A 72,089-nucleotide genomic window follows, 5' to 3' on the forward strand; every position below is an offset into this window, starting at 1 on the left:
GCTGTTTTCTGACATTTCAGGGTCTAACTTCAAAAATCATGCAAAACACTTCTAACACCTTCAGATATGTTTCTCTGTGTTGCAAAATAGGTTTTATTCATGCACAGACTGCAAAGTTAAAGTGGGACCGAGATTCAGCTTGCATTGCCTGAACCAACTTTGTTCTGCGCTGAAAAGCTGTTTTCTGACATTTCAGGGTCTAACTTCAAAAATCATGCAAAACACTTCTAACACCTTCAGATATGTTTCTCTGTGTTGCAAAATAGCTTTTATTCATGCACAGAGTGTAAATTTAAAGTGGGACAGAGATTCAGTTTGCATTGCCTGAACCAACGTTGTTCTGCGCTGAAACGCTGTTTTCTGACATTTCAGGGTCAAACTTCAAAAATCATGCAAAACACTTCTAACACCTTCAGATATGTTTCTCTGTGTTGCAAAATAGGTTTTATTCATGCACAGACTGCAAATTTAAAGTTGGACCGAGATTCAGCTTGCATTGCCTGAACCAACTTTGTTCTGCGCTGAAACGCTGTTTTCTGACATTACAGGGTCAAACTTCAAAAATGATGCAAAACACTTCTAACACCTTCAGATATGTTTCTCTGTGTTGCAAAATAGGTTTTATTTATGCACAGACTGCAATTTTAAAGTTTGACCGAGATTCAGCTTGCATTGCTTGAACCAAGTTTGTTCTGCACTGAAACGCTGTTTTCTGACATTTCAGGGTCAAACTTCAAAAATCATGCAAAACACTTCTAACACCTTCAGATATGTTTCTCTGTGTTGCAAAATAGGTTTTATTCATGCACAGACTGCAAATTTAAAGTTGGACCGAGATTCAGCTTGCATTGCCTGAACCAACTTTGTTCTGCGCTGAAACGCTGTTTTCTGACATTACAGGGTCAAACTTCAAAAATGATGCAAAACACTTCTAACACCTTCAGATATGTTTCTCTGTGTTGCAAAATAGGTTTTATTCATGCACAGACTGCAAATTTAAAGTTGGACATAGATTCAGCTTGCATTGCCTGAACCAACTTTGTTCTGCGCTGAAAAGCTGTTTTCTGACATTTCAGGGTCAAACTTCAAAAATCATGCAAAACACTTCTAACACCTTCAGATATGTTTCTCTGTGTTGCAAAATAGGTTTTATTTATACACAGACTGCAATTTTAAAGTTTGACCGAGATTCAGCTTGCATTACTTGAACGAAGTTTGTTCTGCACTGAAACACTGTTTTCTGACATTACAGGGTCAAACTTCAAAAATCATGCAAAACACTTCTAATACCTTCAGATATGTTTCTCTGTGTTGCAAAATAGGTTTTATTCATGCACAGACTGCAAATTTAAAGTTGGACCGAGATTCAGCTTGCATTGCCTGAACCAACTTTGTTCTGCGCTGAAACGCTGTTTTCTGACATTTCAGGGTCAAACTTCAAAAATCATGCAAAACACTTCTAACACCTTCAGATATGTTTCTCTGTGTTGCAAAATAGGTTTTATTTATGCACAGACTGCAATTTTAAAGTTTGACCGAGATTCAGCTTGCATTACTTGAACGAAGTTTGTTCTGCACTGAAACGCTGTTTTCTGACATTACAGGGTCAAACTTCAAAAATCATGCAAAACACTTCTAATACCTTCAGATATGTTTCTCTATGTTGCAAAATAGGTTTTATTCATGCACAGACTGCAAATTTAAAGTTGGACCGAGATTCAGCTTGCATTGCCTGAACCAACTTTGTTCTGCGCTGAAACGCTGTTTTCTGACATTTCAGGGTCAAACTTCAAAAATCATGCAAAACACTTCTAACACCTTCAGATATGTTTCTCTGTGTTGCAAAATAGGTTTTATTCATGCACAGACTGCAAATTTAAAGTTTGACCGAGATTCAGCTTGCATTGCTTGAACCAAGTTTGTTCTGCACTGAAACGCTGTTTTCTGACATTTCAGGGTCAAACTTCAAAAATCATGCAAAACACTTCTAACACCTTCAGATATGTTTCTCTGTGTTGCAAAATAGGTTTTATTCATGCACAGACTGCAAATTTAAAGTTGGACCGAGATTCAGCTTGCATTGCCTGAACCAACTTTGTTCTGCGCTGAAACGCTGTTTTCTGACATTTCAGGGTCAAACTTCAAAAATCATGCAAAACACTTCTAACACCTTCAGATATGTTTCTCTGTGTTGCAAAATAGGTTTTATTCATGCACAGACTGCAAATTTAAAGTTGGACATAGATTCAGCTTGCATTGCCTGAACCAACTTTGTTCTGCGCTGAAACGCTGTTTTCTGACATTACAGGGTCAAACTTCAAAAATCATGCAAAACACTTCTAATACCTTCAGATATGTTTCTCTGTGTTGCAAAATAGGTTTTATTCATGCACAGACTGCAAATTTAAAGTTGGACCGAGATTCAGCTTGCATTGCCTGAACCAACTTTGTTCTGCGCTGAAACGCTGTTTTCTGACATTTCAGGGTCAAACTTCAAAAATCATGCAAAACACTTCTAACACCTTCAGATATGTTTCTCTGTGTTGCAAAATAGGTTTTATTCATGCACAGACTGCAAATTTAAAGTTTGACCGAGATTCAGCTTGCATTGCTTGAACCAAGTTTGTTCTGCACTGAAACGCTGTTTTCTGACATTTCAGGGTCAAACTTCAAAAATCATGCAAAACACTTCTAACACCTTCAGATATGTTTCTCTGTGTTGCAAAATAGGTTTTATTCATGCACAGACTGCAAATTTAAAGTTGGACCGAGATTCAGCTTGCATTGCCTGAACCAACTTTGTTCTGCGCTGAAACGCTGTTTTCTGACATTTCAGGGTCAAACTTCAAAAATCATGCAAAACACTTCTAACACCTTCAGATATGTTTCTCTGTGTTGCAAAATAGGTTTTATTCATGCACAGACTGCAAATTTAAAGTTGGACCGAGATTCAGCTTGCATTGCCTGAACCAACTTTTGTTCTGCGCTGAAACGCTGTTTTCTGACATTACAGGGTCAAACTTCAAAAATGATGCAAAACACTTCTAACACCTTCAGATATGTTTCTCTGTGTTGCAAAATAGGTTTTATTTATGCACAGACTGCAATTTTAAAGTTTGACCGAGATTCAGCTTGCATTGCTTGAACCAAGTTTGTTCTGCACTGAAACGCTGTTTTCTGACATTTCAGGGTCAAACTTCAAAAATCATGCAAAACACTTCTAACACCTTCAGATATGTTTCTCTGTGTTGCAAAATAGGTTTTATTCATGCACAGACTGCAAATTTAAAGTTGGACCGAGATTCAGCTTGCATTGCCTGAACCAACTTTGTTCTGCGCTGAAACGCTGTTTTCTGACATTACAGGGTCAAACTTCAAAAATCATGCAAAACACTTCTAACACCTTCAGATATGTTTCTCTGTGTTGCAAAATAGGTTTTATTCATGCACAGACTGCAAATTTAAAGTTGGACCGAGATTCAGCTTGCATTGCCTGAACCAACTTTGTTCTGCGCTGAAACGCTGTTTTCTGACATTACAGGGTCAAACTTCAAAAATGATGCAAAACACTTCTAACACCTTCAGATATGTTTCTCTGTGTTGCAAAATAGGTTTTATTCATGCACAGACTGCAAATTTAAAGTTGGACATAGATTCAGCTTGCATTGCCTGAACCAACTTTGTTCTGCGCTGAAACGCTGTTTTCTGACATTTCAGGGTCAAACTTCAAAAATCATGCAAAACACTTCTAACACCTTCAGATATGTTTCTCTGTGTTGCAAAATAGGTTTTATTTATGCACAGACTGCAATTTTAAAGTTTGACCGAGATTCAGCTTGCATTACTTGAACGAAGTTTGTTCTGCACTGAAACGCTGTTTTCTGACATTACAGGGTCAAACTTCAAAAATCATGCAAAACACTTCTAATACCTTCAGATATGTTTCTCTGTGTTGCAAAATAGGTTTTATTCATGCACAGACTGCAAATTTAAAGTTGGACCGAGATTCAGCTTGCATTGCCTGAACCAACTTTGTTCTGCGCTGAAACGCTGTTTTCTGACATTTCAGGGTCAAACTTCAAAAATCATGCAAAACACTTCTAACACCTTCAGATATGTTTCTCTGTGTTGCAAAATAGGTTTTATTTATGCACAGACTGCAATTTTAATGTTTGACCGAGATTCAGCTTGCATTACTTGAACGAAGTTTGTTCTGCACTGAAACGCTGTTTTCTGACATTACAGGGTCAAACTTCAAAAATCATGCAAAACACTTCTAATACCTTCAGATATGTTTCTCTGTGTTGCAAAATAGGTTTTATTCATGCACAGACTGCAAATTTAAAGTTGGACCGAGATTCAGCTTGCATTGCCTGAACCAACTTTGTTCTGCGCTGAAACGCTGTTTTCTGACATTTCAGGGTCAAACTTCAAAAATCATGCAAAACACTTCTAATACCTTCAGATATGTTTCTCTGTGTTGCAAAATAGGTTTTATTCATGCACAGACTGCAAATTTAAAGTTGGACCGAGATTCAGCTTGCATTGCCTGAACCAACTTTGTTCTGCGCTGAAACGCTGTTTTCTGACATTTCAGGGTCAAACTTCAAAAATCATGCAAAACACTTCTAACACCTTCAGATATGTTTCTCTGTGTTGCAAAATAGGTTTTATTCATGCACAGACTGCAAATTTAAAGTTTGACCGAGATTCAGCTTGCATTGCTTGAACCAAGTTTGTTCTGCACTGAAACGCTGTTTTCTGACATTTCAGGGTCAAACTTCAAAAATCATGCAAAACACTTCTAACACCTTCAGATATGTTTCTCTGTGTTGCAAAATAGGTTTTATTCATGCACAGACTGCAAATTTAAAGTTGGACCGAGATTCAGCTTGCATTGCCTGAACCAACTTTGTTCTGCGCTGAAACGCTGTTTTCTGACATTTCAGGGTCAAACTTCAAAAATCATGCAAAACACTTCTAACACCTTCAGATATGTTTCTCTGTGTTGCAAAATAGGTTTTATTCATGCACAGACTGCAAATTTAAAGTTGGACATAGATTCAGCTTGCATTGCCTGAACCAACTTTGTTCTGCGCTGAAACGCTGTTTTCTGACATTTCAGGGTCAAACTTCAAAAATCATGCAAAACACTTCTAACACCTTCAGATATGTTTCTCTGTGTTGCAAAATAGGTTTTATTTATGCACAGACTGCAATTTTAAAGTTTGACCGAGATTCAGCTTGCATTACTTGAACGAAGTTTGTTCTGCACTGAAACGCTGTTTTCTGACATTACAGGGTCAAACTTCAAAAATCATGCAAAACACTTCTAATACCTTCAGATATGTTTCTCTGTGTTGCAAAATAGGTTTTATTCATGCACAGACTGCAAATTTAAAGTTGGACCGAGATTCAGCTTGCATTGCCTGAACCAACTTTGTTCTGCGCTGAAACGCTGTTTTCTGACATTTCAGGGTCAAACTTCAAAAATCATGCAAAACACTTCTAACACCTTCAGATATGTTTCTCTGTGTTGCAAAATAGGTTTTATTCATGCACAGACTGCAAATTTAAAGTTTGACCGAGATTCAGCTTGCATTGCTTGAACCAAGTTTGTTCTGCACTGAAACGCTGTTTTCTGACATTTCAGGGTCAAACTTCAAAAATCATGCAAAACACTTCTAACACCTTCAGATATGTTTCTCTGTGTTGCAAAATAGGTTTTATTCATGCACAGACTGCAAATTTAAAGTTGGACCGAGATTCAGCTTGCATTGCCTGAACCAACTTTGTTCTGCGCTGAAACGCTGTTTTCTGACATTTCAGGGTCAAACTTCAAAAATCATGCAAAACACTTCTAACACCTTCAGATATGTTTCTCTGTGTTGCAAAATAGGTTTTATTCATGCACAGACTGCAAATTTAAAGTTGGACCGAGATTCAGCTTGCATTGCCTGAACCAACTTTTGTTCTGCGCTGAAACGCTGTTTTCTGACATTACAGGGTCAAACTTCAAAAATGATGCAAAACACTTCTAACACCTTCAGATATGTTTCTCTGTGTTGCAAAATAGGTTTTATTTATGCACAGACTGCAATTTTAAAGTTTGACCGAGATTCAGCTTGCATTGCTTGAACCAAGTTTGTTCTGCACTGAAACGCTGTTTTCTGACATTTCAGGGTCAAACTTCAAAAATCATGCAAAACACTTCTAACACCTTCAGATATGTTTCTCTGTGTTGCAAAATAGGTTTTATTCATGCACAGACTGCAAATTTAAAGTTGGACCGAGATTCAGCTTGCATTGCCTGAACCAACTTTGTTCTGCGCTGAAACGCTGTTTTCTGACATTACAGGGTCAAACTTCAAAAATCATGCAAAACACTTCTAACACCTTCAGATATGTTTCTCTGTGTTGCAAAATAGGTTTTATTCATGCACAGACTGCAAATTTAAAGTTGGACCGAGATTCAGCTTGCATTGCCTGAACCAACTTTGTTCTGCGCTGAAACGCTGTTTTCTGACATTACAGGGTCAAACTTCAAAAATGATGCAAAACACTTCTAACACCTTCAGATATGTTTCTCTGTGTTGCAAAATAGGTTTTATTCATGCACAGACTGCAAATTTAAAGTTGGACATAGATTCAGCTTGCATTGCCTGAACCAACTTTGTTCTGCGCTGAAACGCTGTTTTCTGACATTTCAGGGTCAAACTTCAAAAATCATGCAAAACACTTCTAACACCTTCAGATATGTTTCTCTGTGTTGCAAAATAGGTTTTATTTATGCACAGACTGCAATTTTAAAGTTTGACCGAGATTCAGCTTGCATTACTTGAACGAAGTTTGTTCTGCACTGAAACGCTGTTTTCTGACATTACAGGGTCAAACTTCAAAAATCATGCAAAACACTTCTAATACCTTCAGATATGTTTCTCTGTGTTGCAAAATAGGTTTTATTCATGCACAGACTGCAAATTTAAAGTTGGACCGAGATTCAGCTTGCATTGCCTGAACCAACTTTGTTCTGCGCTGAAACGCTGTTTTCTGACATTTCAGGGTCAAACTTCAAAAATCATGCAAAACACTTCTAACACCTTCAGATATGTTTCTCTGTGTTGCAAAATAGGTTTTATTTATGCACAGACTGCAATTTTAATGTTTGACCGAGATTCAGCTTGCATTACTTGAACGAAGTTTGTTCTGCACTGAAACGCTGTTTTCTGACATTACAGGGTCAAACTTCAAAAATCATGCAAAACACTTCTAATACCTTCAGATATGTTTCTCTGTGTTGCAAAATAGGTTTTATTCATGCACAGACTGCAAATTTAAAGTTGGACCGAGATTCAGCTTGCATTGCCTGAACCAACTTTGTTCTGCGCTGAAACGCTGTTTTCTGACATTTCAGGGTCAAACTTCAAAAATCATGCAAAACACTTCTAACACCTTCAGATATGTTTCTCTGTGTTGCAAAATAGGTTTTATTCATGCACAGACTGCAAATTTAAAGTTGGACCGAGATTCAGCTTGCATTGCCTGAACCAACTTTGTTCTGCGCTGAAACGCTGTTTTCTGACATTACAGGGTCAAACTTCAAAAATCATGCAAAACACTTCTAACACCTTCAGATATGTTTCTCTGTGTTGCAAAATAGGTTTTATTCATGCACAGACTGCAAATTTAAAGTTGGACCGAGATTCAGCTTGCATTGCCTGAACCAACTTTGTTCTGCGCTGAAACGCTGTTTTCTGACATTACAGGGTCAAACTTCAAAAATGATGCAAAACACTTCTAACACCTTCAGATATGTTTCTCTGTGTTGCAAAATAGGTTTTATTCATGCACAGACTGCAAATTTAAAGTTGGACATAGATTCAGCTTGCATTGCCTGAACCAACTTTGTTCTGCGCTGAAACGCTGTTTTCTGACATTTCAGGGTCAAACTTCAAAAATCATGCAAAACACTTCTAACACCTTCAGATATGTTTCTCTGTGTTGCAAAATAGGTTTTATTTATGCACAGACTGCAATTTTAAAGTTTGACCGAGATTCAGCTTGCATTACTTGAACGAAGTTTGTTCTGCACTGAAACGCTGTTTTCTGACATTACAGGGTCAAACTTCAAAAATCATGCAAAACACTTCTAATACCTTCAGATATGTTTCTCTGTGTTGCAAAATAGGTTTTATTCATGCACAGACTGCAAATTTAAAGTTGGACCGAGATTCAGCTTGCATTGCCTGAACCAACTTTGTTCTGCGCTGAAACGCTGTTTTCTGACATTTCAGGGTCAAACTTCAAAAATCATGCAAAACACTTCTAACACCTTCAGATATGTTTCTCTGTGTTGCAAAATAGGTTTTATTTATGCACAGACTGCAATTTTAATGTTTGACCGAGATTCAGCTTGCATTACTTGAACGAAGTTTGTTCTGCACTGAAACGCTGTTTTCTGACATTACAGGGTCAAACTTCAAAAATCATGCAAAACACTTCTAATACCTTCAGATATGTTTCTCTGTGTTGCAAAATAGGTTTTATTCATGCACAGACTGCAAATTTAAAGTTGGACCGAGATTCAGCTTGCATTGCCTGAACCAACTTTGTTCTGCGCTGAAACGCTGTTTTCTGACATTTCAGGGTCAAACTTCAAAAATCATGCAAAACACTTCTAACACCTTCAGATATGTTTCTCTGTGTTGCAAAATAGGTTTTATTCATGCACAGACTGCAAATTTAAAGTTTGACCGAGATTCAGCTTGCATTGCTTGAACCAAGTTTGTTCTGCACTGAAACGCTGTTTTCTGACATTTCAGGGTCAAACTTCAAAAATCTTGCAAAACACTTCTAACACCTTCAGATATGTTTCTCTGTGTTGCAAAATAGGTTTTATTCATGCACAGACTGCAAATTTAAAGTTGGACCGAGATTCAGCTTGCATTGCCTGAACCAACTTTGTTCTGCGCTGAAACGCTGTTTTCTGACATTTCAGGGTCAAACTTCAAAAATCATGCAAAACACTTCTAACACCTTCAGATATGTTTCTCTGTGTTGCAAAATAGGTTTTATTCATGCACAGACTGCAAATTTAAAGTTGGACATAGATTCAGCTTGCATTGCCTGAACCAACTTTGTTCTGCGCTGAAACGCTGTTTTCTGACATTTCAGGGTCAAACTTCAAAAATCATGCAAAACACTTCTAACACCTTCAGATATGTTTCTCTGTGTTGCAAAATAGGTTTTATTTATGCACAGACTGCAATTTTAAAGTTTGACCGAGATTCAGCTTGCATTACTTGAACGAAGTTTGTTCTGCACTGAAACGCTGTTTTCTGACATTACAGGGTCAAACTTCAAAAATCATGCAAAACACTTCTAATACCTTCAGATATGTTTCTCTGTGTTGCAAAATAGGTTTTATTCATGCACAGACTGCAAATTTAAAGTTGGACCGAGATTCAGCTTGCATTGCCTGAACCAACTTTGTTCTGCGCTGAAACGCTGTTTTCTGACATTTCAGGGTCAAACTTCAAAAATCATGCAAAACACTTCTAACACCTTCAGATATGTTTCTCTGTGTTGCAAAATAGGTTTTATTCATGCACAGACTGCAAATTTAAAGTTTGACCGAGATTCAGCTTGCATTGCTTGAACCAAGTTTGTTCTGCACTGAAACGCTGTTTTCTGACATTTCAGGGTCAAACTTCAAAAATCATGCAAAACACTTCTAACACCTTCAGATATGTTTCTCTGTGTTGCAAAATAGGTTTTATTCATGCACAGACTGCAAATTTAAAGTTGGACCGAGATTCAGCTTGCATTGCCTGAACCAACTTTGTTCTGCGCTGAAACGCTGTTTTCTGACATTTCAGGGTCAAACTTCAAAAATCATGCAAAACACTTCTAACACCTTCAGATATGTTTCTCTGTGTTGCAAAATAGGTTTTATTCATGCACAGACTGCAAATTTAAAGTTGGACCGAGATTCAGCTTGCATTGCCTGAACCAACTTTTGTTCTGCGCTGAAACGCTGTTTTCTGACATTACAGGGTCAAACTTCAAAAATGATGCAAAACACTTCTAACACCTTCAGATATGTTTCTCTGTGTTGCAAAATAGGTTTTATTTATGCACAGACTGCAATTTTAAAGTTTGACCGAGATTCAGCTTGCATTGCTTGAACCAAGTTTGTTCTGCACTGAAACGCTGTTTTCTGACATTTCAGGGTCAAACTTCAAAAATCATGCAAAACACTTCTAACACCTTCAGATATGTTTCTCTGTGTTGCAAAATAGGTTTTATTCATGCACAGACTGCAAATTTAAAGTTGGACCGAGATTCAGCTTGCATTGCCTGAACCAACTTTGTTCTGCGCTGAAACGCTGTTTTCTGACATTACAGGGTCAAACTTCAAAAATGATGCAAAACACTTCTAACACCTTCAGATATGTTTCTCTGTGTTGCAAAATAGGTTTTATTCATGCACAGACTGCAAATTTAAAGTTGGACATAGATTCAGCTTGCATTTCCTGAACCAACTTTGTTCTGCGCTGAAACGCTGTTTTCTGACATTTCAGGGTCAAACTTCAAAAATCATGCAAAACACTTCTAACACCTTCAGATATGTTTCTCTGTGTTGCAAAATAGGTTTTATTTATGCACAGACTGCAATTTTAAAGTTTGACCGAGATTCAGCTTGCATTACTTGAACGAAGTTTGTTCTGCACTGAAACGCTGTTTTCTGACATTACAGGGTCAAACTTCAAAAATCATGCAAAACACTTCTAATACCTTCAGATATGTTTCTCTGTGTTGCAAAATAGGTTTTATTCATGCACAGACTGCAAATTTAAAGTTGGACCGAGATTCAGCTTGCATTGCCTGAACCAACTTTGTTCTGCGCTGAAACGCTGTTTTCTGACATTTCAGGGTCAAACTTCAAAAATCATGCAAAACACTTCTAACACCTTCAGATATGTTTCTCTGTGTTGCAAAATAGGTTTTATTTATGCACAGACTGCAATTTTAATGTTTGACCGAGATTCAGCTTGCATTACTTGAACGAAGTTTGTTCTGCACTGAAACGCTGTTTTCTGACATTACAGGGTCAAACTTCAAAAATCATGCAAAACACTTCTAATACCTTCAGATATGTTTCTCTGTGTTGCAAAATAGGTTTTATTCATGCACAGACTGCAAATTTAAAGTTGGACCGAGATTCAGCTTGCATTGCCTGAACCAACTTTGTTCTGCGCTGAAACGCTGTTTTCTGACATTTCAGGGTCAAACTTCAAAAATCATGCAAAACACTTCTAACACCTTCAGATATGTTTCTCTGTGTTGCAAAATAGGTTTTATTCATGCACAGACTGCAAATTTAAAGTTTGACCGAGATTCAGCTTGCATTGCTTGAACCAAGTTTGTTCTGCGCTGAAACGCTGTTTTCTGACATTTCAGGGTCAAACTTCAAAAATCATGCAAAACACTTCTAACACCTTCAGATATGTTTCTCTGTGTTGCAAAATAGGTTTTATTTATGCACAGACTGCAATTTTAAAGTTTGACCGAGATTCAGCTTGCATTACTTGAACGAAGTTTGTTCTGCACTGAAACGCTGTTTTCTGACATTACAGGGTCAAACTTCAAAAATCATGCAAAACACTTCTAATACCTTCAGATATGTTTTCTCTGTGTTGCAAAATAGGTTTTATTCATGCACAGACTGCAAATTTAAAGTTGGACCGAGATTCAGCTTGCATTGCCTGAACCAACTTTGTTCTGCGCTGAAACGCTGTTTTCTGACATTTCAGGGTCAAACTTCAAAAATCATGCAAAACACTTCTAACACCTTCAGATATGTTTCTCTGTGTTGCAAAATAGGTTTTATTCATGCACAGACTGCAAATTTAAAGTTGGACCGAGATTCAGCTTGCATTGCCTGAACCAACTTTGTTCTGCGCTGAAACGCTGTTTTCTGACATTACAGGGTCAAACTTCAAAAATGATGCAAAACACTTCTAACACCTTCAGATATGTTTCTCTGTGTTGCAAAATAGGTTTTATTTATGCACAGACTGCAATTTTAAAGTTTGACCGAGATTCAGCTTGCATTGCTTGAACCAAGTTTGTTCTGCACTGAAACGCTGTTTTCTGACATTTCAGGGTCAAACTTCAAAAATCATGCAAAACACTTCTAACACCTTCAGATATGTTTCTCTGTGTTGCAAAATAGGTTTTATTCATGCACAGACTGCAAATATAAAGTTGGACCGAGATTCAGCTTGCATTGCCTGAACCAACTTTGTTCTGCGCTGAAACGCTGTTTTCTGACATTACAGGGTCAAACTTCAAAAATCATGCAAAACACTTCTAACACCTTCAGATATGTTTCTCTGTGTTGCAAAATAGGTTTTATTCATGCACAGACTGCAAATTTAAAGTTGGACCGAGATTCAGCTTGCATTGCCTGAACCAACTTTGTTCTGCGCTGAAACGCTGTTTTCTGACATTTCAGGGTCAAACTTCAAAAATCATGCAAAACACTTCTAACACCTTCAGATATGTTTCTCTGTGTTGCAAAATAGGTTTTATTCATGCACAGACTGCAAATTTAAAGTTTGACCGAGATTCAGCTTGCATTGCTTGAACCAAGTTTGTTCTGCACTGAAACGCTGTTTTCTGACATTTCAGGGTCAAACTTCAAAAATCATGCAAAACACTTCTAACACCTTCAGATATGTTTCTCTGTGTTGCAAAATAGGTTTTATTCATGCACAGACTGCAAATTTAAAGTTGGACCGAGATTCAGCTTGCATTGCCTGAACCAACTTTGTTCTGCGCTGAAACGCTGTTTTCTGACATTTCAGGGTCAAACTTCAAAAATCATGCAAAACACTTCTAACACCTTCAGATATGTTTCTCTGTGTTGCAAAATAGGTTTTATTCATGCACAGACTGCAAATTTAAAGTTGGACCGAGATTCAGCTTGCATTGCCTGAACCAACTTTGTTCTGCGCTGAAACGCTGTTTTCTGACATTACAGGGTCAAACTTCAAAAATGATGCAAAACACTTCTAACACCTTCAGATATGTTTCTCTGTGTTGCAAAATAGGTTTTATTTATGCACAGACTGCAATTTTAAAGTTTGACCGAGATTCAGCTTGCATTGCTTGAACCAAGTTTGTTCTGCACTGAAACGCTGTTTTCTGACATTTCAGGGTCAAACTTCAAAAATCATGCAAAACACTTCTAACACCTTCAGATATGTTTCTCTGTGTTGCAAAATAGGTTTTATTCATGCACAGACTGCAAATTTAAAGTTGGACCGAGATTCAGCTTGCATTGCCTGAACCAACTTTGTTCTGCGCTGAAACGCTGTTTTCTGACATTACAGGGTCAAACTTCAAAAATCATGCAAAACACTTCTAACACCTTCAGATATGTTTCTCTGTGTTGCAAAATAGGTTTTATTCATGCACAGACTGCAAATTTAAAGTTGGACCGAGATTCAGCTTGCATTGCCTGAACCAACTTTGTTCTGCGCTGAAACGCTGTTTTCTGACATTACAGGGTCAAACTTCAAAAATCATGCAAAACACTTCTAACACCTTCAGATATGTTTCTCTGTGTTGCAAAATAGGTTTTATTCATGCACAGACTGCAAATTTAAAGTTGGACCGAGATTCAGCTTGCATTGCCTGAACCAACTTTGTTCTGCGCTGAAACGCTGTTTTCTGACATTTCAGGGTCAAACTTCAAAAATCATGCAAAACACTTCTAACACCTTCAGATATGTTTCTCTGTGTTGCAAAATAGGTTTTATTCATGCACAGACTGCAAATTTAAAGTTTGACCGAGATTCAGCTTGCATTGCTTGAACCAAGTTTGTTCTGCACTGAAACGCTGTTTTCTGACATTTCAGGGTCAAACTTCAAAAATCATGCAAAACACTTCTAACACCTTCAGATATGTTTCTCTGTGTTGCAAAATAGCTTTTATTCATGCACAGAGTGTAAATTTAAAGTGGGACAGAGATCCAGCTTGCATTGCCTGAACCAACTTTGTTCTGCGCTGAAACGCTGTTTTCTGACATTTCAGGGTCTAACTTCAAAAATCATGCAAAACACTTCTAACACCTTCAGATATGTTTCTCTGTGTTGCAAAATAGGTTTTATTCATGCACAGACTGCAAAGTTAAAGTGGGACCGAGATTCAGCTTGCATTGCCTGAACCAACTTTGTTCTGCGCTGAAAAGCTGTTTTCTGACATTTCAGGGTCTAACTTCAAAAATCATGCAAAACACTTCTAACACCTTCAGATATGTTTCTCTGTGTTGCAAAATAGCTTTTATTCATGCACAGAGTGTAAATTTAAAGTGGGACAGAGATTCAGTTTGCATTGCCTGAACCAACGTTGTTCTGCGCTGAAACGCTGTTTTCTGACATTTCAGGGTCAAACTTCAAAAATCATGCAAAACACTTCTAACACCTTCAGATATGTTTCTCTGTGTTGCAAAATAGGTTTTATTCATGCACAGACTGCAAATTTAAAGTTGGACCGAGATTCAGCTTGCATTGCCTGAACCAACTTTGTTCTGCGCTGAAACGCTGTTTTCTGACATTACAGGGTCAAACTTCAAAAATGATGCAAAACACTTCTAACACCTTCAGATATGTTTCTCTGTGTTGCAAAATAGGTTTTATTTATGCACAGACTGCAATTTTAAAGTTTGACCGAGATTCAGCTTGCATTGCTTGAACCAAGTTTGTTCTGCACTGAAACGCTGTTTTCTGACATTTCAGGGTCAAACTTCAAAAATCATGCAAAACACTTCTAACACCTTCAGATATGTTTCTCTGTGTTGCAAAATAGGTTTTATTCATGCACAGACTGCAAATTTAAAGTTGGACCGAGATTCAGCTTGCATTGCCTGAACCAACTTTGTTCTGCGCTGAAACGCTGTTTTCTGACATTACAGGGTCAAACTTCAAAAATGATGCAAAACACTTCTAACACCTTCAGATATGTTTCTCTGTGTTGCAAAATAGGTTTTATTCATGCACAGACTGCAAATTTAAAGTTGGACATAGATTCAGCTTGCATTGCCTGAACCAACTTTGTTCTGCGCTGAAAAGCTGTTTTCTGACATTTCAGGGTCAAACTTCAAAAATCATGCAAAACACTTCTAACACCTTCAGATATGTTTCTCTGTGTTGCAAAATAGGTTTTATTTATACACAGACTGCAATTTTAAAGTTTGACCGAGATTCAGCTTGCATTACTTGAACGAAGTTTGTTCTGCACTGAAACGCTGTTTTCTGACATTACAGGGTCAAACTTCAAAAATCATGCAAAACACTTCTAATACCTTCAGATATGTTTCTCTGTGTTGCAAAATAGGTTTTATTCATGCACAGACTGCAAATTTAAAGTTGGACCGAGATTCAGCTTGCATTGCCTGAACCAACTTTGTTCTGCGCTGAAACGCTGTTTTCTGACATTTCAGGGTCAAACTTCAAAAATCATGCAAAACACTTCTAACACCTTCAGATATGTTTCTCTGTGTTGCAAAATAGGTTTTATTTATGCACAGACTGCAATTTTAAAGTTTGACCGAGATTCAGCTTGCATTACTTGAACGAAGTTTGTTCTGCACTGAAACGCTGTTTTCTGACATTACAGGGTCAAACTTCAAAAATCATGCAAAACACTTCTAATACCTTCAGATATGTTTCTCTATGTTGCAAAATAGGTTTTATTCATGCACAGACTGCAAATTTAAAGTTGGACCGAGATTCAGCTTGCATTGCCTGAACCAACTTTGTTCTGCGCTGAAACGCTGTTTTCTGACATTTCAGGGTCAAACTTCAAAAATCATGCAAAACACTTCTAACACCTTCAGATATGTTTCTCTGTGTTGCAAAATAGGTTTTATTCATGCACAGACTGCAAATTTAAAGTTTGACCGAGATTCAGCTTGCATTGCTTGAACCAAGTTTGTTCTGCACTGAAACGCTGTTTTCTGACATTTCAGGGTCAAACTTCAAAAATCATGCAAAACACTTCTAACACCTTCAGAAATGTTTCTCTGTGTTGCAAAATAGGTTTTATTCATGCACAGACTGCAAATTTAAAGTTGGACCGAGATTCAGCTTGCATTGCCTGAACCAACTTTGTTCTGCGCTGAAACGCTGTTTTCTGACATTTCAGGGTCAAACTTCAAAAATCATGCAAAACACTTCTAACACCTTCAGATATGTTTCTCTGTGTTGCAAAATAGGTTTTATTCATGCACAGACTGCAAATTTAAAGTTGGACATAGATTCAGCTTGCATTGCCTGAACCAACTTTGTTCTGCGCTGAAACGCTGTTTTCTGACATTTCAGGGTCAAACTTCAAAAATCATGCAAAACACTTCTAACACCTTCAGATATGTTTCTCTGTGTTGCAAAATAGGTTTTATTTATGCACAGACTGCAATTTTAAAGTTTGACCGAGATTCAGCTTGCATTACTTGAACGAAGTTTGTTCTGCACTGAAACGCTGTTTTCTGACATTACAGGGTCAAACTTCAAAAATCATGCAAAACACTTCTAATACCTTCAGATATGTTTCTCTGTGTTGCAAAATAGGTTTTATTCATGCACAGACTGCAAATTTAAAGTTGGACCGAGATTCAGCTTGCATTGCCTGAACCAACTTTGTTCTGCGCTGAAACGCTGTTTTCTGACATTTCAGGGTCAAACTTCAAAAATCATGCAAAACACTTCTAACACCTTCAGATATGTTTCTCTGTGTTGCAAAATAGGTTTTATTCATGCACAGACTGCAAATTTAAAGTTTGACCGAGATTCAGCTTGCATTGCTTGAACCAAGTTTGTTCTGCACTGAAACGCTGTTTTCTGACATTTCAGGGTCAAACTTCAAAAATCATGCAAAACACTTCTAACACCTTCAGATATGTTTCTCTGTGTTGCAAAATAGGTTTTATTCATGCACAGACTGCAAATTTAAAGTTGGACCGAGATTCAGCTTGCATTGCCTGAACCAACTTTGTTCTGCGCTGAAACGCTGTTTTCTGACATTTCAGGGTCAAACTTCAAAAATCATGCAAAACACTTCTAACACCTTCAGATATGTTTCTCTGTGTTGCAAAATAGGTTTTATTCATGCACAGACTGCAAATTTAAAGTTGGACCGAGATTTAGCTTGCATTGCCTGAACCAACTTTTGTTCTGCGCTGAAACGCTGTTTTCTGACATTACAGGGTCAAACTTCAAAAATGATGCAAAACACTTCTAACACCTTCAGATATGTTTCTCTGTGTTGCAAAATAGGTTTTATTTATGCACAGACTGCAATTTTAAAGTTTGACCGAGATTCAGCTTGCATTGCTTGAACCAAGTTTGTTCTGCACTGAAACGCTGTTTTCTGACATTTCAGGGTCAAACTTCAAAAATCATGCAAAACACTTCTAACACCTTCAGATATGTTTCTCTGTGTTGCAAAATAGGTTTTATTCATGCACAGACTGCAAATTTAAAGTTGGACCGAGATTCAGCTTGCATTGCCTGAACCAACTTTGTTCTGCGCTGAAACGCTGTTTTCTGACATTACAGGGTCAAACTTCAAAAATCATGCAAAACACTTCTAACACCTTCAGATATGTTTCTCTGTGTTGCAAAATAGGTTTTATTCATGCACAGACTGCAAATTTAAAGTTGGACCGAGATTCAGCTTGCATTGCCTGAACCAACTTTGTTCTGCGCTGAAACGCTGTTTTCTGACATTACAGGGTCAAACTTCAAAAATGATGCAAAACACTTCTAACACCTTCAGATATGTTTCTCTGTGTTGCAAAATAGGTTTTATTCATGCACAGACTGCAAATTTAAAGTTGGACATAGATTCAGCTTGCATTGCCTGAACCAACTTTGTTCTGCGCTGAAACGCTGTTTTCTGACATTTCAGGGTCAAACTTCAAAAATCATGCAAAACACTTCTAACACCTTCAGATATGTTTCTCTGTGTTGCAAAATAGGTTTTATTTATGCACAGACTGCAATTTTAAAGTTTGACCGAGATTCAGCTTGCATTACTTGAACGAAGTTTGTTCTGCACTGAAACGCTGTTTTCTGACATTACAGGGTCAAACTTCAAAAATCATGCAAAACACTTCTAATACCTTCAGATATGTTTCTCTGTGTTGCAAAATAGGTTTTATTCATGCACAGACTGCAAATTTAAAGTTGGACCGAGATTCAGCTTGCATTGCCTGAACCAACTTTGTTCTGCGCTGAAACGCTGTTTTCTGACATTTCAGGGTCAAACTTCAAAAATCATGCAAAACACTTCTAACACCTTCAGATATGTTTCTCTGTGTTGCAAAATAGGTTTTATTTATGCACAGACTGCAATTTTAATGTTTGACCGAGATTCAGCTTGCATTACTTGAACGAAGTTTGTTCTGCACTGAAACGCTGTTTTCTGACATTACAGGGTCAAACTTCAAAAATCATGCAAAACACTTCTAATACCTTCAGATATGTTTCTCTGTGTTGCAAAATAGGTTTTATTCATGCACAGACTGCAAATTTAAAGTTGGACCGAGATTCAGCTTGCATTGCCTGAACCAACTTTGTTCTGCGCTGAAACGCTGTTTTCTGACATTTCAGGGTCAAACTTCAAAAATCATGCAAAACACTTCTAACACCTTCAGATATGTTTCTCTGTGTTGCAAAATAGGTTTTATTCATGCACAGACTGCAAATTTAAAGTTGGACCGAGATTCAGCTTGCATTGCCTGAACCAACTTTGTTCTGCGCTGAAACGCTGTTTTCTGACATTACAGGGTCAAACTTCAAAAATCATGCAAAACACTTCTAACACCTTCAGATATGTTTCTCTGTGTTGCAAAATAGGTTTTATTCATGCACAGACTGCAAATTTAAAGTTGGACCGAGATTCAGCTTGCATTGCCTGAACCAACTTTGTTCTGCGCTGAAACGCTGTTTTCTGACATTACAGGGTCAAACTTCAAAAATGATGCAAAACACTTCTAACACCTTCAGATATGTTTCTCTGTGTTGCAAAATAGGTTTTATTCATGCACAGACTGCAAATTTAAAGTTGGACATAGATTCAGCTTGCATTGCCTGAACCAACTTTGTTCTGCGCTGAAACGCTGTTTTCTGACATTTCAGGGTCAAACTTCAAAAATCATGCAAAACACTTCTAACACCTTCAGATATGTTTCTCTGTGTTGCAAAATAGGTTTTATTTATGCACAGACTGCAATTTTAAAGTTTGACCGAGATTCAGCTTGCATTACTTGAACGAAGTTTGTTCTGCACTGAAACGCTGTTTTCTGACATTACAGGGTCAAACTTCAAAAATCATGCAAAACACTTCTAATACCTTCAGATATGTTTCTCTGTGTTGCAAAATAGGTTTTATTCATGCACAGACTGCAAATTTAAAGTTGGACCGAGATTCAGCTTGCATTGCCTGAACCAACTTTGTTCTGCGCTGAAACGCTGTTTTCTGACATTTCAGGGTCAAACTTCAAAAATCATGCAAAACACTTCTAACACCTTCAGATATGTTTCTCTGTGTTGCAAAATAGGTTTTATTTATGCACAGACTGCAATTTTAATGTTTGACCGAGATTCAGCTTGCATTACTTGAACGAAGTTTGTTCTGCACTGAAACGCTGTTTTCTGACATTACAGGGTCAAACTTCAAAAATCATGCAAAACACTTCTAATACCTTCAGATATGTTTCTCTGTGTTGCAAAATAGGTTTTATTCATGCACAGACTGCAAATTTAAAGTTGGACCGAGATTCAGCTTGCATTGCCTGAACCAACTTTGTTCTGCGCTGAAACGCTGTTTTCTGACATTTCAGGGTCAAACTTCAAAAATCATGCAAAACACTTCTAACACCTTCAGATATGTTTCTCTGTGTTGCAAAATAGGTTTTATTCATGCACAGACTGCAAATTTAAAGTTTGACCGAGATTCAGCTTGCATTGCTTGAACCAAGTTTGTTCTGCACTGAAACGCTGTTTTCTGACATTTCAGGGTCAAACTTCAAAAATCTTGCAAAACACTTCTAACACCTTCAGATATGTTTCTCTGTGTTGCAAAATAGGTTTTATTCATGCACAGACTGCAAATTTAAAGTTGGACCGAGATTCAGCTTGCATTGCCTGAACCAACTTTGTTCTGCGCTGAAACGCTGTTTTCTGACATTTCAGGGTCAAACTTCAAAAATCATGCAAAACACTTCTAACACCTTCAGATATGTTTCTCTGTGTTGCAAAATAGGTTTTATTCATGCACAGACTGCAAATTTAAAGTTGGACATAGATTCAGCTTGCATTGCCTGAACCAACTTTGTTCTGCGCTGAAACGCTGTTTTCTGACATTTCAGGGTCAAACTTCAAAAATCATGCAAAACACTTCTAACACCTTCAGATATGTTTCTCTGTGTTGCAAAATAGGTTTTATTTATGCACAGACTGCAATTTTAAAGTTTGACCGAGATTCAGCTTGCATTACTTGAACGAAGTTTGTTCTGCACTGAAACGCTGTTTTCTGACATTACAGGGTCAAACTTCAAAAATCATGCAAAACACTTCTAATACCTTCAGATATGTTTCTCTGTGTTGCAAAATAGGTTTTATTCATGCACAGACTGCAAATTTAAAGTTGGACCGAGATTCAGCTTGCATTGCCTGAACCAACTTTGTTCTGCGCTGAAACGCTGTTTTCTGACATTTCAGGGTCAAACTTCAAAAATCATGCAAAACACTTCTAACACCTTCAGATATGTTTCTCTGTGTTGCAAAATAGGTTTTATTCATGCACAGACTGCAAATTTAAAGTTTGACCGAGATTCAGCTTGCATTGCTTGAACCAAGTTTGTTCTGCACTGAAACGCTGTTTTCTGACATTTCAGGGTCAAACTTCAAAAATCATGCAAAACACTTCTAACACCTTCAGATATGTTTCTCTGTGTTGCAAAATAGGTTTTATTCATGCACAGACTGCAAATTTAAAGTTGGACCGAGATTCAGCTTGCATTGCCTGAACCAACTTTGTTCTGCGCTGAAACGCTGTTTTCTGACATTTCAGGGTCAAACTTCAAAAATCATGCAAAACACTTCTAACACCTTCAGATATGTTTCTCTGTGTTGCAAAATAGGTTTTATTCATGCACAGACTGCAAATTTAAAGTTGGACCGAGATTCAGCTTGCATTGCCTGAACCAACTTTTGTTCTGCGCTGAAACGCTGTTTTCTGACATTACAGGGTCAAACTTCAAAAATGATGCAAAACACTTCTAACACCTTCAGATATGTTTCTCTGTGTTGCAAAATAGGTTTTATTTATGCACAGACTGCAATTTTAAAGTTTGACCGAGATTCAGCTTGCATTGCTTGAACCAAGTTTGTTCTGCACTGAAACGCTGTTTTCTGACATTTCAGGGTCAAACTTCAAAAATCATGCAAAACACTTCTAACACCTTCAGATATGTTTCTCTGTGTTGCAAAATAGGTTTTATTCATGCACAGACTGCAAATTTAAAGTTGGACCGAGATTCAGCTTGCATTGCCTGAACCAACTTTGTTCTGCGCTGAAACGCTGTTTTCTGACATTACAGGGTCAAACTTCAAAAATCATGCAAAACACTTCTAACACCTTCAGATATGTTTCTCTGTGTTGCAAAATAGGTTTTATTCATGCACAGACTGCAAATTTAAAGTTGGACCGAGATTCAGCTTGCATTGCCTGAACCAACTTTGTTCTGCGCTGAAACGCTGTTTTCTGACATTACAGGGTCAAACTTCAAAAATGATGCAAAACACTTCTAACACCTTCAGATATGTTTCTCTGTGTTGCAAAATAGGTTTTATTCATGCACAGACTGCAAATTTAAAGTTGGACATAGATTCAGCTTGCATTTCCTGAACCAACTTTGTTCTGCGCTGAAACGCTGTTTTCTGACATTTCAGGGTCAAACTTCAAAAATCATGCAAAACACTTCTAACACCTTCAGATATGTTTCTCTGTGTTGCAAAATAGGTTTTATTTATGCACAGACTGCAATTTTAAAGTTTGACCGAGATTCAGCTTGCATTACTTGAACGAAGTTTGTTCTGCACTGAAACGCTGTTTTCTGACATTACAGGGTCAAACTTCAAAAATCATGCAAAACACTTCTAATACCTTCAGATATGTTTCTCTGTGTTGCAAAATAGGTTTTATTCATGCACAGACTGCAAATTTAAAGTTGGACCGAGATTCAGCTTGCATTGCCTGAACCAACTTTGTTCTGCGCTGAAACGCTGTTTTCTGACATTTCAGGGTCAAACTTCAAAAATCATGCAAAACACTTCTAACACCTTCAGATATGTTTCTCTGTGTTGCAAAATAGGTTTTATTTATGCACAGACTGCAATTTTAATGTTTGACCGAGATTCAGCTTGCATTACTTGAACGAAGTTTGTTCTGCACTGAAACGCTGTTTTCTGACATTACAGGGTCAAACTTCAAAAATCATGCAAAACACTTCTAATACCTTCAGATATGTTTCTCTGTGTTGCAAAATAGGTTTTATTCATGCACAGACTGCAAATTTAAAGTTGGACCGAGATTCAGCTTGCATTGCCTGAACCAACTTTGTTCTGCGCTGAAACGCTGTTTTCTGACATTTCAGGGTCAAACTTCAAAAATCATGCAAAACACTTCTAACACCTTCAGATATGTTTCTCTGTGTTGCAAAATAGGTTTTATTCATGCACAGACTGCAAATTTAAAGTTTGACCGAGATTCAGCTTGCATTGCTTGAACCAAGTTTGTTCTGCGCTGAAACGCTGTTTTCTGACATTTCAGGGTCAAACTTCAAAAATCATGCAAAACACTTCTAACACCTTCAGATATGTTTCTCTGTGTTGCAAAATAGGTTTTATTTATGCACAGACTGCAATTTTAAAGTTTGACCGAGATTCAGCTTGCATTACTTGAACGAAGTTTGTTCTGCACTGAAACGCTGTTTTCTGACATTACAGGGTCAAACTTCAAAAATCATGCAAAACACTTCTAATACCTTCAGATATGTTTTCTCTGTGTTGCAAAATAGGTTTTATTCATGCACAGACTGCAAATTTAAAGTTGGACCGAGATTCAGCTTGCATTGCCTGAACCAACTTTGTTCTGCGCTGAAACGCTGTTTTCTGACATTTCAGGGTCAAACTTCAAAAATCATGCAAAACACTTCTAACACCTTCAGATATGTTTCTCTGTGTTGCAAAATAGGTTTTATTCATGCACAGACTGCAAATTTAAAGTTGGACCGAGATTCAGCTTGCATTGCCTGAACCAACTTTGTTCTGCGCTGAAACGCTGTTTTCTGACATTACAGGGTCAAACTTCAAAAATGATGCAAAACACTTCTAACACCTTCAGATATGTTTCTCTGTGTTGCAAAATAGGTTTTATTTATGCACAGACTGCAATTTTAAAGTTTGACCGAGATTCAGCTTGCATTGCTTGAACCAAGTTTGTTCTGCACTGAAACGCTGTTTTCTGACATTTCAGGGTCAAACTTCAAAAATCATGCAAAACACTTCTAACACCTTCAGATATGTTTCTCTGTGTTGCAAAATAGGTTTTATTCATGCACAGACTGCAAATATAAAGTTGGACCGAGATTCAGCTTGCATTGCCTGAACCAACTTTGTTCTGCGCTGAAACGCTGTTTTCTGACATTACAGGGTCAAACTTCAAAAATCATGCAAAACACTTCTAACACCTTCAGATATGTTTCTCTGTGTTGCAAAATAGGTTTTATTCATGCACAGACTGCAAATTTAAAGTTGGACCGAGATTCAGCTTGCATTGCCTGAACCAACTTTGTTCTGCGCTGAAACGCTGTTTTCTGACATTTCAGGGTCAAACTTCAAAAATCATGCAAAACACTTCTAACACCTTCAGATATGTTTCTCTGTGTTGCAAAATAGGTTTTATTCATGCACAGACTGCAAATTTAAAGTTTGACCGAGATTCAGCTTGCATTGCTTGAACCAAGTTTGTTCTGCACTGAAACGCTGTTTTCTGACATTTCAGGGTCAAACTTCAAAAATCATGCAAAACACTTCTAACACCTTCAGATATGTTTCTCTGTGTTGCAAAATAGGTTTTATTCATGCACAGACTGCAAATTTAAAGTTGGACCGAGATTCAGCTTGCATTGCCTGAACCAACTTTGTTCTGCGCTGAAACGCTGTTTTCTGACATTTCAGGGTCAAACTTCAAAAATCATGCAAAACACTTCTAACACCTTCAGATATGTTTCTCTGTGTTGCAAAATAGGTTTTATTCATGCACAGACTGCAAATTTAAAGTTGGACCGAGATTCAGCTTGCATTGCCTGAACCAACTTTGTTCTGCGCTGAAACGCTGTTTTCTGACATTACAGGGTCAAACTTCAAAAATGATGCAAAACACTTCTAACACCTTCAGATATGTTTCTCTGTGTTGCAAAATAGGTTTTATTTATGCACAGACTGCAATTTTAAAGTTTGACCGAGATTCAGCTTGCATTGCTTGAACCAAGTTTGTTCTGCACTGAAACGCTGTTTTCTGACATTTCAGGGTCAAACTTCAAAAATCATGCAAAACACTTCTAACACCTTCAGATATGTTTCTCTGTGTTGCAAAATAGGTTTTATTCATGCACAGACTGCAAATTTAAAGTTGGACCGAGATTCAGCTTGCATTGCCTGAACCAACTTTGTTCTGCGCTGAAACGCTGTTTTCTGACATTACAGGGTCAAACTTCAAAAATCATGCAAAACACTTCTAACACCTTCAGATATGTTTCTCTGTGTTGCAAAATAGGTTTTATTCATGCACAGACTGCAAATTTAAAGTTGGACCGAGATTCAGCTTGCATTGCCTGAACCAACTTTGTTCTGCGCTGAAACGCTGTTTTCTGACATTACAGGGTCAAACTTCAAAAATCATGCAAAACACTTCTAACACCTTCAGATATGTTTCTCTGTGTTGCAAAATAGGTTTTATTCATGCACAGACTGCAAATTTAAAGTTGGACCGAGATTCAGCTTGCATTGCCTGAACCAACTTTGTTCTGCGCTGAAACGCTGTTTTCTGACATTTCAGGGTCAAACTTCAAAAATCATGCAAAACACTTCTAACACCTTCAGATATGTTTCTCTGTGTTGCAAAATAGGTTTTATTCATGCACAGACTGCAAATTTAAAGTTTGACCGAGATTCAGCTTGCATTGCTTGAACCAAGTTTGTTCTGCACTGAAACGCTGTTTTCTGACATTTCAGGGTCAAACTTCAAAAATCATGCAAAACACTTCTAACACCTTCAGATATGTTTCTCTGTGTTGCAAAATAGCTTTTATTCATGCACAGAGTGTAAATTTAAAGTGGGACAGAGATCCAGCTTGCATTGCCTGAACCAACTTTGTTCTGCGCTGAAACGCTGTTTTCTGACATTTCAGGGTCTAACTTCAAAAATCATGCAAAACACTTCTAACACCTTCAGATATGTTTCTCTGTGTTGCAAAATAGGTTTTATTCATGCACAGACTGCAAAGTTAAAGTGGGACCGAGATTCAGCTTGCATTGCCTGAACCAACTTTGTTCTGCGCTGAAAAGCTGTTTTCTGACATTTCAGGGTCTAACTTCAAAAATCATGCAAAACACTTCTAACACCTTCAGATATGTTTCTCTGTGTTGCAAAATAGCTTTTATTCATGCACAGAGTGTAAATTTAAAGTGGGACAGAGATTCAGTTTGCATTGCCTGAACCAACGTTGTTCTGCGCTGAAACGCTGTTTTCTGACATTTCAGGGTCAAACTTCAAAAATCATGCAAAACACTTCTAACACCTTCAGATATGTTTCTCTGTGTTGCAAAATAGGTTTTATTCATGCACAGACTGCAAATTTAAAGTTGGACCGAGATTCAGCTTGCATTGCCTGAACCAACTTTGTTCTGCGCTGAAACGCTGTTTTCTGACATTACAGGGTCAAACTTCAAAAATGATGCAAAACACTTCTAACACCTTCAGATATGTTTCTCTGTGTTGCAAAATAGGTTTTATTTATGCACAGACTGCAATTTTAAAGTTTGACCGAGATTCAGCTTGCATTGCTTGAACCAAGTTTGTTCTGCACTGAAACGCTGTTTTCTGACATTTCAGGGTCAAACTTCAAAAATCATGCAAAACACTTCTAACACCTTCAGATATGTTTCTCTGTGTTGCAAAATAGGTTTTATTCATGCACAGACTGCAAATTTAAAGTTGGACCGAGATTCAGCTTGCATTGCCTGAACCAACTTTGTTCTGCGCTGAAACGCTGTTTTCTGACATTACAGGGTCAAACTTCAAAAATGATGCAAAACACTTCTAACACCTTCAGATATGTTTCTCTGTGTTGCAAAATAGGTTTTATTCATGCACAGACTGCAAATTTAAAGTTGGACATAGATTCAGCTTGCATTGCCTGAACCAACTTTGTTCTGCGCTGAAAAGCTGTTTTCTGACATTTCAGGGTCAAACTTCAAAAATCATGCAAAACACTTCTAACACCTTCAGATATGTTTCTCTGTGTTGCAAAATAGGTTTTATTTATACACAGACTGCAATTTTAAAGTTTGACCGAGATTCAGCTTGCATTACTTGAACGAAGTTTGTTCTGCACTGAAACGCTGTTTTCTGACATTACAGGGTCAAACTTCAAAAATCATGCAAAACACTTCTAATACCTTCAGATATGTTTCTCTGTGTTGCAAAATAGGTTTTATTCATGCACAGACTGCAAATTTAAAGTTGGACCGAGATTCAGCTTGCATTGCCTGAACCAACTTTGTTCTGCGCTGAAACGCTGTTTTCTGACATTTCAGGGTCAAACTTCAAAAATCATGCAAAACACTTCTAACACCTTCAGATATGTTTCTCTGTGTTGCAAAATAGGTTTTATTTATGCACAGACTGCAATTTTAAAGTTTGACCGAGATTCAGCTTGCATTACTTGAACGAAGTTTGTTCTGCACTGAAACGCTGTTTTCTGACATTACAGGGTCAAACTTCAAAAATCATGCAAAACACTTCTAATACCTTCAGATATGTTTCTCTATGTTGCAAAATAGGTTTTATTCATGCACAGACTGCAAATTTAAAGTTGGACCGAGATTCAGCTTGCATTGCCTGAACCAACTTTGTTCTGCGCTGAAACGCTGTTTTCTGACATTTCAGGGTCAAACTTCAAAAATCATGCAAAACACTTCTAACACCTTCAGATATGTTTCTCTGTGTTGCAAAATAGGTTTTATTCATGCACAGACTGCAAATTTAAAGTTTGACCGAGATTCAGCTTGCATTGCTTGAACCAAGTTTGTTCTGCACTGAAACGCTGTTTTCTGACATTTCAGGGTCAAACTTCAAAAATCATGCAAAACACTTCTAACACCTTCAGATATGTTTCTCTGTGTTGCAAAATAGGTTTTATTCATGCACAGACTGCAAATTTAAAGTTGGACCGAGATTCAGCTTGCATTGCCTGAACCAACTTTGTTCTGCGCTGAAACGCTGTTTTCTGACATTTCAGGGTCAAACTTCAAAAATCATGCAAAACACTTCTAACACCTTCAGATATGTTTCTCTGTGTTGCAAAATAGGTTTTATTCATGCACAGACTGCAAATTTAAAGTTGGACATAGATTCAGCTTGCATTGCCTGAACCAACTTTGTTCTGCGCTGAAACGCTGTTTTCTGACATTTCAGGGTCAAACTTCAAAAATCATGCAAAACACTTCTAACACCTTCAGATATGTTTCTCTGTGTTGCAAAATAGGTTTTATTTATGCACAGACTGCAATTTTAAAGTTTGACCGAGATTCAGCTTGCATTACTTGAACGAAGTTTGTTCTGCACTGAAACGCTGTTTTCTGACATTACAGGGTCAAACTTCAAAAATCATGCAAAACACTTCTAATACCTTCAGATATGTTTCTCTGTGTTGCAAAATAGGTTTTATTCATGCACAGACTGCAAATTTAAAGTTGGACCGAGATTCAGCTTGCATTGCCTGAACCAACTTTGTTCTGCGCTGAAACGCTGTTTTCTGACATTTCAGGGTCAAACTTCAAAAATCATGCAAAACACTTCTAACACCTTCAGATATGTTTCTCTGTGTTGCAAAATAGGTTTTATTCATGCACAGACTGCAAATTTAAAGTTTGACCGAGATTCAGCTTGCATTGCTTGAACCAAGTTTGTTCTGCACTGAAACGCTGTTTTCTGACATTTCAGGGTCAAACTTCAAAAATCATGCAAAACACTTCTAACACCTTCAGATATGTTTCTCTGTGTTGCAAAATAGGTTTTATTCATGCACAGACTGCAAATTTAAAGTTGGACCGAGATTCAGCTTGCATTGCCTGAACCAACTTTGTTCTGCGCTGAAACGCTGTTTTCTGACATTTCAGGGTCAAACTTCAAAAATCATGCAAAACACTTCTAACACCTTCAGATATGTTTCTCTGTGTTGCAAAATAGGTTTTATTCATGCACAGACTGCAAATTTAAAGTTGGACCGAGATTTAGCTTGCATTGCCTGAACCAACTTTTGTTCTGCGCTGAAACGCTGTTTTCTGACATTACAGGGTCAAACTTCAAAAATGATGCAAAACACTTCTAACACCTTCAGATATGTTTCTCTGTGTTGCAAAATAGGTTTTATTTATGCACAGACTGCAATTTTAAAGTTTGACCGAGATTCAGCTTGCATTGCTTGAACCAAGTTTGTTCTGCACTGAAACGCTGTTTTCTGACATTTCAGGGTCAAACTTCAAAAATCATGCAAAACACTTCTAACACCTTCAGATATGTTTCTCTGTGTTGCAAAATAGGTTTTATTCATGCACAGACTGCAAATTTAAAGTTGGACCGAGATTCAGCTTGCATTGCCTGAACCAACTTTGTTCTGCGCTGAAACGCTGTTTTCTGACATTACAGGGTCAAACTTCAAAAATCATGCAAAACACTTCTAACACCTTCAGATATGTTTCTCTGTGTTGCAAAATAGGTTTTATTCATGCACAGACTGCAAATTTAAAGTTGGACCGAGATTCAGCTTGCATTGCCTGAACCAACTTTGTTCTGCGCTGAAACGCTGTTTTCTGACATTACAGGGTCAAACTTCAAAAATGATGCAAAACACTTCTAACACCTTCAGATATGTTTCTCTGTGTTGCAAAATAGGTTTTATTCATGCACAGACTGCAAATTTAAAGTTGGACATAGATTCAGCTTGCATTGCCTGAACCAACTTTGTTCTGCGCTGAAACGCTGTTTTCTGACATTTCAGGGTCAAACTTCAAAAATCATGCAAAACACTTCTAACACCTTCAGATATGTTTCTCTGTGTTGCAAAATAGGTTTTATTTATGCACAGACTGCAATTTTAAAGTTTGACCGAGATTCAGCTTGCATTACTTGAACGAAGTTTGTTCTGCACTGAAACGCTGTTTTCTGACATTACAGGGTCAAACTTCAAAAATCATGCAAAACACTTCTAATACCTTCAGATATGTTTCTCTGTGTTGCAAAATAGGTTTTATTCATGCACAGACTGCAAATTTAAAGTTGGACCGAGATTCAGCTTGCATTGCCTGAACCAACTTTGTTCTGCGCTGAAACGCTGTTTTCTGACATTTCAGGGTCAAACTTCAAAAATCATGCAAAACACTTCTAACACCTTCAGATATGTTTCTCTGTGTTGCAAAATAGGTTTTATTTATGCACAGACTGCAATTTTAATGTTTGACCGAGATTCAGCTTGCATTACTTGAACGAAGTTTGTTCTGCACTGAAACGCTGTTTTCTGACATTACAGGGTCAAACTTCAAAAATCATGCAAAACACTTCTAATACCTTCAGATATGTTTCTCTGTGTTGCAAAATAGGTTTTATTCATGCACAGACTGCAAATTTAAAGTTGGACCGAGATTCAGCTTGCATTGCCTGAACCAACTTTGTTCTGCGCTGAAACGCTGTTTTCTGACATTTCAGGGTCAAACTTCAAAAATCATGCAAAACACTTCTAACACCTTCAGATATGTTTCTCTGTGTTGCAAAATAGGTTTTATTCATGCACAGACTGCAAATTTAAAGTTGGACCGAGATTCAGCTTGCATTGCCTGAACCAACTTTGTTCTGCGCTGAAACGCTGTTTTCTGACATTACAGGGTCAAACTTCAAAAATCATGCAAAACACTTCTAACACCTTCAGATATGTTTCTCTGTGTTGCAAAATAGGTTTTATTCATGCACAGACTGCAAATTTAAAGTTGGACCGAGATTCAGCTTGCATTGCCTGAACCAACTTTGTTCTGCGCTGAAACGCTGTTTTCTGACATTACAGGGTCAAACTTCAAAAATGATGCAAAACACTTCTAACACCTTCAGATATGTTTCTCTGTGTTGCAAAATAGGTTTTATTCATGCACAGACTGCAAATTTAAAGTTGGACATAGATTCAGCTTGCATTGCCTGAACCAACTTTGTTCTGCGCTGAAACGCTGTTTTCTGACATTTCAGGGTCAAACTTCAAAAATCATGCAAAACACTTCTAACACCTTCAGATATGTTTCTCTGTGTTGCAAAATAGGTTTTATTTATGCACAGACTGCAATTTTAAAGTTTGACCGAGATTCAGCTTGCATTACTTGAACGAAGTTTGTTCTGCACTGAAACGCTGTTTTCTGACATTACAGGGTCAAACTTCAAAAATCATGCAAAACACTTCTAATACCTTCAGATATGTTTCTCTGTGTTGCAAAATAGGTTTTATTCATGCACAGACTGCAAATTTAAAGTTGGACCGAGATTCAGCTTGCATTGCCTGAACCAACTTTGTTCTGCGCTGAAACGCTGTTTTCTGACATTTCAGGGTCAAACTTCAAAAATCATGCAAAACACTTCTAACACCTTCAGATATGTTTCTCTGTGTTGCAAAATAGGTTTTATTTATGCACAGACTGCAATTTTAATGTTTGACCGAGATTCAGCTTGCATTACTTGAACGAAGTTTGTTCTGCACTGAAACGCTGTTTTCTGACATTACAGGGTCAAACTTCAAAAATCATGCAAAACACTTCTAATACCTTCAGATATGTTTCTCTGTGTTGCAAAATAGGTTTTATTCATGCACAGACTGCAAATTTAAAGTTGGACCGAGATTCAGCTTGCATTGCCTGAACCAACTTTGTTCTGCGCTGAAACGCTGTTTTCTGACATTTCAGGGTCAAACTTCAAAAATCATGCAAAACACTTCTAACACCTTCAGATATGTTTCTCTGTGTTGCAAAATAGGTTTTATTCATGCACAGACTGCAAATTTAAAGTTTGACCGAGATTCAGCTTGCATTGCTTGAACCAAGTTTGTTCTGCACTGAAACGCTGTTTTCTGACATTTCAGGGTCAAACTTCAAAAATCATGCAAAACACTTCTAACACCTTCAGATATGTTTCTCTGTGTTGCAAAATAGGTTTTATTCATGCACAGACTGCAAATTTAAAGTTGGACCGAGATTCAGCTTGCATTGCCTGAACCAACTTTGTTCTGCGCTGAAACGCTGTTTTCTGACATTTCAGGGTCAAACTTCAAAAATCATGCAAAACACTTCTAACACCTTCAGATATGTTTCTCTGTGTTGCAAAATAGGTTTTATTCATGCACAGACTGCAAATTTAAAGTTGGACATAGATTCAGCTTGCATTGCCTGAACCAACTTTGTTCTGCGCTGAAACGCTGTTTTCTGACATTTCAGGGTCAAACTTCAAAAATCATGCAAAACACTTCTAACACCTTCAGATATGTTTCTCTGTGTTGCAAAATAGGTTTTATTTATGCACAGACTGCAATTTTAATGTTTGACCGAGATTCAGCTTGCATTACTTGAACGAAGTTTGTTCTGCACTGAAACGCTGTTTTCTGACATTACAGGGTCAAACTTCAAAAATCATGCAAAACACTTCTAATACCTTCAGATATGTTTCTCTGTGTTGCAAAATAGGTTTTATTCATGCACAGACTGCAAATTTAAAGTTGGACCGAGATTCAGCTTGCATTGCCTGAACCAACTTTGTTCTGCGCTGAAACGCTGTTTTCTGACATTTCAGGGTCAAACTTCAAAAATCATGCAAAACACTTCTAACACCTTCAGATATGTTTCTCTGTGTTGCAAAATAGGTTTTATTCATGCACAGACTGCAAATTTAAAGTTGGACCGAGATTCAGCTTGCATTGCCTGAACCAACTTTGTTCTGCGCTGAAACGCTGTTTTCTGACATTACAGGGTCAAACTTCAAAAATCATGCAAAACACTTCTAACACCTTCAGATATGTTTCTCTGTGTTGCAAAATAGGTTTTATTCATGCACAGACTGCAAATTTAAAGTTGGACCGAGATTCAGCTTGCATTGCCTGAACCAACTTTGTTCTGCGCTGAAACGCTGTTTTCTGACATTACAGGGTCAAACTTCAAAAATGATGCAAAACACTTCTAACACCTTCAGATATGTTTCTCTGTGTTGCAAAATAGGTTTTATTCATGCACAGACTGCAAATTTAAAGTTGGACATAGATTCAGCTTGCATTGCCTGAACCAACTTTGTTCTGCGCTGAAACGCTGTTTTCTGACATTTCAGGGTCAAACTTCAAAAATCATGCAAAACACTTCTAACACCTTCAGATATGTTTCTCTGTGTTGCAAAATAGGTTTTATTTATGCACAGACTGCAATTTTAAAGTTTGACCGAGATTCAGCTTGCATTACTTGAACGAAGTTTGTTCTGCACTGAAACGCTGTTTTCTGACATTACAGGGTCAAACTTCAAAAATCATGCAAAACACTTCTAATACCTTCAGATATGTTTCTCTGTGTTGCAAAATAGGTTTTATTCATGCACAGACTGCAAATTTAAAGTTGGACCGAGATTCAGCTTGCATTGCCTGAACCAACTTTGTTCTGCGCTGAAACGCTGTTTTCTGACATTACAGGGTCAAACTTCAAAAATCATGCAAAACACTTCTAACACCTTCAGATATGTTTCTCTGTGTTGCAAAATAGGTTTTATTCATGCACAGACTGCAAATTTAAAGTTGGACCGAGATTCAGCTTGCATTGCCTGAACCAACTTTGTTCTGCGCTGAAACGCTGTTTTCTGACATTACAGGGTCAAACTTCAAAAATGATGCAAAACACTTCTAACACCTTCAGATATGTTTCTCTGTGTTGCAAAATAGGTTTTATTCATGCACAGACTGCAATTTTAAAGTTTGACCGAGATTCAGCTTGCATTACTTGAACGAAGTTTGTTCTGCACTGAAACGCTGTTTTCTGACATTACAGGGTCAAACTTCAAAAATCATGCAAAACACTTCTAACACCTTCAGATATGTTTCTCTGTGTTGCAAAATAGGTTTTATTCATGCACAGACTGCAATTTTAAAGTTTGACCGAGATTCAGCTTGCATTTCCTGAACCAACTTTGTTCTGCGCTGAAACGCTGTTTTCTGACATTTCAGGGTCAAACTTCAAAAATGATGCAAAACACTTCTAACACCTTCAGATATGTTTCTCTGTGTTGCAAAATAGGTTTTATTTATGCACAGACTGCAATTTTAAAGTTTGACCGAGATTCAGCTTGCATTACTTGAACGAAGTTTGTTCTGCACTGAAACGCTGTTTTCTGACATTACAGGGTCAAACTTCAAAAATCATGCAAAACACTTCTAATACCTTCAGATATGTTTCTCTGTGTTGCAAAATAGGTTTTATTCATGCACAGACTGCAAATTTAAAGTTGGACCGAGATTCAGCTTGCATTGCCTGAACCAACTTTGTTCTGCGCTGAAACGCTGTTTTCTGACATTTCAGGGTCAAACTTCAAAAATCATGCAAAACACTTCTAACACCTTCAGATATGTTTCTCTGTGTTGCAAAATAGGTTTTATTTATGCACACACTGCAATTTTAATGTTTGACCGAGATTCAGCTTGCATTACTTGAACGAAGTTTGTTCTGCACTGAAACGCTGTTTTCTGACATTACAGGGTCAAACTTCAAAAATCATGCAAAACACTTCTAATACCTTCAGATATGTTTCTCTGTGTTGCAAAATAGGTTTTATTCATGCACAGACTGCAAATTTAAAGTTGGACCGAGATTCAGCTTGCATTGCCTGAACCAACTTTGTTCTGCGCTGAAACGCTGTTTTCTGACATTTCAGGGTCAAACTTCAAAAATCATGCAAAACACTTCTAACACCTTCAGATATGTTTCTCTGTGTTGCAAAATAGGTTTTATTCATGCACAGACTGCAAATTTAAAGTTTGACCGAGATTCAGCTTGCATTGCTTGAACCAAGTTTGTTCTGCACTGAAACGCTGTTTTCTGACATTTCAGGGTCAAACTTCAAAAATCATGCAAAACACTTCTAATACCTTCAGATATGTTTCTCTGTGTTGCAAAATAGGTTTTATTCATGCACAGACTGCAAATTTAAAGTTGGACCGAGATTCAGCTTGCATTGCCTGAACCAACTTTGTTCTGCGCTGAAACGCTGTTTTCTGACATTTCAGGGTCAAACTTCAAAAATCATGCAAAACACTTCTAACACCTTCAGATATGTTTCTCTGTGTTGCAAAATAGGTTTTATTCATGCACAGACTGCAAATTTAAAGTTTGACCGAGATTCAGCTTGCATTGCTTGAACCAAGTTTGTTCTGCACTGAAACGCTGTTTTCTGACATTTCAGGGTCAAACTTCAAAAATCATGCAAAACACTTCTAACACCTTCAGATATGTTTCTCTGTGTTGCAAAATAGGTTTTATTCATGCACAGACTGCAAATTTAAAGTTGGACCGAGATTCAGCTTGCATTGCCTGAACCAACTTTGTTCTGCGCTGAAACGCTGTTTTCTGACATTTCAGGGTCAAACTTCAAAAATCATGCAAAACACTTCTAACACCTTCAGATATGTTTCTCTGTGTTGCAAAATAGGTTTTATTCATGCACAGACTGCAAATTTAAAGTTGGACATAGATTCAGCTTGCATTGCCTGAACCAACTTTGTTCTGCGCTGAAACGCTGTTTTCTGACATTTCAGGGTCAAACTTCAAAAATCATGCAAAACACTTCTAACACCTTCAGATATGTTTCTCTGTGTTGCAAAATAGGTTTTATTTATGCACAGACTGCAATTTTAAAGTTTGACCGAGATTCAGCTTGCATTACTTGAACGAAGTTTGTTCTGCACTGAAACGCTGTTTTCTGACATTACAGGGTCAAACTTCAAAAATCATGCAAAACACTTCTAATACCTTCAGATATGTTTCTCTGTGTTGCAAAATAGGTTTTATTTATGCACAGACTGCAATTTTAAAGTTTGACCGAGATTCAGCTTGCATTGCTTGAACCAAGTTTGTTCTGCACTGAAACGCTGTTTTCTGACATTTCAGGGTCAAACTTCAAAAATCATGCAAAACACTTCTAACACCTTCAGATATGTTTCTCTGTGTTGCAAAATAGGTTTTATTCATGCACAGACTGCAAATTTAAAGTTGGACCGAGATTCAGCTTGCATTGCCTGAACCAACTTTGTTCTGCGCTGAAACGCTGTTTTCTGACATTACAGGGTCAAACTTCAAAAATGATGCAAAACACTTCTAACACCTTCAGATATGTTTCTCTGTGTTGCAAAATAGGTTTTATTCATGCACAGACTGCAAATTTAAAGTTGGACCGAGATTCAGCTTGCATTGCCTGAACCAACTTTGTTCTGCGCTGAAACGCTGTTTTCTGACATTTCAGGGTCAAACTTCAAAAATCATGCAAAACACTTCTAACACCTTCAGATATGTTTCTCTGTGTTGCAAAATAGGTTTTATTCATGCACAGACTGCAAATTTAAAGTTTGACCGAGATTCAGCTTGCATTGCTTGAACCAAGTTTGTTCTGCACTGAAACGCTGTTTTCTGACATTTCAGGGTCAAACTTCAAAAATCATGCAAAACACTTCTAACACCTTCAGATATGTTTCTCTGTGTTGCAAAATAGGTTTTATTCATGCACAGACTGCAAATTTAAAGTTGGACCGAGATTCAGCTTGCATTGCCTGAACCAACTTTGTTCTGCGCTGAAACGCTGTTTTCTGACATTTCAGGGTCAAACTTCAAAAATCATGCAAAACACTTCTAACACCTTCAGATATGTTTCTCTGTGTTGCAAAATAGGTTTTATTCATGCACAGACTGCAAATTTAAAGTTGGACATAGATTCAGCTTGCATTGCCTGAACCAACTTTGTTCTGCGCTGAAACGCTGTTTTCTGACATTTCAGGGTCAAACTTCAAAAATCATGCAAAACACTTCTAACACCTTCAGATATGTTTCTCTGTGTTGCAAAATAGGTTTTATTTATGCACAGACTGCAATTTTAATGTTTGACCGAGATTCAGCTTGCATTACTTGAACGAAGTTTGTTCTGCACTGAAACGCTGTTTTCTGACATTACAGGGTCAAACTTCAAAAATCATGCAAAACACTTCTAATACCTTCAGATATGTTTCTCTGTGTTGCAAAATAGGTTTTATTCATGCACAGACTGCAAATTTAAAGTTGGACCGAGATTCAGCTTGCATTGCCTGAACCAACTTTGTTCTGCGCTGAAACGCTGTTTTCTGACATTTCAGGGTCAAACTTCAAAAATCATGCAAAACACTTCTAACACCTTCAGATATGTTTCTCTGTGTTGCAAAATAGGTTTTATTTATGCACAGACTGCAATTTTAAAGTTTGACCGAGATTCAGCTTGCATTACTTGAACGAAGTTTGTTCTGCACTGAAACGCTGTTTTCTGACATTACAGGGTCAAACTTCAAAAATCATGCAAAACACTTCTAATACCTTCAGATATGTTTCTCTATGTTGCAAAATAGGTTTTATTCATGCACAGACTGCAAATTTAAAGTTGGACCGAGATTCAGCTTGCATTGCCTGAACCAACTTTGTTCTGTGCTGAAACGCTGTTTTCTGACATTTCAGGGTCAAACTTCAAAAATCATGCAAAACACTTCTAACACCTTCAGATATGTTTCTCTGTGTTGCAAAATAGGTTTTATTCATGCACAGACTGCAAATTTAAAGTTTGACCGAGATTCAGCTTGCATTGCTTGAACCAAGTTTGTTCTGCACTGAAACGCTGTTTTCTGACATTTCAGGGTCAAACTTCAAAAATCATGCAAAACACTTCTAACACCTTCAGATATGTTTCTCTGTGTTACAAAATAGGTTTTATTCATGCACAGACTGCAAATTTAAAGTTGGACCGAGATTCAGCTTGCATTGCCTGAACCAACTTTGTTCTGCGCTGAAACGCTGTTTTCTGACATTTCAGGGTCAAACTTCAAAAATCATGCAAAACACTTCTAACACCTTCAGATATGTTTCTCTGTGTTGCAAAATAGGTTTTATTCATGCACAGACTGCAAATTTAAAGTTGGACATAGATTCAGCTTGCATTGCCTGAACCAACTTTGTTCTGCGCTGAAACGCTGTTTTCTGACATTTCAGGGTCAAACTTCAAAAATCATGCAAAACACTTCTAACACCTTCAGATATGTTTCTCTGTGTTGCAAAATAGGTTTTATTTATGCACAGACTGCAATTTTAAAGTTTGACCGAGATTCAGCTTGCATTACTTGAACGAAGTTTGTTCTGCACTGAAACGCTGTTTTCTGACATTACAGGGTCAAACTTCAAAAATCATGCAAAACACTTCTAATACCTTCAGATATGTTTCTCTGTGTTGCAAAATAGGTTTTATTCATGCACAGACTGCAAATTTAAAGTTGGACCGAGATTCAGCTTGCATTGCCTGAACCAACTTTGTTCTGCGCTGAAACGCTGTTTTCTGACATTTCAGGGTCAAACTTCAAAAATCATGCAAAACACTTCTAACACCTTCAGATATGTTTCTCTGTGTTGCAAAATAGGTTTTATTCATGCACAGACTGCAAATTTAAAGTTTGACCGAGATTCAGCTTGCATTGCTTGAACCAAGTTTGTTCTGCACTGAAACGCTGTTTTCTGACATTTCAGGGTCAAACTTCAAAAATCATGCAAAACACTTCTAACACCTTCAGATATGTTTCTCTGTGTTGCAAAATAGGTTTTATTCATGCACAGACTGCAAATTTAAAGTTGGACCGAGATTCAGCTTGCATTGCCTGAACCAACTTTGTTCTGCGCTGAAACGCTGTTTTCTGACATTTCAGGGTCAAACTTCAAAAATCATGCAAAACACTTCTAACACCTTCAGATATGTTTCTCTGTGTTGCAAAATAGGTTTTATTCATGCACAGACTGCAAATTTAAAGTTGGACCGAGATTTAGCTTGCATTGCCTGAACCAACTTTTGTTCTGCGCTGAAACGCTGTTTTCTGACATTACAGGGTCAAACTTCAAAAATGATGCAAAACACTTCTAACACCTTCAGATATGTTTCTCTGTGTTGCAAAATAGGTTTTATTTATGCACAGACTGCAATTTTAAAGTTTGACCGAGATTCAGCTTGCATTGCTTGAACCAAGTTTGTTCTGCACTGAAACGCTGTTTTCTGACATTTCAGGGTCAAACTTCAAAAATCATGCAAAACACTTCTAACACCTTCAGATATGTTTCTCTGTGTTGCAAAATAGGTTTTATTCATGCACAGACTGCAAATTTAAAGTTGGACCGAGATTCAGCTTGCATTGCCTGAACCAACTTTGTTCTGCGCTGAAACGCTGTTTTCTGACATTACAGGGTCAAACTTCAAAAATCATGCAAAACACTTCTAACACCTTCAGATATGTTTCTCTGTGTTGCAAAATAGGTTTTATTCATGCACAGACTGCAAATTTAAAGTTGGACCGAGATTCAGCTTGCATTGCCTGAACCAACTTTGTTCTGCGCTGAAACGCTGTTTTCTGACATTACAGGGTCAAACTTCAAAAATGATGCAAAACACTTCTAACACCTTCAGATATGTTTCTCTGTGTTGCAAAATAGGTTTTATTCATGCACAGACTGCAAATTTAAAGTTGGACATAGATTCAGCTTGCATTGCCTGAACCAACTTTGTTCTGCGCTGAAACGCTGTTTTCTGACATTTCAGGGTCAAACTTCAAAAATCATGCAAAACACTTCTAACACCTTCAGATATGTTTCTCTGTGTTGCAAAATAGGTTTTATTTATGCACAGACTGCAATTTTAAAGTTTGACCGAGATTCAGCTTGCATTACTTGAACGAAGTTTGTTCTGCACTGAAACGCTGTTTTCTGACATTACAGGGTCAAACTTCAAAAATCATGCAAAACACTTCTAATACCTTCAGATATGTTTCTCTGTGTTGCAAAATAGGTTTTATTCATGCACAGACTGCAAATTTAAAGTTGGACCGAGATTCAGCTTGCATTGCCTGAACCAACTTTGTTCTGCGCTGAAACGCTGTTTTCTGACATTTCAGGGTCAAACTTCAAAAATCATGCAAAACACTTCTAACACCTTCAGATATGTTTCTCTGTGTTGCAAAATAGGTTTTATTTATGCACAGACTGCAATTTTAATGTTTGACCGAGATTCAGCTTGCATTACTTGAACGAAGTTTGTTCTGCACTGAAACGCTGTTTTCTGACATTACAGGGTCAAACTTCAAAAATCATGCAAAACACTTCTAATACCTTCAGATATGTTTCTCTGTGTTGCAAAATAGGTTTTATTCATGCACAGACTGCAAATTTAAAGTTGGACCGAGATTCAGCTTGCATTGCCTGAACCAACTTTGTTCTGCGCTGAAACGCTGTTTTCTGACATTTCAGGGTCAAACTTCAAAAATCATGCAAAACACTTCTAACACCTTCAGATATGTTTCTCTGTGTTGCAAAATAGGTTTTATTCATGCACAGACTGCAAATTTAAAGTTGGACCGAGATTCAGCTTGCATTGCCTGAACCAACTTTGTTCTGCGCTGAAACGCTGTTTTCTGACATTACAGGGTCAAACTTCAAAAATCATGCAAAACACTTCTAACACCTTCAGATATGTTTCTCTGTGTTGCAAAATAGGTTTTATTCATGCACAGACTGCAAATTTAAAGTTGGACCGAGATTCAGCTTGCATTGCCTGAACCAACTTTGTTCTGCGCTGAAACGCTGTTTTCTGACATTACAGGGTCAAACTTCAAAAATGATGCAAAACACTTCTAACACCTTCAGATATGTTTCTCTGTGTTGCAAAATAGGTTTTATTCATGCACAGACTGCAAATTTAAAGTTGGACATAGATTCAGCTTGCATTGCCTGAACCAACTTTGTTCTGCGCTGAAACGCTGTTTTCTGACATTTCAGGGTCAAACTTCAAAAATCATGCAAAACACTTCTAACACCTTCAGATATGTTTCTCTGTGTTGCAAAATAGGTTTTATTTATGCACAGACTGCAATTTTAAAGTTTGACCGAGATTCAGCTTGCATTACTTGAACGAAGTTTGTTCTGCACTGAAACGCTGTTTTCTGACATTACAGGGTCAAACTTCAAAAATCATGCAAAACACTTCTAATACCTTCAGATATGTTTCTCTGTGTTGCAAAATAGGTTTTATTCATGCACAGACTGCAAATTTAAAGTTGGACCGAGATTCAGCTTGCATTGCCTGAACCAACTTTGTTCTGCGCTGAAACGCTGTTTTCTGACATTTCAGGGTCAAACTTCAAAAATCATGCAAAACACTTCTAACACCTTCAGATATGTTTCTCTGTGTTGCAAAATAGGTTTTATTTATGCACAGACTGCAATTTTAATGTTTGACCGAGATTCAGCTTGCATTACTTGAACGAAGTTTGTTCTGCACTGAAACGCTGTTTTCTGACATTACAGGGTCAAACTTCAAAAATCATGCAAAACACTTCTAATACCTTCAGATATGTTTCTCTGTGTTGCAAAATAGGTTTTATTCATGCACAGACTGCAAATTTAAAGTTGGACCGAGATTCAGCTTGCATTGCCTGAACCAACTTTGTTCTGCGCTGAAACGCTGTTTTCTGACATTTCAGGGTCAAACTTCAAAAATCATGCAAAACACTTCTAACACCTTCAGATATGTTTCTCTGTGTTGCAAAATAGGTTTTATTCATGCACAGACTGCAAATTTAAAGTTTGACCGAGATTCAGCTTGCATTGCTTGAACCAAGTTTGTTCTGCACTGAAACGCTGTTTTCTGACATTTCAGGGTCAAACTTCAAAAATCATGCAAAACACTTCTAACACCTTCAGATATGTTTCTCTGTGTTGCAAAATAGGTTTTATTCATGCACAGACTGCAAATTTAAAGTTGGACCGAGATTCAGCTTGCATTGCCTGAACCAACTTTGTTCTGCGCTGAAACGCTGTTTTCTGACATTTCAGGGTCAAACTTCAAAAATCATGCAAAACACTTCTAACACCTTCAGATATGTTTCTCTGTGTTGCAAAATAGGTTTTATTCATGCACAGACTGCAAATTTAAAGTTGGACATAGATTCAGCTTGCATTGCCTGAACCAACTTTGTTCTGCGCTGAAACGCTGTTTTCTGACATTTCAGGGTCAAACTTCAAAAATCATGCAAAACACTTCTAACACCTTCAGATATGTTTCTCTGTGTTGCAAAATAGGTTTTATTTATGCACAGACTGCAATTTTAATGTTTGACCGAGATTCAGCTTGCATTACTTGAACGAAGTTTGTTCTGCACTGAAACGCTGTTTTCTGACATTACAGGGTCAAACTTCAAAAATCATGCAAAACACTTCTAATACCTTCAGATATGTTTCTCTGTGTTGCAAAATAGGTTTTATTCATGCACAGACTGCAAATTTAAAGTTGGACCGAGATTCAGCTTGCATTGCCTGAACCAACTTTGTTCTGCGCTGAAACGCTGTTTTCTGACATTTCAGGGTCAAACTTCAAAAATCATGCAAAACACTTCTAACACCTTCAGATATGTTTCTCTGTGTTGCAAAATAGGTTTTATTCATGCACAGACTGCAAATTTAAAGTTGGACCGAGATTCAGCTTGCATTGCCTGAACCAACTTTGTTCTGCGCTGAAACGCTGTTTTCTGACATTACAGGGTCAAACTTCAAAAATCATGCAAAACACTTCTAACACCTTCAGATATGTTTCTCTGTGTTGCAAAATAGGTTTTATTCATGCACAGACTGCAAATTTAAAGTTGGACCGAGATTCAGCTTGCATTGCCTGAACCAACTTTGTTCTGCGCTGAAACGCTGTTTTCTGACATTACAGGGTCAAACTTCAAAAATGATGCAAAACACTTCTAACACCTTCAGATATGTTTCTCTGTGTTGCAAAATAGGTTTTATTCATGCACAGACTGCAAATTTAAAGTTGGACCGAGATTCAGCTTGCATTGCCTGAACCAACTTTGTTCTGCGCTGAAACGCTGTTTTCTGACATTACAGGGTCAAACTTCAAAAATCATGCAAAACACTTCTAACACCTTCAGATATGTTTCTCTGTGTTGCAAAATAGGTTTTATTCATGCACAGACTGCAAATTTAAAGTTGGACCGAGATTCAGCTTGCATTGCCTGAACCAACTTTGTTCTGCGCTGAAACGCTGTTTTCTGACATTTCAGGGTCAAACTTCAAAAATCATGCAAAACACTTCTAACACCTTCAGATATGTTTCTCTGTGTTGCAAAATAGGTTTTATTCATGCACAGACTGCAAATTTAAAGTTGGACATAGATTCAGCTTGCATTGCCTGAACCAACTTTGTTCTGCGCTGAAACGCTGTTTTCTGACATTTCAGGGTCAAACTTCAAAAATCATGCAAAACACTTCTAACACCTTCAGATATGTTTCTCTGTGTTGCAAAATAGGTTTTATTTATGCACAGACTGCAATTTTAAAGTTTGACCGAGATTCAGCTTGCATTACTTGAACGAAGTTTGTTCTGCACTGAAACGCTGTTTTCTGACATTACAGGGTCAAACTTCAAAAATCATGCAAAACACTTCTAATACCTTCAGATATGTTTCTCTGTGTTGCAAAATAGGTTTTATTCATGCACAGACTGCAAATTTAAAGTTGGACCGAGATTCAGCTTGCATTGCCTGAACCAACTTTGTTCTGCGCTGAAACGCTGTTTTCTGACATTTCAGGGTCAAACTTCAAAAATCATGCAAAACACTTCTAACACCTTCAGATATGTTTCTCTGTGTTGCAAAATAGGTTTTATTCATGCACAGACTGCAAATTTAAAGTTTGACCGAGATTCAGCTTGCATTGCTTGAACCAAGTTTGTTCTGCACTGAAACGCTGTTTTCTGACATTTCAGGGTCAAACTTCAAAAATCATGCAAAACACTTCTAACACCTTCAGATATGTTTCTCTGTGTTGCAAAATAGGTTTTATTCATACACAGACTGCAAATTTAAAGTTGGACCGAGATTCAGCTTGCATTGCCTGAACCAACTTTGTTCTGCGCTGAAACGCTGTTTTCTGACATTTCAGGGTCAAACTTCAAAAATGATGCAAAACACTTCTAACACCTTCAGATATGTTTCTCTGTGTTGCAAAATAGGTTTTATTCATGCACAGACTGCAAATTTAAAGTTGGACCGAGATTCAGCTTGCATTGCCTGAACCAACTTTTGTTCTGCGCTGAAACGCTGTTTTCTGACATTACAGGGTCAAACTTCAAAAATGATGCAAAACACTTCTAACACCTTCAGATATGTTTCTCTGTGTTGCAAAATAGGTTTTATTTATGCACAGACTGCAATTTTAAAGTTTGACCGAGATTCAGCTTGCATTGCTTGAACCAAGTTTGTTCTGCACTGAAACGCTGTTTTCTGACATTTCAGGGTCAAACTTCAAAAATCATGCAAAACACTTCTAATACCTTCAGATATGTTTCTCTGTGTTGCAAAATAGGTTTTATTCATGCACAGACTGCAAATTTAAAGTTGGACCGAGATTCAGCTTGCATTGCCTGAACCAACTTTGTTCTGCGCTGAAACGCTGTTTTCTGACATTACAGGGTCAAACTTCAAAAATCATGCAAAACACTTCTAACACCTTCAGATATGTTTCTCTGTGTTGCAAAATAGGTTTTATTCATGCACAGACTGCAAATTTAAAGTTGGACCGAGATTCAGCTTGCATTGCCTGAACCAACTTTGTTCTGCGCTGAAACGCTGTTTTCTGACATTACAGGGTCAAACTTCAAAAATGATGCAAAACACTTCTAACACCTTCAGATATGTTTCTCTGTGTTGCAAAATAGGTTTTATTCATGCACAGACTGCAAATTTAAAGTTGGACATAGATTCAGCTTGCATTTCCTGAACCAACTTTGTTCTGCGCTGAAACGCTGTTTTCTGACATTTCAGGGTCAAACTTCAAAAATCATGCAAAACACTTCTAACACCTTCAGATATGTTTCTCTGTGTTGCAAAATAGGTTTTATTTATGCACAGACTGCAATTTTAAAGTTTGACCGAGATTCAGCTTGCATTACTTGAACGAAGTTTGTTCTGCACTGAAACGCTGTTTTCTGACATTACAGGGTCAAACTTCAAAAATCATGCAAAACACTTCTAATACCTTCAGATATGTTTCTCTGTGTTGCAAAATAGGTTTTATTCATGCACAGACTGCAAATTTAAAGTTGGACCGAGATTCAGCTTGCATTGCCTGAACCAACTTTGTTCTGCGCTGAAATGCTGTTTTCTGACATTTCAGGGTCAAACTTCAAAAATCATGCAAAACACTTCTAACACCTTCAGATATGTTTCTCTGTGTTGCAAAATAGGTTTTATTTATGCACAGACTGCAATTTTAATGTTTGACCGAGATTCAGCTTGCATTACTTGAACGAAGTTTGTTCTGCACTGAAACGCTGTTTTCTGACATTACAGGGTCAAACTTCAAAAATCATGCAAAACACTTCTAATACCTTCAGATATGTTTCTCTGTGTTGCAAAATAGGTTTTATTCATGCACAGACTGCAAATTTAAAGTTGGACCGAGATTCAGCTTGCATTGCCTGAACCAACTTTGTTCTGCGCTGAAACGCTGTTTTCTGACATTTCAGGGTCAAACTTCAAAAATCATGCAAAACACTTCTAACACCTTCAGATATGTTTCTCTGTGTTGCAAAATAGGTTTTATTCATGCACAGACTGCAAATTTAAAGTTTGACCGAGATTCAGCTTGCATTGCTTGAACCAAGTTTGTTCTGCACTGAAACGCTGTTTTCTGACATTTCAGGGTCAAACTTCAAAAATCATGCAAAACACTTCTAATACCTTCAGATATGTTTCTCTGTGTTGCAAAATAGGTTTTATTCATGCACAGACTGCAAATTTAAAGTTGGACCGAGATTCAGCTTGCATTGCCTGAACCAACTTTGTTCTGCGCTGAAACGCTGTTTTCTGACATTTCAGGGTCAAACTTCAAAAATCATGCAAAACACTTCTAACACCTTCAGATATGTTTCTCTGTGTTGCAAAATAGGTTTTATTCATGCACAGACTGCAAATTTAAAGTTTGACCGAGATTCAGCTTGCATTGCTTGAACCAAGTTTGTTCTGCACTGAAACGCTGTTTTCTGACATTTCAGGGTCAAACTTCAAAAATCATGCAAAACACTTCTAACACCTTCAGATATGTTTCTCTGTGTTGCAAAATAGGTTTTATTCATGCACAGACTGCAAATTTAAAGTTGGACCGAGATTCAGCTTGCATTGCCTGAACCAACTTTGTTCTGCGCTGAAACGCTGTTTTCTGACATTTCAGGGTCAAACTTCAAAAATCATGCAAAACACTTCTAACACCTTCAGATATGTTTCTCTGTGTTGCAAAATAGGTTTTATTCATGCACAGACTGCAAATTTAAAGTTGGACATAGATTCAGCTTGCATTGCCTGAACCAACTTTGTTCTGCGCTGAAACGCTGTTTTCTGACATTTCAGGGTCAAACTTCAAAAATCATGCAAAACACTTCTAACACCTTCAGATATGTTTCTCTGTGTTGCAAAATAGGTTTTATTTATGCACAGACTGCAATTTTAAAGTTTGACCGAGATTCAGCTTGCATTACTTGAACGAAGTTTGTTCTGCACTGAAACGCTGTTTTCTGACATTACAGGGTCAAACTTCAAAAATCATGCAAAACACTTCTAATACCTTCAGATATGTTTCTCTGTGTTGCAAAATAGGTTTTATTTATGCACAGACTGCAATTTTAAAGTTTGACCGAGATTCAGCTTGCATTGCTTGAACCAAGTTTGTTCTGCACTGAAACGCTGTTTTCTGACATTTCAGGGTCAAACTTCAAAAATCATGCAAAACACTTCTAACACCTTCAGATATGTTTCTCTGTGTTGCAAAATAGGTTTTATTCATGCACAGACTGCAAATTTAAAGTTGGACCGAGATTCAGCTTGCATTGCCTGAACCAACTTTGTTCTGCGCTGAAACGCTGTTTTCTGACATTACAGGGTCAAACTTCAAAAATGATGCAAAACACTTCTAACACCTTCAGATATGTTTCTCTGTGTTGCAAAATAGGTTTTATTCATGCACAGACTGCAAATTTAAAGTTGGACCGAGATTCAGCTTGCATTGCCTGAACCAACTTTGTTCTGCGCTGAAACGCTGTTTTCTGACATTTCAGGGTCAAACTTCAAAAATCATGCAAAACACTTCTAACACCTTCAGATATGTTTCTCTGTGTTGCAAAATAGGTTTTATTCATGCACAGACTGCAAATTTAAAGTTTGACCGAGATTCAGCTTGCATTGCTTGAACCAAGTTTGTTCTGCACTGAAACGCTGTTTTCTGACATTTCAGGGTCAAACTTCAAAAATCATGCAAAACACTTCTAACACCTTCAGATATGTTTCTCTGTGTTGCAAAATAGGTTTTATTCATGCACAGACTGCAAATTTAAAGTTGGACCGAGATTCAGCTTGCATTGCCTGAACCAACTTTGTTCTGCGCTGAAACGCTGTTTTCTGACATTTCAGGGTCAAACTTCAAAAATCATGCAAAACACTTCTAACACCTTCAGATATGTTTCTCTGTGTTGCAAAATAGGTTTTATTCATGCACAGACTGCAAATTTAAAGTTGGACATAGATTCAGCTTGCATTGCCTGAACCAACTTTGTTCTGCGCTGAAACGCTGTTTTCTGACATTTCAGGGTCAAACTTCAAAAATCATGCAAAACACTTCTAACACCTTCAGATATGTTTCTCTGTGTTGCAAAATAGGTTTTATTTATGCACAGACTGCAATTTTAATGTTTGACCGAGATTCAGCTTGCATTACTTGAACGAAGTTTGTTCTGCACTGAAACGCTGTTTTCTGACATTACAGGGTCAAACTTCAAAAATCATGCAAAACACTTCTAATACCTTCAGATATGTTTCTCTGTGTTGCAAAATAGGTTTTATTCATGCACAGACTGCAAATTTAAAGTTGGACCGAGATTCAGCTTGCATTGCCTGAACCAACTTTGTTCTGCGCTGAAACGCTGTTTTCTGACATTACAGGGTCAAACTTCAAAAATGATGCAAAACACTTCTAACACCTTCAGATATGTTTCTCTGTGTTGCAAAATAGGTTTTATTCATGCACAGACTGCAAATTTAAAGTTGGACATAGATTCAGCTTGCATTGCCTGAACCAACTTTGTTCTGCGCTGAAACGCTGTTTTCTGACATTTCAGGGTCAAACTTCAAAAATCATGCAAAACACTTCTAACACCTTCAGATATGTTTCTCTGTGTTGCAAAATAGGTTTTATTTATGCACAGACTGCAATTTTAAAGTTTGACCGAGATTCAGCTTGCATTACTTGAACGAAGTTTGTTCTGCACTGAAACGCTGTTTTCTGACATTACAGGGTCAAACTTCAAAAATCATGCAAAACACTTCTAATACCTTCAGATATGTTTCTCTGTGTTGCAAAATAGGTTTTATTCATGCACAGACTGCAAATTTAAAGTTGGACCGAGATTCAGCTTGCATTGCCTGAACCAACTTTGTTCTGCGCTGAAACGCTGTTTTCTGACATTTCAGGGTCAAACTTCAAAAATCATGCAAAACACTTCTAACACCTTCAGATATGTTTCTCTGTGTTGCAAAATAGGTTTTATTTATGCACAGACTGCAATTTTAATGTTTGACCGAGATTCAGCTTGCATTACTTGAACGAAGTTTGTTCTGCACTGAAACGCTGTTTTCTGACATTACAGGGTCAAACTTCAAAAATCATGCAAAACACTTCTAATACCTTCAGATATGTTTCTCTGTGTTGCAAAATAGGTTTTATTCATGCACAGACTGCAAATTTAAAGTTGGACCGAGATTCAGCTTGCATTGCCTGAACCAACTTTGTTCTGCGCTGAAACGCTGTTTTCTGACATTACAGGGTCAAACTTCAAAAATCATGCAAAACACTTCTAACACCTTCAGATATGTTTCTCTGTGTTGCAAAATAGGTTTTATTCATGCACAGACTGCAAATTTAAAGTTGGACCGAGATTCAGCTTGCATTGCCTGAACCAACTTTGTTCTGCGCTGAAACGCTGTTTTCTGACATTACAGGGTCAAACTTCAAAAATGATGCAAAACACTTCTAACACCTTCAGATATGTTTCTCTGTGTTGCAAAATAGGTTTTATTCATGCACAGACTGCAAATTTAAAGTTGGACATAGATTCAGCTTGCATTGCCTGAACCAACTTTGTTCTGCGCTGAAACGCTGTTTTCTGACATTTCAGGGTCAAACTTCAAAAATCATGCAAAACACTTCTAACACCTTCAGATATGTTTCTCTGTGTTGCAAAATAGGTTTTATTTATGCACAGACTGCAATTTTAAAGTTTGACCGAGATTCAGCTTGCATTACTTGAACGAAGTTTGTTCTGCACTGAAACGCTGTTTTCTGACATTACAGGGTCAAACTTCAAAAATCATGCAAAACACTTCTAATACCTTCAGATATGTTTCTCTGTGTTGCAAAATAGGTTTTATTCATGCACAGACTGCAAATTTAAAGTTGGACCGAGATTCAGCTTGCATTGCCTGAACCAACTTTGTTCTGCGCTGAAACGCTGTTTTCTGACATTTCAGGGTCAAACTTCAAAAATCATGCAAAACACTTCTAACACCTTCAGATATGTTTCTCTGTGTTGCAAAATAGGTTTTATTTATGCACAGACTGCAATTTTAATGTTTGACCGAGATTCAGCTTGCATTACTTGAACGAAGTTTGTTCTGCACTGAAACGCTGTTTTCTGACATTACAGGGTCAAACTTCAAAAATCATGCAAAACACTTCTAATACCTTCAGATATGTTTCTCTGTGTTGCAAAATAGGTTTTATTCATGCACAGACTGCAAATTTAAAGTTGGACCGAGATTCAGCTTGCATTGCCTGAACCAACTTTGTTCTGCGCTGAAACGCTGTTTTCTGACATTTCAGGGTCAAACTTCAAAAATCATGCAAAACACTTCTAACACCTTCAGATATGTTTCTCTGTGTTGCAAAATAGGTTTTATTCATGCACAGACTGCAAATTTAAAGTTTGACCGAGATTCAGCTTGCATTGCTTGAACCAAGTTTGTTCTGCACTGAAACGCTGTTTTCTGACATTTCAGGGTCAAACTTCAAAAATCATGCAAAACACTTCTAACACCTTCAGATATGTTTCTCTGTGTTGCAAAATAGGTTTTATTCATGCACAGACTGCAAATTTAAAGTTGGACCGAGATTCAGCTTGCATTGCTTGAACCAAGTTTGTTCTGCACTGAAACGCTGTTTTCTGACATTTCAGGGTCAAACTTCAAAAATCATGCAAAACACTTCTAACACCTTCAGATATGTTTCTCTGTGTTGCAAAATAGGTTTTATTCATGCACAGACTGCAAATTTAAAGTTGGACCGAGATTCAGCTTGCATTGCCTGAACCAACTTTGTTCTGCGCTGAAACGCTGTTTTCTGACATTTCAGGGTCAAACTTCAAAAATCATGCAAAACACTTCTAACACCTTCAGATATGTTTCTCTGTGTTGCAAAATAGGTTTTATTCATGCACAGACTGCAAATTTAAAGTTGGACATAGATTCAGCTTGCATTGCCTGAACCAACTTTGTTCTGCGCTGAAACGCTGTTTTCTGACATTTCAGGGTCAAACTTCAAAAATCATGCAAAACACTTCTAACACCTTCAGATATGTTTCTCTGTGTTGCAAAATAGGTTTTATTTATGCACAGACTGCAATTTTAAAGTTTGACCGAGATTCAGCTTGCATTACTTGAACGAAGTTTGTTCTGCACTGAAACGCTGTTTTCTGACATTACAGGGTCAAACTTCAAAAATCATGCAAAACACTTCTAATACCTTCAGATATGTTTCTCTGTGTTGCAAAATAGGTTTTATTCATGCACAGACTGCAAATTTAAAGTTGGACCGAGATTCAGCTTGCATTGCCTGAACCAACTTTGTTCTGCGCTGAAACGCTGTTTTCTGACATTTCAGGGTCAAACTTCAAAAATCATGCAAAACACTTCTAACACCTTCAGATATGTTTCTCTGTGTTGCAAAATAGGTTTTATTCATGCACAGACTGCAAATTTAAAGTTTGACCGAGATTCAGCTTGCATTGCTTGAACCAAGTTTGTTCTGCACTGAAACGCTGTTTTCTGACATTTCAGGGTCAAACTTCAAAAATCATGCAAAACACTTCTAACACCTTCAGATATGTTTCTCTGTGTTGCAAAATAGGTTTTATTCATGCACAGACTGCAAATTTAAAGTTGGACCGAGATTCAGCTTGCATTGCCTGAACCAACTTTGTTCTGCGCTGAAACGCTGTTTTCTGACATTTCAGGGTCAAACTTCAAAAATGATGCAAAACACTTCTAACACCTTCAGATATGTTTCTCTGTGTTGCAAAATAGGTTTTATTCATGCACAGACTGCAAATTTAAAGTTGGACCGAGATTCAGCTTGCATTGCCTGAACCAACTTTTGTTCTGCGCTGAAACGCTGTTTTCTGACATTACAGGGTCAAACTTCAAAAATGATGCAAAACACTTCTAACACCTTCAGATATGTTTCTCTGTGTTGCAAAATAGGTTTTATTTATGCACAGACTGCAATTTTAAAGTTTGACCGAGATTCAGCTTGCATTGCTTGAACCAAGTTTGTTCTGCACTGAAACGCTGTTTTCTGACATTTCAGGGTCAAACTTCAAAAATCATGCAAAACACTTCTAATACCTTCAGATATGTTTCTCTGTGTTGCAAAATAGGTTTTATTCATGCACAGACTGCAAATTTAAAGTTGGACCGAGATTCAGCTTGCATTGCCTGAACCAACTTTGTTCTGCGCTGAAACGCTGTTTTCTGACATTACAGGGTCAAACTTCAAAAATCATGCAAAACACTTCTAACACCTTCAGATATGTTTCTCTGTGTTGCAAAATAGGTTTTATTCATGCACAGACTGCAAATTTAAAGTTGGACCGAGATTCAGCTTGCATTGCCTGAACCAACTTTGTTCTGCGCTGAAACGCTGTTTTCTGACATTACAGGGTCAAACTTCAAAAATGATGCAAAACACTTCTAACACCTTCAGATATGTTTCTCTGTGTTGCAAAATAGGTTTTATTCATGCACAGACTGCAAATTTAAAGTTGGACATAGATTCAGCTTGCATTTCCTGAACCAACTTTGTTCTGCGCTGAAACGCTGTTTTCTGACATTTCAGGGTCAAACTTCAAAAATCATGCAAAACACTTCTAACACCTTCAGATATGTTTCTCTGTGTTGCAAAATAGGTTTTATTTATGCACAGACTGCAATTTTAAAGTTTGACCGAGATTCAGCTTGCATTACTTGAACGAAGTTTGTTCTGCACTGAAACGCTGTTTTCTGACATTACAGGGTCAAACTTCAAAAATCATGCAAAACACTTCTAATACCTTCAGATATGTTTCTCTGTGTTGCAAAATAGGTTTTATTCATGCACAGACTGCAAATTTAAAGTTGGACCGAGATTCAGCTTGCATTGCCTGAACCAACTTTGTTCTGCGCTGAAACGCTGTTTTCTGACATTTCAGGGTCAAACTTCAAAAATCATGCAAAACACTTCTAACACCTTCAGATATGTTTCTCTGTGTTGCAAAATAGGTTTTATTCATGCACAGACTGCAAATTTAAAGTTTGACCGAGATTCAGCTTGCATTGCTTGAACCAAGTTTGTTCTGCACTGAAACGCTGTTTTCTGACATTTCAGGGTCAAACTTCAAAAATCATGCAAAACACTTCTAATACCTTCAGATATGTTTCTCTGTGTTGCAAAATAGGTTTTATTCATGCACAGACTGCAAATTTAAAGTTGGACCGAGATTCAGCTTGCATTGCCTGAACCAACTTTGTTCTGCGCTGAAACGCTGTTTTCTGACATTTCAGGGTCAAACTTCAAAAATCATGCAAAACACTTCTAACACCTTCAGATATGTTTCTCTGTGTTGCAAAATAGGTTTTATTCATGCACAGACTGCAAATTTAAAGTTTGACCGAGATTCAGCTTGCATTGCTTGAACCAAGTTTGTTCTGCACTGAAACGCTGTTTTCTGACATTTCAGGGTCAAACTTCAAAAATCATGCAAAACACTTCTAACACCTTCAGATATGTTTCTCTGTGTTGCAAAATAGGTTTTATTCATGCACAGACTGCAAATTTAAAGTTGGACCGAGATTCAGCTTGCATTGCCTGAACCAACTTTGTTCTGCGCTGAAACGCTGTTTTCTGACATTTCAGGGTCAAACTTCAAAAATCATGCAAAACACTTCTAACACCTTCAGATATGTTTCTCTGTGTTGCAAAATAGGTTTTATTCATGCACAGACTGCAAATTTAAAGTTGGACATAGATTCAGCTTGCATTGCCTGAACCAACTTTGTTCTGCGCTGAAACGCTGTTTTCTGACATTTCAGGGTCAAACTTCAAAAATCATGCAAAACACTTCTAACACCTTCAGATATGTTTCTCTGTGTTGCAAAATAGGTTTTATTTATGCACAGACTGCAATTTTAAAGTTTGACCGAGATTCAGCTTGCATTACTTGAACGAAGTTTGTTCTGCACTGAAACGCTGTTTTCTGACATTACAGGGTCAAACTTCAAAAATCATGCAAAACACTTCTAATACCTTCAGATATGTTTCTCTGTGTTGCAAAATAGGTTTTATTTATGCACAGACTGCAATTTTAAAGTTTGACCGAGATTCAGCTTGCATTGCTTGAACCAAGTTTGTTCTGCACTGAAACGCTGTTTTCTGACATTTCAGGGTCAAACTTCAAAAATCATGCAAAACACTTCTAACACCTTCAGATATGTTTCTCTGTGTTGCAAAATAGGTTTTATTCATGCACAGACTGCAAATTTAAAGTTGGACCGAGATTCAGCTTGCATTGCCTGAACCAACTTTGTTCTGCGCTGAAACGCTGTTTTCTGACATTACAGGGTCAAACTTCAAAAATGATGCAAAACACTTCTAACACCTTCAGATATGTTTCTCTGTGTTGCAAAATAGGTTTTATTCATGCACAGACTGCAAATTTAAAGTTGGACCGAGATTCAGCTTGCATTGCCTGAACCAACTTTGTTCTGCGCTGAAACGCTGTTTTCTGACATTACAGGGTCAAACTTCAAAAATGATGCAAAACACTTCTAACACCTTCAGATATGTTTCTCTGTGTTGCAAAATAGGTTTTATTCATGCACAGACTGCAAATTTAAAGTTGGACATAGATTCAGCTTGCATTGCCTGAACCAACTTTGTTCTGCGCTGAAACGCTGTTTTCTGACATTTCAGGGTCAAACTTCAAAAATCATGCAAAACACTTCTAACACCTTCAGATATGTTTCTCTGTGTTGCAAAATAGGTTTTATTTATGCACAGACTGCAATTTTAAAGTTTGACCGAGATTCAGCTTGCATTACTTGAACGAAGTTTGTTCTGCACTGAAACGCTGTTTTCTGACATTACAGGGTCAAACTTCAAAAATCATGCAAAACACTTCTAATACCTTCAGATATGTTTCTCTGTGTTGCAAAATAGGTTTTATTCATGCACAGACTGCAAATTTAAAGTTGGACCGAGATTCAGCTTGCATTGCCTGAACCAACTTTGTTCTGCGCTGAAACGCTGTTTTCTGACATTTCAGGGTCAAACTTCAAAAATCATGCAAAACACTTCTAACACCTTCAGATATGTTTCTCTGTGTTGCAAAATAGGTTTTATTTATGCACAGACTGCAATTTTAAAGTTTGACCGAGATTCAGCTTGCATTACTTGAACGAAGTTTGTTCTGCACTGAAACGCTGTTTTCTGACATTACAGGGTCAAACTTCAAAAATCATGCAAAACACTTCTAATACCTTCAGATATGTTTCTCTGTGTTGCAAAATAGGTTTTATTCATGCACAGACTGCAAATTTAAAGTTGGACCGAGATTCAGCTTGCATTGCCTGAACCAACTTTGTTCTGCGCTGAAACGCTGTTTTCTGACATTTCAGGGTCAAACTTCAAAAATCATGCAAAACACTTCTAACACCTTCAGATATGTTTCTCTGTGTTGCAAAATAGGTTTTATTCACGCACAGACTGCAAATTTAAAGTTTGACCGAGATTCAGCTTGCATTGCTTGAACCAAGTTTGTTCTGCACTGAAACGCTGTTTTCTGACATTTCAGGGTCAAACTTCAAAAATCATGCAAAACACTTCTAACACCTTCAGATATGTTTCTCTGTGTTGCAAAATAGGTTTTATTCATGCACAGACTGCAAATTTAAAGTTGGACCGAGATTCAGCTTGCATTGCCTGAACCAACTTTGTTCTGCGCTGAAACGCTGTTTTCTGACATTTCAGGGTCAAACTTCAAAAATCATGCAAAACACTTCTAACACCTTCAGATATGTTTCTCTGTGTTGCAAAATAGGTTTTATTCATGCACAGACTGCAAATTTAAAGTTGGACCGAGATTCAGCTTGCATTGCCTGAACCAACTTTGTTCTGCGCTGAAACGCTGTTTTCTGACATTACAGGGTCAAACTTCAAAAATGATGCAAAACACTTCTAACACCTTCAGATATGTTTCTCTGTGTTGCAAAATAGGTTTTATTTATGCACAGACTGCAATTTTAAAGTTTGACCGAGATTCAGCTTGCATTGCTTGAACCAAGTTTGTTCTGCACTGAAACGCTGTTTTCTGACATTTCAGGGTCAAACTTCAAAAATCATGCAAAACACTTCTAACACCTTCAGATATGTTTCTCTGTGTTGCAAAATAGGTTTTATTCATGCACAGACTGCAAATTTAAAGTTGGACCGAGATTCAGCTTGCATTGCCTGAACCAACTTTGTTCTGCGCTGAAACGCTGTTTTCTGACATTACAGGGTCAAACTTCAAAAATCATGCAAAACACTTCTAACACCTTCAGATATGTTTCTCTGTGTTGCAAAATAGGTTTTATTCATGCACAGACTGCAAATTTAAGGTTGGACCGAGATTCAGCTTGCATTGCCTGAACCAACTTTGTTCTGCGCTGAAACGCTGTTTTCTGACATTACAGGGTCAAACTTCAAAAATGATGCAAAACACTTCTAACACCTTCAGATATGTTTCTCTGTGTTGCAAAATAGGTTTTATTTATGCACAGACTGCAATTTTAAAGTTTGACCGAGATTCAGCTTGCATTACTTGAACGAAGTTTGTTCTGCACTGAAACGCTGTTTTCTGACATTACAGGGTCAAACTTCAAAAATCATGCAAAACACTTCTAACACCTTCAGATATGTTTCTCTGTGTTGCAAAATAGGTTTTATTCATGCACAGACTGCAAATTTAAAGTTGGACCGAGATTCAGCTTGCATTGCCTGAACCAACTTTGTTCTGCGCTGAAACGCTGTTTTCTGACATTACAGGGTCAAACTTCAAAAATGATGCAAAACACTTCTAACACCTTCAGATATGTTTCTCTGTGTTGCAAAATAGGTTTTATTTATGCACAGACTGCAAATTTAAAGTTTGACCGAGATTCAGCTTGCATTGCTTGAACCAAGTTTGTTCTGCGCTGAAACGCTGTTTTCTGACATTTCAGGGTCAAACTTCAAAAATCATGCAAAACACTTCTAACACCTTCAGATATGTTTCTCTGTGTTGCAAAATAGGTTTTATTCATGCACAGACTGCAAATTTAAAGTTGGACCGAGATTCAGCTTGCATTGCCTGAACCAACTTTGTTCTGCGCTGAAACGCTGTTTTCTGACATTTCAGGGTCAAACTTCAAAAATCATGCAAAACACTTCTAACACCTTCAGATATGTTTCTCTGTGTTGCAAAATAGGTTTTATTCATGCACAGACTGCAAATTTAAAGTTGGACCGAGATTCAGCTTGCATTGCCTGAACCAACTTTGTTCTGCGCTGAAACGCTGTTTTCTGACATTACAGGGTCAAACTTCAAAAATCATGCAAAACACTTCTAACACCTTCAGATATGTTTCTCTGTGTTGCAAAATAGGTTTTATTCATGCACAGACTGCAAATTTAAAGTTTGACCGAGATTCAGCTTGCATTGCTTGAACCAAGTTTGTTCTGCACTGAAACGCTGTTTTCTGACATTTCAGGGTCAAACTTCAAAAATCATGCAAAACACTTCTAACACCTTCAGATATGTTTCTCTGTGTTGCAAAATAGGTTTTATTCATGCACAGACTGCAAATTTAAAGTTGGACCGAGATTCAGCTTGCATTGCCTGAACCAACTTTGTTCTGCGCTGAAACGCTGTTTTCTGACATTTCAGGGTCAAACTTCAAAAATCATGCAAAACACTTCTAACACCTTCAGATATGTTTCTCTGTGTTGCAAAATAGGTTTTATTCATGCACAGACTGCAAATTTAAAGTTGGACCGAGATTCAGCTTGCATTGCCTGAACCAACTTTGTTCTGCGCTGAAACGCTGTTTTCTGACATTACAGGGTCAAACTTCAAAAATGATGCAAAACACTTCTAACACCTTCAGATATGTTTCTCTGTGTTGCAAAATAGGTTTTATTTATGCACAGACTGCAATTTTAAAGTTTGACCGAGATTCAGCTTGCATTGCTTGAACCAAGTTTGTTCTGCACTGAAACGCTGTTTTCTGACATTTCAGGGTCAAACTTCAAAAATCATGCAAAACACTTCTAACACCTTCAGATATGTTTCTCTGTGTTGCAAAATAGGTTTTATTCATGCACAGACTGCAAATTTAAAGTTGGACCGAGATTCAGCTTGCATTGCCTGAACCAACTTTGTTCTGCGCTGAAACGCTGTTTTCTGACATTACAGGGTCAAACTTCAAAAATCATGCAAAACACTTCTAACACCTTCAGATATGTTTCTCTGTGTTGCAAAATAGGTTTTATTCATGCACAGACTGCAAATTTAAAGTTTGACCGAGATTCAGCTTGCATTGCTTGAACCAAGTTTGTTCTGCACTGAAACGCTGTTTTCTGACATTTCAGGGTCAAACTTCAAAAATCATGCAAAACACTTCTAACACCTTCAGATATGTTTCTCTGTGTTGCAAAATAGGTTTTATTCATGCACAGACTGCAAATTTAAAGTTGGACCGAGATTCAGCTTGCATTGCCTGAACCAACTTTGTTCTGCGCTGAAACGCTGTTTTCTGACATTTCAGGGTCAAACTTCAAAAATCATGCAAAACACTTCTAACACCTTCAGATATGTTTCTCTGTGTTGCAAAATAGGTTTTATTCATGCACAGACTGCAAATTTAAAGTTGGACATAGATTCAGCTTGCATTGCCTGAACCAACTTTGTTCTGCGCTGAAACGCTGTTTTCTGACATTTCAGGGTCAAACTTCAAAAATGATGCAAAACACTTCTAACACCTTCAGATATGTTTCTCTGTGTTGCAAAATAGGTTTTATTTATGCACAGACTGCAATTTTAAAGTTTGACCGAGATTCAGCTTGCATTACTTGAACGAAGTTTGTTCTGCACTGAAACGCTGTTTTCTGACATTACAGGGTCAAACTTCAAAAATCATGCAAAACACTTCTAATACCTTCAGATATGTTTCTCTGTGTTGCAAAATAGGTTTTATTTATGCACAGACTGCAATTTTAAAGTTTGACCGAGATTCAGCTTGCATTGCTTGAACCAAGTTTGTTCTGCACTGAAACGCTGTTTTCTGACATTTCAGGGTCAAACTTCAAAAATCATGCAAAACACTTCTAACACCTTCAGATATGTTTCTCTGTGTTGCAAAATAGGTTTTATTCATGCACAGACTGCAAATTTAAAGTTGGACCGAGATTCAGCTTGCATTGCCTGAACCAACTTTGTTCTGCGCTGAAACGCTGTTTTCTGACATTACAGGGTCAAACTTCAAAAATGATGCAAAACACTTCTAACACCTTCAGATATGTTTCTCTGTGTTGCAAAATAGGTTTTATTCATGCACAGACTGCAAATTTAAAGTTGGACCGAGATTCAGCTTGCATTGCCTGAACCAACTTTGTTCTGCGCTGAAACGCTGTTTTCTGACATTACAGGGTCAAACTTCAAAAATGATGCAAAACACTTCTAATACCTTCAGATATGTTTCTCTGTGTTGCAAAATAGGTTTTATTCATGCACAGACTGCAAATTTAAAGTTGGACATAGATTCAGCTTGCATTGCCTGAACCAACTTTGTTCTGCGCTGAAACGCTGTTTTCTGACATTTCAGGGTCAAACTTCAAAAATCATGCAAAACACTTCTAACACCTTCAGATATGTTTCTCTGTGTTGCAAAATAGGTTTTATTTATGCACAGACTGCAATTTTAAAGTTTGACCGAGATTCAGCTTGCATTACTTGAACGAAGTTTGTTCTGCACTGAAACGCTGTTTTCTGACATTACAGGGTCAAACTTCAAAAATCATGCAAAACACTTCTAATACCTTCAGATATGTTTCTCTGTGTTGCAAAATAGGTTTTATTCATGCACAGACTGCAAATTTAAAGTTGGACCGAGATTCAGCTTGCATTGCCTGAACCAACTTTGTTCTGCGCTGAAACGCTGTTTTCTGACATTTCAGGGTCAAACTTCAAAAATCATGCAAAACACTTCTAACACCTTCAGATATGTTTCTCTGTGTTGCAAAATAGGTTTTATTTATGCACAGACTGCAATTTTAAAGTTTGACCGAGATTCAGCTTGCATTACTTGAACGAAGTTTGTTCTGCACTGAAACGCTGTTTTCTGACATTACAGGGTCAAACTTCAAAAATCATGCAAAACACTTCTAATACCTTCAGATATGTTTCTCTGTGTTGCAAAATAGGTTTTATTCATGCACAGACTGCAAATTTAAAGTTGGACCGAGATTCAGCTTGCATTGCCTGAACCAAATTTGTTCTGCGCTGAAACGCTGTTTTCTGACATTACAGGGTCAAACTTCAAAAATCATGCAAAACACTTCTAACACCTTCAGATATGTTTCTCTGTGTTGCAAAATAGGTTTTATTCATGCACAGACTGCAAATTTAAAGTTGGACCGAGATTCAGCTTGCATTGCCTGAACCAACTTTGTTCTGCGCTGAAACGCTGTTTTCTGACATTACAGGGTCAAACTTCAAAAATGATGCAAAACACTTCTAACACCTTCAGATATGTTTCTCTGTGTTGCAAAATAGGTTTTATTCATGCACAGACTGCAAATTTAAAGTTGGACATAGATTCAGCTTGCATTGCCTGAACCAACTTTGTTCTGCGCTGAAACGCTGTTTTCTGACATTTCAGGGTCAAACTTCAAAAATCATGCAAAACACTTCTAACACCTTCAGATATATTTCTCTGTGTTGCAAAATAGGTTTTATTTATGCACAGACTGCAATTTTAAAGTTTGACCGAGATTCAGCTTGCATTACTTGAACGAAGTTTGTTCTGCACTGAAACGCTGTTTTCTGACATTACAGGGTCAAACTTCAAAAATCATGCAAAACACTTCTAATACCTTCAGATATGTTTCTCTGTGTTGCAAAATAGGTTTTATTCATGCACAGACTGCAAATTTAAAGTTGGACCGAGATTCAGCTTGCATTGCCTGAACCAACTTTGTTCTGCGCTGAAACGCTGTTTTCTGACATTTCAGGGTCAAACTTCAAAAATCATGCAAAACACTTCTAACACCTTCAGATATGTTTCTCTGTGTTGCAAAATAGGTTTTATTTATGCACAGACTGCAATTTTAAAGTTTGACCGAGATTCAGCTTGCATTACTTGAACGAAGTTTGTTCTGCACTGAAACGCTGTTTTCTGACATTACAGGGTCAAACTTCAAAAATCATGCAAAACACTTCTAATACCTTCAGATATGTTTCTCTGTGTTGCAAAATAGGTTTTATTCATGCACAGACTGCAAATTTAAAGTTGGACCGAGATTCAGCTTGCATTGCCTGAACCAACTTTGTTCTGCGCTGAAACGCTGTTTTCTGACATTTCAGGGTCAAACTTCAAAAATCATGCAAAACACTTCTAACACCTTCAGATATGTTTCTCTGTGTTGCAAAATAGGTTTTATTCATGCACAGACTGCAAATTTAAAGTTTGACCGAGATTCAGCTTGCATTGCTTGAACCAAGTTTGTTCTGCACTGAAACGCTGTTTTCTGACATTTCAGGGTCAAACTTCAAAAATGATGCAAAACACTTCTAACACCTTCAGATATGTTTCTCTGTGTTGCAAAATAGGTTTTATTCATGCACAGACTGCAAATTTAAAGTTGGACATAGATTCAGCTTGCATTGCCTGAACCAACTTTGTTCTGCGCTGAAACGCTGTTTTCTGACATTTCAGGGTCAAACTTCAAAAATCATGCAAAACACTTCTAACACCTTCAGATATATTTCTCTGTGTTGCAAAATAGGTTTTATTTATGCACAGACTGCAATTTTAAAGTTTGACCGAGATTCAGCTTGCATTACTTGAACGAAGTTTGTTCTGCACTGAAACGCTGTTTTCTGACATTACAGGGTCAAACTTCAAAAATCATGCAAAACACTTCTAATACCTTCAGATATGTTTCTCTGTGTTGCAAAATAGGTTTTATTCATGCACAGACTGCAAATTTAAAGTTGGACCGAGATTCAGCTTGCATTGCCTGAACCAACTTTGTTCTGCGCTGAAACGCTGTTTTCTGACATTTCAGGGTCAAACTTCAAAAATCATGCAAAACACTTCTAACACCTTCAGATATGTTTCTCTGTGTTGCAAAATAGGTTTTATTTATGCACAGACTGCAATTTTAAAGTTTGACCGAGATTCAGCTTGCATTACTTGAACGAAGTTTGTTCTGCACTGAAACGCTGTTTTCTGACATTACAGGGTCAAACTTCAAAAATCATGCAAAACACTTCTAATACCTTCAGATATGTTTCTCTGTGTTGCAAAATAGGTTTTATTCATGCACAGACTGCAAATTTAAAGTTGGACCGAGATTCAGCTTGCATTGCCTGAACCAACTTTGTTCTGCGCTGAAACGCTGTTTTCTGACATTTCAGGGTCAAACTTCAAAAATCATGCAAAACACTTCTAACACCTTCAGATATGTTTCTCTGTGTTGCAAAATAGGTTTTATTCATGCACAGACTGCAAATTTAAAGTTTGACCGAGATTCAGCTTGCATTGCTTGAACCAAGTTTGTTCTGCACTGAAACGCTGTTTTCTGACATTTCAGGGTCAAACTTCAAAAATCATGCAAAACACTTCTAACACCTTCAGATATGTTTCTCTGTGTTGCAAAATAGGTTTTATTCATGCACAGACTGCAAATTTAAAGTTGGACCGAGATTCAGCTTGCATTGCCTGAACCAACTTTGTTCTGCGCTGAAACGCTGTTTTCTGACATTTCAGGGTCAAACTTCAAAAATCATGCAAAACACTTCTAACACCTTCAGATATGTTTCTCTGTGTTGCAAAATAGGTTTTATTCATGCACAGACTGCAAATTTAAAGTTGGACATAGATTCAGCTTGCATTGCCTGAACCAACTTTGTTCTGCGCTGAAACGCTGTTTTCTGACATTTCAGGGTCAAACTTCAAAAATCATGCAAAACACTTCTAACACCTTCAGATATGTTTCTCTGTGTTGCAAAATAGGTTTTATTTATGCACAGACTGCAATTTTAAAGTTTGACCGAGATTCAGCTTGCATTACTTGAACGAAGTTTGTTCTGCACTGAAACGCTGTTTTCTGACATTACAGGGTCAAACTTCAAAAATCATGCAAAACACTTCTAATACCTTCAGATATGTTTCTCTGTGTTGCAAAATAGGTTTTATTTATGCACAGACTGCAATTTTAAAGTTTGACCGAGATTCAGCTTGCATTGCTTGAACCAAGTTTGTTCTGCACTGAAACGCTGTTTTCTGACATTTCAGGGTCAAACTTCAAAAATCATGCAAAACACTTCTAACACCTTCAGATATGTTTCTCTGTGTTGCAAAATAGGTTTTATTCATGCACAGACTGCAAATTTAAAGTTGGACCGAGATTCAGCTTGCATTGCCTGAACCAACTTTGTTCTGCGCTGAAACGCTGTTTTCTGACATTACAGGGTCAAACTTCAAAAATGATGCAAAACACTTCTAACACCTTCAGATATGTTTCTCTGTGTTGCAAAATAGGTTTTATTCATGCACAGACTGCAAATTTAAAGTTGGACCGAGATTCAGCTTGCATTGCCTGAACCAACTTTGTTCTGCGCTGAAACGCTGTTTTCTGACATTACAGGGTCAAACTTCAAAAATGATGCAAAACACTTCTAACACCTTCAGATATGTTTCTCTGTGTTGCAAAATAGGTTTTATTCATGCACAGACTGCAAATTTAAAGTTGGACATAGATTCAGCTTGCATTGCCTGAACCAACTTTGTTCTGCGCTGAAACGCTGTTTTCTGACATTTCAGGGTCAAACTTCAAAAATCATGCAAAACACTTCTAACACCTTCAGATATGTTTCTCTGTGTTGCAAAATAGGTTTTATTTATGCACAGACTGCAATTTTAAAGTTTGACCGAGATTCAGCTTGCATTACTTGAACGAAGTTTGTTCTGCACTGAAACGCTGTTTTCTGACATTACAGGGTCAAACTTCAAAAATCATGCAAAACACTTCTAATACCTTCAGATATAATTCTCTGTGTTGCAAAATAGGTTTTATTCATGCACAGACTGCAAATTTAAAGTTGGACCGAGATTCAGCTTGCATTGCCTGAACCAACTTTGTTCTGCGCTGAAACGCTGTTTTCTGACATTTCAGGGTCAAACTTCAAAAATCATGCAAAACACTTCTAACACCTTCAGATATGTTTCTCTGTGTTGCAAAATAGGTTTTATTTATGCACAGACTGCAATTTTAAAGTTTGACCGAGATTCAGCTTGCATTACTTGAACGAAGTTTGTTCTGCACTGAAACGCTGTTTTCTGACATTACAGGGTCAAACTTCAAAAATCATGCAAAACACTTCTAATACCTTCAGATATGTTTCTCTGTGTTGCAAAATAGGTTTTATTCATGCACAGACTGCAAATTTAAAGTTGGACCGAGATTCAGCTTGCATTGCCTGAACCAACTTTGTTCTGCGCTGAAACGCTGTTTTCTGACATTTCAGGGTCAAACTTCAAAAATCATGCAAAACACTTCTAACACCTTCAGATATGTTTCTCTGTGTTGCAAAATAGGTTTTATTCATGCACAGACTGCAAATTTAAAGTTTGACCGAGATTCAGCTTGCATTGCTTGAACCAAGTTTGTTCTGCACTGAAACGCTGTTTTCTGACATTTCAGGGTCAAACTTCAAAAATCATGCAAAACACTTCTAACACCTTCAGATATGTTTCTCTGTGTTGCAAAATAGGTTTTATTCATGCACAGACTGCAAATTTAAAGTTGGACCGAGATTCAGCTTGCATTGCCTGAACCAACTTTGTTCTGCGCTGAAACGCTGTTTTCTGACATTTCAGGGTCAAACTTCAAAAATCATGCAAAACACTTCTAACACCTTCAGATATGTTTCTCTGTGTTGCAAAATAGGTTTTATTCATGCACAGACTGCAAATTTAAAGTTGGACCGAGATTCAGCTTGCATTGCCTGAACCAACTTTGTTCTGCGCTGAAACGCTGTTTTCTGACATTACAGGGTCAAACTTCAAAAATGATGCAAAACACTTCTAACACCTTCAGATATGTTTCTCTGTGTTGCAAAATAGGTTTTATTTATGCACAGACTGCAATTTTAAAGTTTGACCGAGATTCAGCTTGCATTGCTTGAACCAAGTTTGTTCTGCACTGAAACGCTGTTTTCTGACATTTCAGGGTCAAACTTCAAAAATGATGCAAAACACTTCTAACACCTTCAGATATGTTTCTCTGTGTTGCAAAATAGGTTTTATTCATGCACAGACTGCAAATTTAAAGTAGGACATAGATTCAGCTTGCATTGCCTGAACCAACTTTGTTCTGCGCTGAAACGCTGTTTTCTGACATTTCAGGGTCAAACTTCAAAAATCATGCAAAACACTTCTAACACCTTCAGATATGTTTCTCTGTGTTGCAAAATAGGTTTTATTTATGCACAGACTGCAATTTTAAAGTTTGACCGAGATTCAGCTTGCATTACTTGAACGAAGTTTGTTCTGCACTGAAACGCTGTTTTCTGACATTACAGGGTCAAACTTCAAAAATCATGCAAAGCACTTCTAATACCTTCAGATATGTTTCTCTGTGTTGCAAAATAGGTTTTATTTATGCACAGACTGCAATTTTAAAGTTTGACCGAGATTCAGCTTGCATTGCTTGAACCAAGTTTGTTCTGCACTGAAACGCTGTTTTCTGACATTTCAGGGTCAAACTTCAAAAATCATGCAAAACACTTGTAACACCTTCAGATATGTTTCTCTGTGTTGCAAAATAGGTTTTATTCATGCACAGACTGCAAATTTAAAGTTGGACCGAGATTCAGCTTGCATTGCCTGAACCAACTTTGTTCTGCGCTGAAACGCTGTTTTCTGACATTACAGGGTCAAACTTCAAAAATGATGCAAAACACTTCTAACACCTTCAGATATGTTTCTCTGTGTTGCAAAATAGGTTTTATTTATGCACAGACTGCAATTTTAAAGTTTGACCGAGATTCAGCTTGCATTACTTGAACGAAGTTTGTTCTGCACTGAAACGCTGTTTTCTGACATTACAGGGTCAAACTTCAAAAATCATGCAAAACACTTCTAATACCTTCAGATATGTTTCTCTGTGTTGCAAAATAGGTTTTATTTATGCACAGACTGCAATTTTAAAGTTTGACCGAGATTCAGCTTGCATTGCTTGAACCAAGTTTGTTCTGCACTGAAACGCTGTTTTCTGACATTTCAGGGTCAAACTTCAAAAATCATGCAAAACACTTCTAACACCTTCAGATATGTTTCTCTGTGTTGCAAAATAGGTTTTATTCATGCACAGACTGCAAATTTAAAGTTGGACCGAGATTCAGCTTGCATTGCCTGAACCAACTTTGTTCTGCGCTGAAACGCTGTTTTCTGACATTACAGGGTCAAACTTCAAAAATCATGCAAAACACTTCTAACACCTTCAGATATGTTTCTCTGTGTTGCAAAATAGGTTTTATTCATGCACAGACTGCAAATTTAAAGTTGGACCGAGATTCAGCTTGCATTGCCTGAACCAACTTTGTTCTGCGCTGAAACGCTGTTTTCTGACATTTCAGGGTCAAACTTCAAAAATCATGCAAAACACTTCTAACACCTTCAGATATGTTTCTCTGTGTTGCAAAATAGGTTTTATTTATGCACAGACTGCAATTTTAAAGTTTGACCGAGATTCAGCTTGCATTACTTGAACGAAGTTTGTTCTGCACTGAAACGCTGTTTTCTGACATTACAGGGTCAAACTTCAAAAATCATGCAAAACACTTCTAATACCTTCAGATATGTTTTCTCTGTGTTGCAAAATAGGTTTTATTCATGCACAGACTGCAAATTTAAAGTTGGACCGAGATTCAGCTTGCATTGCCTGAACCAACTTTGTTCTGCGCTGAAACGCTGTTTTCTGACATTTCAGGGTCAAACTTCAAAAATCATGCAAAACACTTCTAACACCTTCAGATATGTTTCTCTGTGTTGCAAAATAGGTTTTATTCATGCACAGACTGCAAATTTAAAGTTGGACCGAGATTCAGCTTGCATTGCCTGAACCAACTTTGTTCTGCGCTGAAACGCTGTTTTCTGACATTACAGGGTCAAACTTCAAAAATGATGCAAAACACTTCTAACACCTTCAGATATGTTTCTCTGTGTTGCAAAATAGGTTTTATTTATGCACAGACTGCAATTTTAAAGTTTGACCGAGATTCAGCTTGCATTGCTTGAACCAAGTTTGTTCTGCACTGAAACGCTGTTTTCTGACATTTCAGGGTCAAACTTCAAAAATCATGCAAAACACTTCTAACACCTTCAGATATGTTTCTCTGTGTTGCAAAATAGGTTTTATTCATGCACAGACTGCAAATTTAAAGTTGGACCGAGATTCAGCTTGCATTGCCTGAACCAACTTTGTTCTGCGCTGAAACGCTGTTTTCTGACATTACAGGGTCAAACTTCAAAAATCATGCAAAACACTTCTAACACCTTCAGATATGTTTCTCTGTGTTGCAAAATAGGTTTTATTCATGCACAGACTGCAAATTTAAAGTTGGACCGAGATTCAGCTTGCATTGCCTGAACCAACTTTGTTCTGCGCTGAAACGCTGTTTTCTGACATTTCAGGGTCAAACTTCAAAAATCATGCAAAACACTTCTAACACCTTCAGATATGTTTCTCTGTGTTGCAAAATAGGTTTTATTCATGCACAGACTGCAAATTTAAAGTTTGACCGAGATTCAGCTTGCATTGCTTGAACCAAGTTTGTTCTGCACTGAAACGCTGTTTTCTGACATTTCAGGGTCAAACTTCAAAAATCATGCAAAACACTTCTAACACCTTCAGATATGTTTCTCTGTGTTGCAAAATAGGTTTTATTCATGCACAGACTGCAAATTTAAAGTTGGACCGAGATTCAGCTTGCATTGCCTGAACCAACTTTGTTCTGCGCTGAAACGCTGTTTTCTGACATTTCAGGGTCAAACTTCAAAAATCATGCAAAACACTTCTAACACCTTCAGATATGTTTCTCTGTGTTGCAAAATAGGTTTTATTCATGCACAGACTGCAAATTTAAAGTTGAACCGAGATTCAGCTTGCATTGCCTGAACCAACTTTGTTCTGCGCTGAAACGCTGTTTTCTGACATTACAGGGTCAAACTTCAAAAATGATGCAAAACACTTCTAACACCTTCAGATATGTTTCTCTGTGTTGCAAAATAGGTTTTATTTATGCACAGACTGCAATTTTAAAGTTTGACCGAGATTCGGCTTGCATTGCTTGAACCAAGTTTGTTCTGCACTGAAACGCTGTTTTCTGACATTTCAGGGTCAAACTTCAAAAATCATGCAAAACACTTCTAACACCTTCAGATATGTTTCTCTGTGTTGCAAAATAGGTTTTATTCATGCACAGACTGCAAATTTAAAGTTGGACCGAGATTCAGCTTGCATTGCCTGAACCAACTTTGTTCTGCGCTGAAACGCTGTTTTCTGACATTACAGGGTCAAACTTCAAAAATCATGCAAAACACTTCTAACACCTTCAGATATGTTTCTCTGTGTTGCAAAATAGGTTTTATTCATGCACAGACTGCAAATTTAAAGTTGGACCGAGATTCAGCTTGCATTGCCTGAACCAACTTTGTTCTGCGCTGAAACGCTGTTTTCTGACATTACAGGGTCAAACTTCAAAAATCATGCAAAACACTTCTAACACCTTCAGATATGTTTCTCTGTGTTGCAAAATAGGTTTTATTCATGCACAGACTGCAAATTTAAAGTTGGACCGAGATTCAGCTTGCATTGCCTGAACCAACTTTGTTCTGCGCTGAAACGCTGTTTTCTGACATTACAGGGTCAAACTTCAAAAATGATGCAAAACACTTCTAACACCTTCAGATATGTTTCTTTGTGTTGCAAAATAGGTTTTATTCATGCACAGACTGCAAATTTAAAGTTGGACATAGATTCAGCTTGCATTGCCTGAACCAACTTTGTTCTGCGCTGAAACGCTGTTTTCTGACATTTCAGGGTCAAACTTCAAAAATCATGCAAAACACTTCTAACACCTTCAGATATGTTTCTCTGTGTTGCAAAATAGGTTTTATTTATGCACAGACTGCAATTTTAAAGTTTGACCGAGATTCAGCTTGCATTACTTGAACGAAGTTTGTTCTGCACTGAAACGCTGTTTTCTGACATTACAAGGTCAAACTTCAAAAATCATGCAAAACACTTCTAATACTTTCAGATATGTTTCTCTGTGTTGCAAAATAGGTTTTATTTATGCACAGACTGCAATTTTAAAGTTTGACCGAGATTCAGCTTGCATTGCTTGAACCAAGTTTGTTCTGCACTGAAACGCTGTTTTCTGACATTTCAGGGTCAAACTTCAAAAATCATGCAAAACACTTCTAACACCTTCAGATATGTTTCTCTGTGTTGCAAAATAGGTTTTATTCATGCACAGACTGCAAATTTAAAGTTGGACCGAGATTCAGCTTGCATTGCCTGAACCAACTTTGTTCTGCGCTGAAACGCTGTTTTCTGACATTTCAGGGTCAAACTTCAAAAATCATGCAAAACACTTCTAACACCTTCAGATATGTTTCTCTGTGTTGCAAAATAGGTTTTATTCATGCACAGACTGCAAATTTAAAGTTGGACCGAGATTCAGCTTGCATTGCCTGAACCAACTTTGTTCTGCGCTGAAACGCTGTTTTCTGACATTTCAGGGTCAAACTTCAAAAATCATGCAAAACACTTCTAACACCTTCAGATATGTTTCTCTGTGTTGCAAAATAGGTTTTATTCATGCACAGACTGCAAATTTAAAGTTGGACCGAGATTCAGCTTGCATTGCCTGAACCAACTTTGTTCTGCGCTGAAACGCTGTTTTCTGACATTACAGGGTCAAACTTCAAAAATCATGCAAAACACTTCTAACACCTTCAGATATGTTTCTCTGTGTTGCAAAATAGGTTTTATTTATGCACAGACTGCAATTTTAAAGTTTGACCGAGATTCAGCTTGCATTGCTTGAACCAAGTTTGTTCTGCACTGAAACGCTGTTTTCTGACATTTCAGGGTCAAACTTCAAAAATCATGCAAAACACTTCTAACACCTTCAGATATGTTTCTCTGTGTTGCAAAATAGGTTTTATTCATGCACAGACTGCAAATTTAAAGTTGGACCGAGATTCAGCTTGCATTGCCTGAACCAACTTTGTTCTGCGCTGAAACGCTGTTTTCTGACATTACAGGGTCAAACTTCAAAAATCATGCAAAACACTTCTAACACCTTCAGATATGTTTCTCTGTGTTGCAAAATAGGTTTTATTCATGCACAGACTGCAAATTTAAAGTTGGACCGAGATTCAGCTTGCATTGCCTGAACCAACTTTGTTCTGCGCTGAAACGCTGTTTTCTGACATTACAGGGTCAAACTTCAAAAATCATGCAAAACACTTCTAACACCTTCAGATATGTTTCTCTGTGTTGCAAAATAGGTTTTATTCATGCACAGACTGCAAATTTAAAGTTGGACCGAGATTCAGCTTGCATTGCCTGAACCAACTTTGTTCTGCGCTGAAACGCTGTTTTCTGACATTACAGGGTCAAACTTCAAAAATGATGCAAAACACTTCTAACACCTTCAGATATGTTTCTTTGTGTTGCAAAATAGGTTTTATTCATGCACAGACTGCAAATTTAAAGTTGGACATAGATTCAGCTTGCATTGCCTGAACCAACTTTGTTCTGCGCTGAAACGCTGTTTTCTGACATTTCAGGGTCAAACTTCAAAAATCATGCAAAACACTTCTAACACCTTCAGATATGTTTCTCTGTGTTGCAAAATAGGTTTTATTTATGCACAGACTGCAATTTTAAAGTTTGACCGAGATTCAGCTTGCATTACTTGAACGAAGTTTGTTCTGCACTGAAACGCTGTTTTCTGACATTACAGGGTCAAACTTCAAAAATCATGCAAAACACTTCTAATACCTTCAGATATGTTTCTCTGTGTTGCAAAATAGGTTTTATTTATGCACAGACTGCAATTTTAAAGTTTGACCGAGATTCAGCTTGCATTGCTTGAACCAAGTTTGTTCTGCACTGAAACGCTGTTTTCTGACATTTCAGGGTCAAACTTCAAAAATCATGCAAAACACTTCTAACACCTTCAGATATGTTTCTCTGTGTTGCAAAATAGGTTTTATTCATGCACAGACTGCAAATTTAAAGTTGGACCGAGATTCAGCTTGCATTGCCTGAACCAACTTTGTTCTGCGCTGAAACGCTGTTTTCTGACATTTCAGGGTCAAACTTCAAAAATCATGCAAAACACTTCTAACACCTTCAGATATGTTTCTCTGTGTTGCAAAATAGGTTTTATTCATGCACAGACTGCAAATTTAAAGTTTGACCGAGATTCAGCTTGCATTGCTTGAACCAAGTTTGTTCTGCACTGAAACGCTGTTTTCTGACATTTCAGGGTCAAACTTCAAAAATCATGCAAAACACTTCTAACACCTTCAGATATGTTTCTCTGTGTTGCAAAATAGCTTTTATTCATGCACAGAGTGTAAATTTAAAGTGGGACAGAGATCCAGCTTGCATTGCCTGAACCAACTTTGTTCTGCGCTGAAACGCTGTTTTCTGACATTTCAGGGTCTAACTTCAAAAATCATGCAAAACACTTCTAACACCTTCAGATATGTTTCTCTGTGTTGCAAAATAGGTTTTATTCATGCACAGACTGCAAAGTTAAAGTGGGACCGAGATTCAGCTTGCATTGCCTGAACCAACTTTGTTCTGCGCTGAAAAGCTGTTTTCTGACATTTCAGGGTCTAACTTCAAAAATCATGCAAAACACTTCTAACACCTTCAGATATGTTTCTCTGTGTTGCAAAATAGCTTTTATTCATGCACAGAGTGTAAATTTAAAGTGGGACAGAGATTCAGTTTGCATTGCCTGAACCAACTTTGTTCTGCGCTGAAACGCTGTTTTCTGACATTTCAGGGTCAAACTTCAAAAATCATGCAAAACACTTCTAACACCTTCAGATATGTTTCTCTGTGTTGCAAAATAGGTTTTATTCATGCACAGACTGCAAATTTAAAGTTGGACCGAGATTCAGCTTGCATTGCCTGAACCAACTTTGTTCTGCGCTGAAACGCTGTTTTCTGACATTACAGGGTCAAACTTCAAAAATGATGCAAAACACTTCTAACACCTTCAGATATGTTTCTCTGTGTTGCAAAATAGGTTTTATTTATGCACAGACTGCAATTTTAAAGTTTGACCGAGATTCAGCTTGCATTGCTTGAACCAAGTTTGTTCTGCACTGAAACGCTATTTTCTGACATTTCAGGGTCAAACTTCAAAAATCATGCAAAACACTTCTAACACCTTCAGATATGTTTCTCTGTGTTGCAAAATAGGTTTTATTCATGCACAGACTGCAAATTTAAAGTTGGACCGAGATTCAGCTTGCATTGCCTGAACCAACTTTGTTCTGCGCTGAAACGCTGTTTTCTGACATTACAGGGTCAAACTTCAAAAATGATGCAAAACACTTCTAACACCTTCAGATATGTTTCTCTGTGTTGCAAAATAGGTT

Source organism: Garra rufa, unplaced genomic scaffold (assembly GCF_049309525.1).
Source record: "Garra rufa unplaced genomic scaffold, GarRuf1.0 hap1_unplaced_003, whole genome shotgun sequence".
NCBI classification, from domain to species: domain Eukaryota; kingdom Metazoa; phylum Chordata; class Actinopteri; order Cypriniformes; family Cyprinidae; genus Garra; species Garra rufa.